This window comes from Triticum aestivum, chromosome 6D, assembly GCF_018294505.1.
Source record: "Triticum aestivum cultivar Chinese Spring chromosome 6D, IWGSC CS RefSeq v2.1, whole genome shotgun sequence".
Lineage (NCBI taxonomy): Eukaryota > Viridiplantae > Streptophyta > Magnoliopsida > Poales > Poaceae > Triticum > Triticum aestivum.
The window spans coordinates 438,446,659-438,518,747 of record NC_057811.1 but is presented as its reverse complement, the minus strand read 5'-3'; positions in this window follow the sequence as shown (position 1 = coordinate 438,518,747).

The following is a 72,089-nucleotide window of genomic DNA, read 5'->3' as shown; positions in this document are numbered from 1 at the left end:
ACTACACCCAGTGGGTGCACTTAGCGTGCCCCCACTGGTCCAGTTTCCACTCGACATGGTCCGCCAGGCCGAGTGAGAAAATTCCGATTCTCAGACCATATCCGATTGCCCATAGTCAACTATGGTCTCGGAGACTACACCCAGTTGGTGCACTCAGCATGCCCCCACTGGTTCAAAAACTCAGTCAACACAACCTAGTCGACACAAGAAACAAAACTATTCAGCAGTAAGTTAAAACACCCAGTGGGTGTACAAATGCAAAACGCAGACTGATGGAAAGATCCCTCAAGGAAAGTTTTCAGGTAGCATATCCTAACAGGACAAGCGACAAGCTAAAGGGTCAGTCAGCGATCAACCAACCTAGACATTGCTCTGGAGAGCTGAGCTGGCGTCGTAAGCAGCTTGACTAGCCTCTCGGACCACCTTCATCTGCTCCATCATGATGCCCGCCTGGCGTATAGCCTCCTTGGCAGCACCCACTTGGTCCTCTGGGACGTGATGTGCAGTGAAGAGTGAAGATGGATCGGCCGGAGTCTGCGCAGTCGATGCTGAAGGCTGGGCACTCGACAATGGTACGGCGAAAGTCACAGAAGTCCGATTGGCGTCGCCGGTCTCCTGGATTACCGGTTCCATCACCGGCGTCGACTGAGGCGCCTTGCCAGTTGATGTCTTCCTGCTTCTCCTTCCCATAGGCCTCAGCGGCACATCCTCGTCGTCATCTGGAAGATCAATGACATTGGGAGGAGCTGCAAAAAGAGTCAATCGCCAAAATTCAGTCGACCAGCAATACGGCTGAGAAAGTAAAGACAAGATTACAAGAGTCATACCCGGATTAGAGGTGACTGCATCCTCCATTTCCTCGTCTTCATCCCTGTAAACAGAAGTCCCAGAGGTGGCAGCACTGCAAATCTCAAGATTCAGTCGATCAGACCTTCCGAAATGAGTCGACTAAAGTTCAATTCATGCCAAACCAAGAAATCAAGTCCAACTATTACCCGGAAGCAATGGGAACGGCCACTTTGATCTTGGGCAAAGCCTTCTGCGGCTTTGACGGCATAGCCTTAGACTGCTTCGGGGCCTTCTCAGTCGGCGCTGGTGAAGACGTCCGAGGGTGCTTTAAGGTCTGTCCAGTCTGCGCAGTCGCCTTGCCACGGATACTTGCTGGGTCATGCTTATTCTTGAACGCCTTTCATTGCGAGGTGGTGACTCAACCTCTTCGCCACTGCTTGAGTCCTCGCTTTCCTCCTCCTCTTCTCCTCCGTCAGACTGATAATCCATGCTTTCGCCTCCACTTTCTACTCCTTCCTGGTACTGCTCTTGCTCCCCGTTCGGCATTGAGTATGTATCCGTATAGATCTGTGAAGCAAAAGAGGTGAACAAAGGATGGTCGACTCAGTAAACAATTGCAAGTCAGAATGAAAAACACTCGAAAATAAAAGATGGACCTTGTCTGGCTGGTTGTTGGTGTCAAATGGAAGAACTCTTCGGGACCCCCTGGGGTTGTCCTTGTTTCCTGTTATGCCTTGCACCCACTGTGCCACCGTCTTCTCATCAACGTCCTCTGGGTGAATCCGAGTGGAATCCTCAATCCCCGAGTACATCCACATCAAGTGATCACGAGCCTGGAGGGGCTGGATACGTCGACTGAGAAAAACTTTGAGCAAATCCATTCCAGTCACACCCTCATGAATCCGCTGAACCACTCGCTCCATCAACATGGCTACCTCCACCTTCTCTGCTGGAGTCACTTTCAAGGTGGTGGGTTTCTGGACTCGCGCCAAAGAAAAGGGAGGGAGACCTGTCGAGTGGCCAGGAGTCGACTTGTCTTTGCAATAAAACCAAGTCGACTACCACCCTCTAACCGAGTCAGGGAGAGTCATCGCAGGAAAAGCGCTCTTCCCCCGCATCTGGATGCCTAAGCCCCCACACATCTGGATTACCTGGGTTTTCTCGTCACTCGGGCTAGCTTTTTTCACAGTCTGCGAGCGACATGTGAAGATGTGCTTGAACAGACCCCGGTGCGGTCGGCAGCCCAGGAAATTCTCACACAGCGAGACAAAGGCAGCGACGTACGTGATAGTATTGGGAGAGAAATGGTGGAGTTGAGCTCCGAAGAAGTTCAGAAAGGCACGAAAAAAGGGATGTGGGGGCAAGGAAAAACCGCGGTCGACATGGGTGGCGAGCAAGACGCATTCGCCCTCCTGGGGCTGTGGCTCAGTTTCGTCCCCCGGGAGCCTCCAAGAACCATGCTCGATCAGCCCACTCTCGGCCAGATCCCGCAGGTCATCCAGCTCGATGGTGGACTGGATCCAGTCACCCTGAACCCAGCCGCGCGGCAAGCCGGATCTCGACAACGACCCGCTCCTGCCGGTCTTCTTCCCCTTCCCCTTTGCTGCTCCCTTCTTCGCGCATTCCAGCGCCGCCGTCTTGTCCTTCGCCATCGAAGCAAGAGGAGCTCGAGCGGGAGGTGGCGTCGAGAACGGAAGCGGCAGCGGTGGAGAAGCAGAGGAGGAAGAAAGGGGAATTAGGGCGCACTGTGCAGAATTCCCCAATCCGATGCCTTATATGGAATCGTTTCCGAGTGACTGACCACTGGGCTCGGGCGATCCTGTCAAATCCCGCAACCGGCGCTCACTCGGTACGTGGAAAAAAAGGTGGCGTGGATATCGAGGCGTCCCTGCCTAATCCATCCCGATTACTGCGGCTTCCTCCGTCCCGCGCGCTTCCCGAAATTTCGAATCCCGCACGATCCGGGGGCAGCAGAACAGTCTGTCAGACCGAAGATTTTTCCCATATCCACACCCGAAGCTTAGCAGCAAAGTTCACTCGACAAACTAAGAATGGATCAAGGCGACTGAAAAAGAAGTTGAAGTCATCATGTTGTTCATTGATCCAAGCAAGACGCTTCCGAAGCGCAAAAATTGAGTCAGAATTATTTTCAACTCCTTCTCCACTCAAACCCTGAACCATTCGGGGGCTAATGACGACGACATGTACCTAGGGTAGGGTCATAGGCCTGACCTAGACGCCCTCCCCAAGGACATTACCCTAAAGTCAGAAGTATTCAAGGCATAACATCATCCACTCAACCAGAAGCATTCCACTCGGAAGGTTCAATGTCACTCGACCATAGCATCAGTCACTCGACAACCAGAAGGTCTAAAGCCGCTCTGAACAGCAACGGTCGGGCATTTACTTTGTAGACTTAATGGTTATTCATGTATCTTTATTGATGGCGTTACTAGTAACGCCCTCTCTTTATGTACCTTAAACCCTGTGTAACTGAGGGCCGGAGGGATCTGGCGCATTCTATATAAGCCACCCCCCTCCTCAGGGACAAGGGTTCGCACCCCCTGTAACTCCACACACATAATCCAGTCGACCGCCTTCGGGCACCGAGACGTAGGGCTGTTACTTCCACCATGAAGGGCCTGAACTCGTAAACCTTGTGTGTACAACTTCATCATAGCTAGTATCTTGCCTCCTCATACCTACCCCCATTCTACTATTAGTATTAGAACCACGACATGAGCCTCGCTCGAGGGCCGGGACCCGAGGATGTAGAGCATCCAGATGAGCAGGAAAGAGGGGGTCAGCGCGAGTCCTACCTGGAAGCGCCACCAAAAGAAGGACATGGCCTGACGTCGCACAAGAAGCCGCCCTCACAGTGAAAGAATCACCGCAGGATAGCCGAGATAAGTCACCTTACACGCGCAGGCGTGAACCTTGCGATCAATGCTTTGCCTCCAGCAATCTCGCTCGGGCAAGGATGTTTCCCTTTCAGTCCTTCGGAAGCCGCTTGCACGCCAAAGGGACCCCCTGAGCATCGCGCCTCAGGGGCTCTTACCGGACCTCGGGCCGCTCGCCTCTTGGCACTACAAAAAAATACACTTCCGTGATGATACGTGTTTGTCACAGTAGGTCGCGTTTTTTGTCATGCATGTACATCCATGACGATTTTATGACAGAATCAAGATAGTCACACATGTGCTGTCATAGAAGTTGTGGCACCCCGGCTTAGAGAAACCGGAACGCCCCGTATTCCAGCCCGGAGATCAAGGAGAAGTCTCTGGAATACGGCACTGCTTGACATAGAACAAATCAGCTCTTATTACAAGAATAATAATTACACGGGTCTGATGTTACAACGATCACATCAGCATGGTGACACTACGCTTGCGATACTACTCTTGCTCTATGCTAGCAGCGGAACAACTCATAGTAGCAGAAAACTTCTAGCAGCGGAACAACGACGAAGGTGGTGAACTCCACTCCGCAGGGACTCTGGCTGGGACACAATCTAGCTCGCACGCACGGCAACCTCGACAAGCAACCAAGCAATCATGGCATCACCTGCAATCTGGCATGACACGCCAGGTCAGTACATTGAATGTACTTGCAAGCTCACAACAACCATAAACATCAAGGCAAGACAATAACATAGCATTAACAGGTTAATTAATTAACAACTACCATGATGAAGCAACTACTAAGCATGAGATGAAACTAATACAGTGCTGATAAATCACCATCTCAGATCTCCATAACCATATCTCTCTTGGCTAACCGGCCAAGCAATATACCATCTCGATCAACTCATGATCAAAACCACATGGTGATCTTTCCGGCGATCACTACCATGACCAACACTTGGTCTCGAACTATGATCTTTCCGGCAATCACAACCATGACCAACACTTGGTCTCCAACATCATCATCAACATCCTGCCAAACTGTTACTACTCACAATATATCATCATACAAATCACCTATAAGTCATTCCGTCATGTGAGTGTTGATCGAAGGGTGGGACCTAGTACGAACCCATGCCCATGACCGAGGACGCGGCTATCGATAGATTTAATTACACACACTCTGCAGAGGTAGCGCACTTTACCCACACCACGGAACCCATGGCCTCGCACTCCCATTTGGGTGGACCAACGACGTTCCGACAAAACCGATCTACTGCCATGACACTCTCCCGGCCACTCCGACCCACTCCCAACTGGGCTAGTCCTGGGTGGCCCCGTGTCTACCAAAGACACAACGACCACCGTCGTGGCCAAAACGTCCCTCACGGGGACCAGATCCATAACAATAACAACGGGCACACAAGGTTATGTCTGCTTACCGGGCCAGGGTAAGCATGCCCATAACCTTCCCTAGTTGGAGGCACCGATGAGAGGCACGACAATAGACCGCATTAGGGCCTTCCCATAAAAGGCAAATGTGGTTGCACTGGAAAAAGCCCGGTTCGGTGGCACCTGACCAACTTAATGACGGAATTTAACCCCAAAATATAGTAGTAATGACTGATACTCCGATATCATCTATCAACCTATAATCCAAGTCATAACAATATCCAACAAATAATCCAAACATAATCTCACCATCTCAAAATACTCCAAGGGTAGCACAACACTACTGTCATGACGAATCTGAAAACAATAATCCTACTACTCCAATAACAAGAATAAAGCTATTCGGCTAAGATCCACATGTAAACATCATCTCCGAAAATAATATTCCAAGCAACAGAACATCAACTAGCATCATGAAAATAATCATACTAACCACTAATAATCCAAAGGCGGCATGATATCCAAAGTAATACTCCAAAATATAATAACATATACCATCATGAAAAATAATCATAATAGCCACTAAGAATCCAAAGACACATGTCATCCACATAATCATCAAAATATAATCCTAGAACTCCAAGCAACATCATGGCAATATCAAGATCAAAACAATACTCCGGGAAATGCCATGAACAAGTCACAAGTAGCTAACACAATATTTTAAACAAGTTTAAATAAAGAAACCATGTCACTGCGTTGCAATCATGCAAATGGAGGGTGTGTCTTGCCTGGGGTGGAAGAAATCATCGAAAAGAAGTGCGAGAAGCTCGCGGAAAAGATCGTCGGAAAACGTTCTCTCTCGGAGGGGGCTGAATAAGGCAGGGGCAAAATGGTCATTTTCAGAATGTCAAAACATGGTGAAAATGGTTCCATCAGAACGGGCTCGACGAAACAAAGAAGTGGGCTTTGGATTCACCTGATTCGGAGCTAGGAGTAAAAAGATACACTTGTTTCTCTGCCAGGGGCCTATCTGTAAGAAAAATCTTAACAAATTGGGCCTGGGCAGAAAAATGGAAAGCGTACTTTAAAGAATACGCCTTCGCTTCAGGGAAAATGTATTCCTTGCTGAAACAGATACATAATACGCTTTCAGTTAAGGGAAGCGTACACTGGCTGAAATAGAGGCGAAATACGCTTTTGGGAGAAGAAAACAGAAAGCTGGAAGTTCGTCTCCACTTATGTGACGTGGCTGGCGGGGTCAACGGCTGAGGGGCTGACGCGCGGGGCCCGCGGCCAGTTCGCAGGGGGGTCGTCGTCTTCATCTACCTCGCTCGCGCCTGCGGAGCAGAGGGAGGTCGCCGGCGCGGGGGCTCGTCCGGCCGGCTCCGGCCATCCCTCGCCTCGCTCGACCTATGGGCGAGCTCAGCAGGAGGAGCCGCACCCGAAGGTGGAGGTCACGGGCTCCAGAATGGACCGAGGCGGCGACGACATGAACTCCGGCGGACGGCGGTTCGGGCAGATGCGGGAATGGCGATGTGGCTGCTCCGGCGGCAATGCGTGGGGTTTAGGAGACTCGCAGGAGCACGGGGAAGACGATGGTAAGATCAAGGACTGGAGGGGTGGCTCGGGTCGGCCGGATTTGAGCGGAGCACGGCGGTGAAGCTTCGGCCATGGGAGGGCAACGAGAGCTCCTTGAGCTCGTTTGGGTGGTCGGGGAGGCCTATAGGGGAGAGGTGAGGAGTCTGGTGCGGTCTAGGGAGCTCGGGGTGGCTTATATAGCCGAGGGGAGGGGGAGCCGTGCTGGCGTCGCCGCGGACGCGTGGCCGGCGCCGCGGACGCGTGCCCACGCGCATGAGCTCGGAGGCAGGCGACGAGGGAGGCAAATTGGAGTCTCTCACGGGGCAGAGGCGGCCAAGGGATCACAGGGAGGATGACGACGGCGACGAGCAGAGCCAAACGGAGCATTGTGCTCTCGTGGGCGTTCGGCGGTGATCGTCGGTGAGCGGTTTTACTGAGAGGGAGAGAGGTCCAGGAGGACGGAGACGACGCGGTAAAACTCTTGGACATGCTCACGCGCGCGAAGCCGGCGAGAGGAGGAGTTGCCGACGCACAAACGGCCACTGGACGCGGCCACTGCACACAGAGCGCGTGCACAGTGATGCCATTAATGCGGTCACCGCGTGCACTGGCATGTAGCGGGGGAGAGAGGCTTGAAAATGTTGTCTAGTGGGTAGCTCATCCGGGGTAGGTCTCAACTACGGTGGTAGTTCTGTGAAAACTGCTATGGTTAAACGGTGAGAACCCTCTGAAGTTTACAGCAGTAAACTTGGGTGAGCACTAATGATCAAAAGGAAGAGTTTTGGAGCCAATGGAGTTGTCTGCGAGGTTGAGGTAAAGAAGGACTTTCATCCTGGTAACTTGGAGAAGAATTGGATCAAGATAAATCATAGTTGCTTTGCAACTGAAAATCTGGTCCAGAAATGAGATTTGGATGATGCACTCAAATGGTGTGACCAATTGAGCTCAAGTTGGGCAAGGCAGAGTCATTTGATCCTATGAAGATGCTCAAAAAGTCTCATACCAATTGGCCAAGCCAAACTGGTACTTGCTTCACAAACATCTCCTCTGGACAGAAACTTGCAAAAATTCTAGAGGAATAATGGCTTGATGAACCATGCCCAAAATGGGTTGAGATAGGTTATATGGATAATAGAAGGCCTAGAAAAAGTGGCGGCCATAATGGAGCAAGATAAAATATACTTGCTTCACAAACTGAAATTTTGGGCAGAATCAAAGAATTAAAGATGAGATGATATGGAGGCATGACATGAGCTCTACTTTGGTGGAGGGCTATGATATGATGATATGAGGGATCATGCAAAATGGAAACTCATTTTGATAGGCCTAGCTTGCACCTCCTTCACAAAGCTTCTTTCTGGGAAGAAACTTTGGAAAATCATAATTAAATAATTACTAGTAAAATGAGGTTGTATTTTGGCATGTGGAAATGATATGGATAGGAAAAGGTGTCCAAGGAATTTTAGGTCAATTGGGAAAAGGAAAATAGCACTTGCTTCACAATGTGCCATTTAGGGCAGAATAGGAAATGAATTATTTGAGCAAGATGATAAACATGACAAATGAAATATTTTGCCATATTTGAGAAATATATGACCCAAACAATTTATGAGAATTATTTGGGAATTTTAGGAGTGATGGAAATAAAGGTTGCTTCACAACCTAGGGTAGACAGGGTTATTCCTTTAATAGAAAAAGGAATATTCCCTAGAAAAAGATTTTAGGGTTTGGTAAAGCAGTGAAGTGACATGATCTTGGAAGGGTTTTGAGAATTATGAGCCACTTGGTTTGGGAAATGAGGACGATTTCCCAGGTGACAAGGCCACAGAACCACTCCAAAAAGAAAAACAAAGCAAAAACCAATAAATCAAAAAGAAAAAGAAAAGGGCCAAAATCCAGGCTGTTACAGAAGTGTTCCATGACATTACCAAAATTATCATCACGGAAGTGTCCACTTCCATGACGATAAATCGCGCGTCACAGAAGTGCTTTTGTCAAGGGTGACCGGCACGTGGCATCCACCGTAACGGAACGCCGTTAAGCTATCGGGTCGGGTTTTGGATCCGATAACCCGTTAACAGCCCCGACCAATGGGAAATTTCCACGTGTAAAATTCTTATTGGCCGGACGAAACACGTGTCAGCTCGTCAGTGGGTCAGATAGGCGCCTATGATATGTTGACACGTGCCACGGCCCACCACTGGCCCATTTAGCTTACAAAGCCGACCCGTTTGACTTGGTCAAAAGTTAACGGGCTGGCCCATGAAAAGCCTGTTAACGGTCTCTTCGCAAATAGCCCATTTTACGGACCGTTAGGCCCTAAAGGAAATCGGCCCAACAACGTCATGTGGGCCGTCGAATATAACACCAGCCCATTTCACTTTCGGCCCATGTATGGCCCACGACGTCTTTCGGCCCATATGAGGCCTTCGTATCTTTCGGCCCTTTACAGGCCCACGGTGACTCTAGCCCATAATGAATAGTAATTTTCTTTATACCCGTTAACGGCCCGTGATTTACATGGGCCGTTTCCAGCCCGTGTTAGCTTTCGGCCTATTGATGGCCCATACGTTCTTGGGCTCCTTTTCGGCCCTCGATTACTTCCGGCCCGTTACTGGCCTGTTCCCCTAATGGGCCAAATTCGGCCCATGGCAAGAGTCGGCCCGTTACTGGCCTGTTCCCCTAATGGGCCAAATTCGGCCAATGGCAAGAGTCGGCCCCTTACTGGCCTGTTACCCTAATGGGCCAAATTCGGCCCATGGCAAGAGTCGGCCCGTTTCTGGCATGTTAACCCGTTGCGCCGTTTCCAGCCCGTCCTATATTCTGGCCCATTAACGACCCGTTATGCCTGTGACAGAATTAAGCCTTTGCTGTCCTACGACCTGTTAACGGCCTGTTACCATGCTAGGCCGATACCAATTACGCCCGATTACAGCCCATGTAGACCCATTTATCCGACGGCCCAAGGCCCACCGATTACAGGCCCATTTATCGATGGCCCGTAGGAGACCCATGGACCCTACGGCCCGTATATGGCCCATGGTAGTTGCGGCCACTAGCAAACCAGGGAAAAAGAAGACTAGGAAATAAATAAGGCCGAAACTAACGCTAGGCTATTAAGGCGATTGCACAGATTACATCCACTCAGCATCAAAGATCGCCACCAGTGCAAATATAGGGAACACCCTACACTATACAAAAATGGCTTGCTGTTTTCTTCAGCCGGTGGCTGCACGTTAAGAATAAATTTTGTATCGCACCAAAACAAATTACAACTGTATAACAAAAGGAAGGTTGGCATAAAACTTAACAGTCTAGCAGATAAATGCACCACCAGAAGTTCAGAAGCTCAGTTCATTTGACCTGACTGTTATGTTTTCATGTTGTATTGTCCGATGGAGCACCATAACCCTCGCCTTCATTTCCCCTAGGCTCCTGAACAACATAGCAAATGTCTGATAGTCTGGTTTCAAAACCATGCATATCTTGACGACATTGAGCAATGTTTCTCCTTGTTTCACAAAGGGTCTCTGTTAGGGAATGGACTTGTGTCTGGAGCGCAGATACAACATTGCTTTGAGCTTGCATATCTTGATCATGAGGCAGTTTGGACGATATTGCCTTAACAACCAACCCAGTATTACGCAGGAACGTGCTTTTGGCACTGTTAGTGGACAGGTACTGACCCACTACAGCAAGAGCTGACATTGCGGTTATAGTTGCCTCGCCACCTTCAGAAGGTGGCGGTTCCACCATTTTTTCCATAGCTTGCTGAAAAGTTGAGGTTTTACATTAGTAGTACCAGAACAGAAGATATTAAGGAGGCAGCAAAACCAAACAAAATAGCTTTGGTCTATATACAGAACTTATTCTGGTGAACCCATGTAAAATATTAGTTGTATTTTATTGCAAAGTACATAATAAAACCAGGTTCCAAACATATGACCATGTACCATCGCTAATGTATTGTCTATTTCTTCACATTGTATTGAGGGCTAAGGATAAAGAGACGAAGTTTATAATACGGTAAGCATAGTATGACATCATTCATATCACAAAACAACTGAGAACAGACAAACAGGCAATTGTAACGTTGTGTGGGCAAGTCCAGCACGGAACTAGATTACGGGTCAAGATCAAAGGAACATCACTCCTCTCTTTTAAACCTTGTAAGGTGCAATGATACGCTAAGACAATTGTGTATAAAATTGAAAAGAGTAATAGACATTGGCTGCAAACCATGCAGTTCAAGGCACAAGTCAGAGTAAGTAGTAGTTAAAAGGCATGAGGATTAAGGACTTACAACAGCGGCTTTGACTGGTGTAGTCATGCCCTTCTTCTTGCTGGTGTGACAGTCCTTGAAGATTTCCACAGCATTTGGTTCAGGTACTTTTTGGTCCTTGCGGGCTTTCCTCTGCATTTCGAACAAGTCAATATAGATCTGATAATATGGTACAGCGAAAAGAGTGAAACAGCAGCTAATTACAAGAGCCTCGCAGTGTGCAATATAGCTACGAGATCCTGTCGTCTGTTGGAATTTCACTTTCGTACGGTTGGCCTTGTTCTTTGAACAGTTCACCTACAAGAAGATAGATTTGTGTGGCACATGCGTAAATAGGACTTCAACATGTGATCTGATCACATATATATAATGTACCTGATACTTCGGATCAGACCAGTGTTTAACAAGGCCCCTCCAGTCTTCATCCGATATATTTTCCACTGGAGATGTTTGGGAAAGTTCACTGTTAGCCTTGCCTTCAAAGTGAGTTTTCCTCAAGTTATACCGATACTGTCGCAGAGCAGACTTGAAAACATGGGTGCAAGCTTGTCTGGTTGCATCATCTTGGCTATCCAACTTGAACCTCATCTGTTGAAAATTATGGGAGTCTCATTATCAGCAACCTAGAAAGTATGGGACAGAGCAAGACGATATTACTAGTTTCCATACATAACCATACTTACAGATAAATGGTCGAGGAAGGTGTTGAACTGGGTTTCGTCTTTGTCATTCCTGTACTGAATCCATGTTGGGAGGATACGTACATGACACCTAACGGCAACCGCTGCCTCTGATACTAACTTGGCTGACTCTGTAGCATCACGTGGCCTTTTTAAACCTGCCTCAAAACGGATCTCCATTCTTCCTCCTCTAGATTTAGTTAACCTATCGAGCATTATCCCTGATGTTTGTTTCCTCTTGCGCCTAGGTGCTAGTCCAACAACGAACATAGGAAGTGTTAGTGTACATCAAACTGTGAGACTACATATAAAGAAGCATGCAACTGTAACTTGACTCCAGCAACTACCTTCTTGCTGTTGAAGCTCACAAGGTTCATCTGATATTGCCAACTCGTCTTGTGTCAAGAGTGCTTGGGAAGTAGTGTCAGGTGGCAAGGGAGCTTGGGAACGTGCTGCTAGCTCAGTTGACGCACGAGTAAGTCGTGCAGCTGGTAGTACTGTGGTAGGTGTTGCAAGAACTAGGGTTGTCTCTGCTTGTTTGGTGGCAGCTATTTGTTTCTGTTTGGCTTTTTTTGCAACTCGTGTAGCATGGGATGCCGTGTTTGTAGAATTTTCCGCTGGACTTTGACCTTCTATTGCACCATCAGTACCAGCAGAATCTGCAGGATTCATCCGCTTCTCATTCCCTGCCATTCTGTGTTTCTTCCTCTTTCTCTGTGCCATGTTAAGTCAAGCCGACAAGAAAAACGAATAACAATTTAGTTCTTCAGAACAAATTGATGCGTGATGCAGACGAACTGAACTTTGATGTTAGACAACCACATGATAGGAGGATGTAATATGTATGAAAAACAGGACGGAAGAGATAACCAGAACTATGATGTGTAAACTAAGAAGAAGACATTTCACCAAATTAGAAGCAATGCAATGGAAGGTAGACACCATATGAAAGATGCTACAAATATCGCTCTGCCAAGTTAACAGTGTCTCATCATAAATGGCGTTTAAACAAATGTGAAGCAGTACAAGAAATAAATCATATGCAAGATGCAAACAACATCACACTACCATGTTAGAGGTCTCTCGTCATTAGTGCCATTGCATATTCACAGCTTATGATGTGTAAACTAAGGAGAAGGCATTTCAACAAATTAGAAGCAATGAAAGCTAGACACCATATGAAAGATGCAACGAATATCACTCTACCAAGTTAAAACTGTCTCGTCATAAGTGCCATTTCAACAAATTAGTAGTACAAGCTAGAAAAGAATGTGAGATGTAACCTATATCACACTCCGAAGTCAAACGTGTCTTATGATAAGTGATTGTTGCAGGTTACACAACAGTAGTAATTTGATGTAAGAACATGGTGTGATAGACAGATATTGTATGTTCTAGAAACAGGAACACGTGTCTTATTCAAGTATAATGTGTAAAGTAAGCAGATGGAATTCAACAAAATTAGAAGCAATACAAGCTAGACATCACACATAACATGCAACCACATATAACAGTGCCAAGTTAGAGGGAGCACCGGTGATGCTGCACTAGGGGAGACGTGCTCATCATAAACACAGCTTTGTTGAGTGTCTATGCATGTGTTGTCTTGGAAATCATCTTGGGGGTGTGGAGGAGTAGAAACTGTAGAGGCCCTCCGTTCGGAAGGAGCACCTTTATCCGCTGCCTTGCTAACTTCCTTCCGCTTTATTGATTTTGAATTGTCAAGTAAAACCGACAAGAAAAAGCAATAAAATTCTCTCTTCAGAACTCATTCATGCATGATACTGACAATCACTACTTTGATGTAAGGCAAACACATGATACCAGGATGGAATATGTACGAAAAACAGGACGGCATGGCATGTTCACAACTGTTTGTGTAAACTAAGCAGAAACCATTCCAGCAAATAAGAAGCAATGCAAGCTAGACACCACATGAAAGATGCAACCAATATGACTCTGCCAAGTTAAAAGCGTCCCATCATAAATGGAATTTCAACAAATTAGAAGCAGCGCATGCTATAAATCATATGAAAGATGCAACTAATATCGCACTGCATATACTAAAGGTGTCTCGTCATGTTGATTGATGCGGGATACAAAAAAACAATAGTTTTATGTAAGGACATGCTTAATAGACAGATGTACTATGTACTAAATACAGGAAGGCATGTCACATTAACAGGTATAATGTATAAGCTAAGCAGACTAGCACATGCAGTTTAACCAGATTGGAAGAATTACAATCTAGACACCATATGCAACATGCAACCACATATCACGCTGCCAAGTTAGAGCAAGCACCTGCGATGCTAGTGTAGGGGAAATGCTGTAATCAACTACAGAGCTACGTTCACTATCTTCATCTAGCATTTCTGTTTCTTGAGAATCATGTCGGGAGGCTGACGCTGCATTCTTTAAATGAGGAGTAGTCCCCTTGCCTGCCTGCCTCGTCATAAGTGATTGATGAGGGATACACAAGAACATTAGTTTGATGTAAGAACATGGTTAATACACAGATGTACTAGTATGTACCAAAAACAGAAAGGCATGTCATATTCAAAGGTATAATGTGTAAGCTAAGCAGATGCAATTTAACCAAATTGGAAGCAATACAAGCTAGACATCCGGCTGGAGTGGTGAGCATGATCATCTAGGACCTGAGAGCCTGGTGGGAGGCGGGCTGCTTCGCCACCATCGCAGCTTTTTAGTTGGCTTCCAGGTGATGCCTATCTTTGCTGGGCTTGTCACTGGCTCGGCCAGTGCCCTGACTAGCTATTTGTCTTCTGGTGCTCACGGGATGGTGGTTCATGTAAAAAAATATCTTTCCTTATCTTACCGACTTCGGCCTTTCGAATACAAGCTAGACACCATATGGAACATGCAACCACATATGACACCGCGAAGTTAAAGCAAGCACCTGGGATGGTGGTTCATTGCGAGCGAGGTCATCAACTCCAGAGCTACGTTTACCGTCTCCATCTGCTGACACTGCACCCTTTATAGCGCTGTAACGTGTCTTGCCTACCCGCACACGAAGCTGGAGCGACTTCTCTCTTTTCTTTTTGGCTTCTCTCATGGCAGCAGAGTCTGAAATACCCTTGCATAAAAACACAATAGTGAGAGTAAGGGTGAAGTGTGTGCAGAACTAGTGCACTGTAAAAGTAGCAGATAGCAGGTGGCTGAAAAATAAATGACAGGAGACATATGATAGCTCTACAACATTGCATGGCAAACAAAATTAGATTCTACTCCGTATGATTTTGTAATATATGAGCACAGGAAATGCAGGTACTCCTCCAGCACACCACCACATGTGGTCATATCTAAGATAACAGTCGACTGAAAATAAATAGGTCAGTCGATTTTTTAATGAACCGTCCGATCTATAAGGAACGGGCAGATGGCCTTCGTCTACCTCCCGCCAGTCACTGTTGACGATCTTTCTCGAACCGCCAGCGACCACCGGCCCAGACCCCTGCCTCCGCCGCCCCGCCCTCCCATCGACCTCACACCACCGCCGTGCTTGGCAGCGCCCCCAGGCCATCCCTTTAATCCCGGCCGACCTCCAGATCGGGCGCCAGTAGCTCTAGGCCGCACACGCCCCTAAGATAAACACCAAGGCGCTGCTTCCCCGGCGTAATAGGCGTACTAGCGCCTGTTACGCCGGGGAATGCTTCCGTTAATTGGGAATCAACTGGCCAGAAATTGAAATTCAGGGGGGCGACGGACCTCTAGCTAAGGTGAAATAGTATATGAGGAGAAACCTTGTGCATCGCGAGTTACTAGGAACATCTAGTATCAAGAAGAAGCGGTCAACTAGTGTCTTCTGTGGGATGAATACCGTGCAAGCAGAGACGTAAGATTTGCACGAATAAGGGAAGAGGAGTACCTTTTTCGGTTGCCGGTGTGGTCACCTCCACATGTCGCGCCGATCTTCTTCTTTTTACCGGGGAAACCGATGTTCTGGAGGGTGCAGGCTTGGACGAACCCATGGCCAAATTGTTGACTGTGTTGCCGTGGCCGTATGTCGGCGGAGGGGAAGCAGATCCGAGGCGGCGAAGGACGGCGTAGCAGGAACAGCTCCGGTGCGGTGGAGGGTGGCGAAGTTGGAGCGGCAGCGGTGAGGCGCAGGACGGCGTGGTTGAACTGGCTCGGGTACGGACGGCTCGGCCTCGGCTTCAACTACTAGCCGTGGAGGGCGTTGCGGTTGAGGTTGCGGTGGACGACGACGTCGGGGTATCGGCTCCGGCGTGATGGAGGAGGGCGGCGGTTGATGGGTGGGATGGGGTGGCGGACGGAGGACGCCGGGGTTTCGCGGCTGGTGGAGAGGTAGTTTTGGCGCCCACGGAGTACGAATGGGGAATCGGACGGGTGGGGGGGAACCATGTTTCGGTCTGGGACGCGCTTGTTTTTGGCTTTTTTGAACAGAAGATGGGACGCGCTTGTTTGAAATTTGGGGAAAGTACAAACTTTGCCCCCCTCTTAAATTTCGGACCTACTGCGGGTCGGGGGTAGGATGGTAATCCCAGGTGTCCCAAATAGTGGGCGGGAGCGATTTCGGCCGCGCGCATGTGTGCTTAGGCGGCCATTGTGTATGAATGTTTTTCGGATGCGGTTGCGTGGCGTCTAGATGAAGCTACAAACCTACCCCGGTTTAGACCTTTGGACGTCGGGCCGGTAGGTTTCACGGGTCGGAGTTATTAGAAAAGTAATTTCCTTGTACTACCAAACATTGGTCTCACGCGGTTTCGGGCGAGTAGAGGCTCTTTTGGCGCTTCGTTCGAAATTTTGAAACACAAGCATTCACGTTTAGAGTACTCTTGAACTATGAGGATTGACCTAAATAGACAACGTTATATTTGACCTTGTATGTTTGAAAACCTCATTAAATTATCCGCTTCTTTTTGAAATTTTGACACTTGAAAATCCTATAACTACGATTATTTTGGAATGGAGGAGCTAAATTTGAATCTATTTTGTACACGACTACATATGCTATTATGTACAAAATCAGAGCAAAGATTGGTGCCCCCATAATTTAGGTATGGTTTACAAATGCCATGATATCAAATTCAAATAATTGAATGGACTTCATGTTGAATTCGATTTTTTTAAACCACCTTAAGTTGAATTCAAATGTATGCTAGTTCATAGGTAGCTATTTATAATGTCCATTGTGTAACTTTCGTATGTATAATGTGCTTTACACACACAACATGAACTATACTCACGTTTATATTCGATTGCTAAAGCGATGCATTGTCTGGAGTTCAAAATACTAACTATGTGGATCAATTGTGTCGAATAATAACATAGACATGCTCAAATTCGATAGAATCTAGATGTCTGATGGATCAATGACCGCTCCTTACGCGAATTGCAAATATCATGATCCCATCCTAATATTTGGATACAATTTATATCTTTAATCAATGTGTAGAGCAGTCTTTTACGTGTAGTTTCACTCTCCATCGGTGGTCTCTCACACATGCTCACACACTCTCTCCCGAGGTGTCTTTCTCGCACACATGCTCTAGATATAACCCTCCCTCCCTCTCGTAACCATTTACAACTGTTTTCACTAACCTTTATCACAAGCACTCTTCCTCTCGCAAACATACACACGCACAATCCTCATCGACCCTTTCTATATACATGGACCTGCCTACGTGTCTCATGTACGCACATTATCTTTACGCCTGTCTCTCACGCATTGTCTCACACCTCTCTTCCTAATCGACGAGTATGATTCTAGCAGAGCATTCTGTAGGATGCCCCTTAAAGTTAGGTTGGATGAATAGTAATATCAGAGATAAAGGGGTTACCTTAGTCCGAGAACCTAGGGTTACAAATCCTAGCCGGCTTTGTCAGTGGACACAGAGTCCTTCACAATTCTGCTATCTTTGTCTTGTACGACTAGTCATCCATGGGTCTTCCTAAATGCGTCACGGGCCGACCAATGTGGCGCAGGACGGAACCGAACGAAGGGCCTCACCTCGACCCACCGGACCTCACGCGGTGACACACCCTCTGCCCCCACGTCTCATTATCTTCTCACACCCACACATACCAACACAAACACCACACACACAGAAAATTTCTCCTGGTGCCTCTATTCCCCCCCCTTGCATATACACACTCAAGGGAATGGAATCTCTTGTCGTGACGTCATATTCGTCTCTCTCTCTAGACCACTCTCATTTCTCGTGCTATCTCTCCCACGCCCCCCCCCCGTCGGCCCCTCTATCCATGCCTCTCTCGAATACGTAATACACACACATACCTCTCTAGGCCCCGCCAAATGCATCAACTACACATTCACACATGTTACATCACGTACCCCATTGATCTAAAAAGCCCTCTCTTCACGTTTATTTCGCATACAACATTCCTTTTGAATAAAGTGTGGCCAAAAAAATATTTTAGAGTTTCTACATATATACAACATTACAAAGTTATATGGAGGAGTACGAACGCTAATTTGCATTGCATGGTGCCCACAATGATATTTATTCCGCACTGTGAATTTGTATATTTTTATACTATATACAAAGTTAGTCATAATAAAGAGAAACGAAGAGCATCTCTCTCTCCATCGCATACCCCCCTGTACGCCCCTTTCACGTATGCACACAAAACTATCTCCAGGTCCTCTAAAAGTAAGCCCCCAGAAAATTCACGCATGTTTCATCTTTCTCTCGCGATATATGCAATGACGATCATTGTATTTGAAGCGAAAGCACGATACATACATTGGACTTCAGAATCCACTCATTACGGTCACCATTTACGTTTAGTGGTTATTATACAGTCACGGGCTCACCGTACAACTCTGTATTTGCTCATGACATGACTAGTTGACCAGTTAAACGCTCCACGTGGCACCTCTAGTGTTGCATCACATTATCTCACTACCATCGTGCCCACCTGTCGACTTGTATCTACTCTACATCTACACTCTTATAAAATACATAAAATACACTCTTATAAAAAACAGAGTTGGTGATGATGGTGTGCCTGCCATCCTGCAATATAGGCCGTCCGATTTATATCTGACGGATAGGAAAGAAACTATGGCAATTTTGCAAAAAGGTACCCACACACCTCTCCACATTTGCAAATAAGGCCTTCCCTCGTTCATCCTTTTCTCTCACAAGATAAACAAGTCATACAAATGCATCTTGATGTTACGTGCAACGCACGGGCATCTTGCTAGTAAGAATGAAAACAAACGACAAAAAAATATTTGGACGGTGGTTCGAAGTCATGACCGCGGGCACAGCGGACAAGGTGGCCTTGTATTGGTATGCTGAGCCGTCTGTTTTAACACACAGGAGCTGGTGTGGTGATTATACACACACGCACGCATGCACACGAACTGCATCCACGCAACACTCACACAAACACATGCACCCACGCACGCACGCAACACTCACACGTACACACGCAGCCACGCACGCACGCAACACTCACACGCACACACGCACGCATGCATGCACACACCAGTACACCACACGACCAACACACACTCTCACGCTCAAGTGCTCAACCTACACGTGCATGCGCACACATCAGGCCCTGACAGACACATACACAACCAGGTGATTCCCGCGCACGGGTTGGAGCCTTGTCGCGCCTGCGTAAATTTGTGTTTATCTGACCTTTTGCCTATGCGAACTGACAGGTGGGACCCACAAGGAACGTGGTCAATTTAACTAGTCAACATGGCGCCACGCAGACTATTTGGCCGGTCAACAGAGTGCAATCCGATGCTGAACTGTGAGCAAGTGACCGTATAATCACCGCAAAACGTATATAGTGACCGTAATCAGCTTATTCTGAAGTTCGGTGACCGTATTACGCTTTTCTCTCTGTAGGCCCTCCAAAACTACATCTCTACACGTTCTCGCATGTTACATCTAACAACTATGCAATACAGCACTACTACTACACTCTAACACAATAAATCATATGTGTTTTTAGTTTTACTAGATATCATATTGTTACTTATAATTATTCAGTTTGCATACATTAAAATTGCCTTTGAAATGTATGGCCAGTATCATCTACCGCGCGGGAAAAATCCCGCCCTTTCCTGTTTAATCGGGTTTGTATCGATGGATCGTGCGAAACAGCAAAACTATAGTACTATACAGTACTACAAGTGACAGTTCACTGGGCCGTCGTGTCGTCTACTCCTCCGTCGTAAGAGTGGAGCGCTCGCTTTCATAAATCTTCTAGTCCCTTTCGCCGACATGTGGGACATCAAGCTACCGGGTCCACGTGCCATACCGGAATACAGTGCAGAGCAGCCGGGGTGAAGCACCCCAGTCATGGCGCCGGCGTAGTAATGAGCAATGAGGCGTCAAATCACAAAGCTGCACCTTTCCCGCAGTTAAGTTGGAGGGACGAAGCAACCATCATTTCACTCGTTGCTGAATCCGCTTCTCCCTCATCTTCTTCAACTTAACCACGTGTTGCTTCTGCCGTTGTTCTGCCTCATGTGGGACGCGGATCGGCTTGGTAAAGCACTGACACGTGGGACCGCATGTTAGCAAACCGCCAGGACAACGTCCTCCGAAAATAAGAAGCCTAATCCTAGACTTACAAAGGGCTACGTAGCTGCTACGTATACTTTCCATCTAATCTATATATGCCCCCCTGATTTTCAGGTGGGGTGGGCCTAATCCTCTCCTTTAATCCAATCAAATAGTCCCACATCACATCAGTTCGTAACTTTACGTAAACCATTACGTGGATGTAGCATTGCTCAAATAAGAAACCTCCCCCGCCATCCGCGCGGCAAAATCACCTCCTTTTTACTAATCTTGATTCTATAATTTTTTAGATCAATATAATTGAGATTTGTATAGATAGCACACAGGAGCAAAACCAAGTGGTACGGTTAAGGGCATCCACAATGTGTAGCCAAATGTGAAAATAGCTTTTGGCATCGTGGGAACCATTGTGGACGGTGTTGCCAAAGCCAAAAAGATGGAACCGAAGCTCCCTGATTGATTGATTGAAGGAATAGAAAAATGCAACGTCTCTCCTCTTTCTCCCATGCTTGGACGCATGTAGTACAGTATAGAGCACAGAGTCTACTCCCCTGTCCCTTCTATCACAAATCACAAAGCAGTGAGGCGTCAAATCACAAAAGCACGGACGAAGCAACCATCATTTCACTCTTCGCTGACTCCGCTTCTCCATCGTCTTCTTCGAGAAACCATCTCACCGCACTAGTACTCCTAGTAGTACTAGTAAAGGACTTCCTGGATGCAAATAAGGCGGTTGTCTCGGCTTGCAGGCGGCACTTGCGAACGACTTACCGTGGTCTCCCTCAATGGTGTTCTCCGTCGAACGCACTTCGCCAAACCACCAAAAAAAGATATCGTCGACGTCACCGCAATGGGGAAGGAAGTCAAATATAGTTACTACCTCCATTTTTTTGTACACAAGGCCAGTATATCAAAATTACAATTTGCAAAGGGCCACTAACACTAATCGAGGCAAAATTGATGGGGTTAGCAACCAAGGACATTAATATCCCCTGCATGCATGCGGAAGTGAGAAGGTTGGTTTGCATGGCGCTGCATTAATCAAGCGATGAGGAGTGAGATGGTTAGCTCTTTGGTCTTTGGAGAAAAAAATACGCATTAATTGACACGTGAAACGAGGATTTGTATCGATTAAATCCCGCGAAGGAAAACCCCGCCTTTCTTTTTTAACACTAGTACTCCTAGTACGTACGTACTTATCCTGTTTGGGTCTAGGCCTTGCATTGCCAAACTTCGCCACACATTTTTGCCAAGCTTGCCTAAAGTTTTCAAAATGAGAAGGAGGTACACTTGCGCACGGCTGTCGCGGTCGCACCGCACCCTCACATGGTCGCTCCTGCACGCCGCGGTCGCACCGCACCCTCACACAGTCGCTCCTGCACGCCGCAAACCCAACCAAGGGAACGCACCCTCACTGACACGTGTTGTCGCATGTGAACAAACCAAACTCAGCCATCCTATCGCTGACACATAATTTTCGTTCATAGAGTATGTTTATCCAACCGCATGTTGGGGAGTATCCGTACGGCCCGTGCGGTGGTCTGTTGGGGAAGAAGAAGAGGTGAGGAAGAAGGAAAGAAGGGTTAGGAGACGTAGGATATTCATCCAACCGCCTGAAATGGTAGACTGACCCAAGTCAGGCGACTTGCATAACAAATATATGTTTTTACACAGCAAAAGATCCATAAAAACAACAACATAAAGAAAAACTATCACTGCTCGCGGAAAGAGACGGCCTCGTCGTCTTTGGCTGCCGGCGCGAACCAGCCGTCGCTGCCGACGTGTGTCTCCGCACCGTGGTTGTCCTCGGCCTCCAGCTACTCGTTCAAGCGGAGCGTGCGGGCGCTCTGCACGGACGAGAGCACAGCCCGGTTCAAGTCGAGGACGTCCGGTTCCGCCTGCAGGAGGGCCTCGATGGCAGCGGCATCCGCGCGCTCCGCGTCGAGTCGAGCCTCCGCCGCCCGGTTCAAGTCCAGGACGTCCGGTTCCGCCTGCAGGAGGGCGTCGATGAGAGCGGCATCCGCGCGCTCTGCGTCGAGTCGAGCCTCTGCCGCCCGGTTCAAGTCCAGGACGTCCGGTTCCGCCTGCAGGAGGGCCTCGATGGCAGCGGCATCCGCGCGCTCCGCCTCAAGTTGAGCCTCCGCCGCCCGGTTCACATCCACGACATCCGGTTCCGCCTGCAGGAGAGCCTCGATGGCAGCGGCATGCGCGCGCTCCGCGTCGAGTTGAGCCTCTGCCTCCCGGTCCTCCTTTAGTATCGCCATGTTGAACCGCTGGTCCGCCTGCACCATGGGGGACTCGGACGCCGGCACGAAGTCGACGTCCATCGTCTCATACCCATCGGGGGCCTTCTGCGCCGCGACCTCCGCCATGAACATTGGATCGGCTTCCTCCTCCTCGTAGCTTGGCTCCAGAGAACTCGGGGATTGGCCCGCCGCAAAGCGAGCTTGGGAACGGAGGTCTGTGGCGCCGACCGCCGCCGCGATTTCTGCGCGGCGCTCCGGCGTCAGCATCTTGTAGTAAGTGATCTTGCGGCGCACCATGGCTTTCCGGCGAACTAGGGGACGCTTGATGCGGGCTAGGGGATCGAAAGGTGGGGGAATGGGCTGGAGATTTGGTGTGGTTTTAGGGCAGTGGCTGGCGTAGGCCGAGCAGCGAAGGTTCTGGTGTGAATAGTGGTTCCGGTGACGACCGGTCAATCGGTTTTGACTGTACATCGCTCTTGTCGCGTTCGCGTTGCAGCCCGGCACGCTGGACCCTCCACGTCACTCACCGAATGGAACGCGCTTCGTCTTGCGTTTTCGCTCGCTTGTGGGACCGCAGTTGAGAGCAAACCGACGTCCCTCCCCCTCCCCCGCCCGCGTCATTTATTATACCACCACTCCCTCCGTTTTATGCGGAGTAAATAAAAACAGAGGGAGTATACTACGGATGAGGATCCCCTGACGTGGCCGAACCCATTGAGTAACTGACATGCGGGGCCTAGCAAGCATGGGGTCCGCCAGTAAGTGACCGAAAGGGAGGGTAAGGCAGGGATACCTACGTCAGAGGATCCACTTCCACTATACTACTTTGACCAAATGTTAGAGTAATAATATATGACATGCAACTTACACAAATGTTAGAGTAATAATATATGACATGCAACTTACACAAAGCATACAGGGTCTAATGCGTTTTTCGAGGCTAACTTTGACCAAATGTTAGAGTAATAATATATGACATGCAACTTACACAAAGCATACGGTCAAATTCGTATGTGAAAGGAGTTTCCAATGATATAATTTTCACATTATACATCTCATGTACTATTAATCTTGTCAATAGTCAAATTGGAAACCATCTCGAGTACAAATCTAGGAGTACGTACGAATCTAACAATATTGATTGGGCGTTGTTGAATGTTGATACCTTTTTGATCAAAGTAGAGATACTTTGACTACACATAAAACTTATATGTAAACTAGAAAGGATAGGGGGAGTATATTGTACGTTCAAAAACGAAACGAACATTGAATACCCTTTATATATGATTTGCGGATGCTATGATCACCGGTTCAAAATTTTGAATCCGCCTTAGGTATCACGTGCCCCCACTCGTTCCCTCTCGATTTCATCTCGGGGTCCGGAGATCTATTGAAAGAGGACTAGGGTGGGTACATGCGAATGATACTCGGCGGAATGTTCAAATGAGGCATGCGGGAGGATGGACTCGACTGGAGGGCGACATGATCGATGGAGAAGAGGGTTGGAGAGGAATGAGAAATAAGCAAACGCCACATGATTATACTTGAACGGCTCAAATAAACAATAAGTTGTCTCGCTTGGCCTACATAGTGAAAGGCCTAATGCGCAACGCGGAGCACTGACGCTCGAATATGGCCGGGAAAACAGGGAAACCGACATGTGGGGCACACCCGTCGGGACGACGTAGCGCAGACTAGTCCAATGGAGGAGCTGGCCCACGACCTCCTCGCCACCGACAACCGTTCATGTGGGTCGTTGGGGCCAACAACGGGGCGCAGCTCCAGCACCGCCTCTGGACACGGCGACCGCGGTGAGCGACACGCTCATATCGTCGCTAGACACGGTCGGTTTCAGTGTGCCGAGGGTGGCGTTAGTGCTGTGGCACGACCAACGGTATGTTTGGTTTGTGCCCAAGGTTGCCCCATCAAAGCATTGGGTAGCCAAAATTTTGGTTGAGGTATTGGTTGCCCATGATTTGGCCGACATTGGCAAGAAAAATGAACTAGAGTTGGCTAGAGTTCATTGGCATGCCAAAGAAATGGCAACCATCCAAACAAAGACCAATCTTTGGGTCATGACCAAAATTTTGGTTGAGGTATTGGTTGCCCATGATTTGGCCGACATTGGCAAGAAAAATGAACTAGAGTTGGCTAGAGTTCATTGGCATGCCAAAAAAATGGCAACCATCCAAACAAAGACCAATCTTTGGGTCATGACCAAAATTTTGGTAAGGTGCACTTTGGCCACAATCCAAACACACCCCAACACCCGGCTCGTCGAGGATGCACGGGGCGCCGCGACGCGTCCGCGGAGTGGTGTAGCGCGGCCAACTGCATCCTCTGGACCTGAGACCATGCCGGGTCGTCTTGCTTTTTCAATGACATGCGGGGATCGCATGTGAGCAAAGGGCATCTCCAACGTTGCCACGACCGCAGCTGACTACCCTGGCACACCAAAACCCTCGTCCCTCGCGCCGTCGCGCGGTGCGTTCCCAGCCGGCGCCAGCTGCCCGCATTCATGCCGTCCGTTCGTATGTCGTCGTTAAGAGGCTCGGTGCCCGAGGAACCAACTCCGGCGACTTAATGACGCACCCGGACGCTTGGCCTCACCGGAATGCGCTACTTAAAGCGGCAACGCCCAGCTAACCTCCACACCATAGCGCATCGTCCTCCTACCTGGCACCACATCCGCCATGACCGCAAGTGTGAACGCTCTGCGGGAGAGCTTGTCTTCGGGGATGAAGCTCGAGGTCGCCGCCCTCGCTCAAGTCGCCTCTCGCGACGCAATAGCGGCGTAGCCGGACGCGGACGCGACCGCACAAGCGGTGGCCACGCTGGCGGTCGACGACGGGAACACCGTCAGCCACGTGTCCTACTTGCCGCCTTCCAACGTCCGGCACCGCCGAGATCGGGGACTCCTCCGAGGATGAGTAGGGCATGGGAGGCGGCAGGGCATGGTGTGCCAACTGGTCGGTCCGTATCCCGTGTTCTACTCTTCCTTGCCGGAGACCGCACCTTGACTTCACGGGGCTTGAACCCCGCCCCTGTACATAGAGATCGCAGATGGAGGACGTCGGTCCCCGCCGTAGAATAGGTTTAGGGTCGGGTTTCTTTTATTTTTCTGTCCTATAAAAGTTTGAAATGTAATGAAAATCTGCCGTGTTTGCATTAATCTCGGCCGGTGTATATGAACTTTCACAATAATATACATATTGTAGGAGTACTAGCAAGATGCCCGTGCATTGCACGGAAGATCAAGATCTTGTGGGAGAAAAGGATGAACGAGGGAAAGCCTTATCTGCAAATGTGGAGAGGAGTGCGGGTAAATTGTCATAGTTTCCTTCCTATCCGTTAGATATAGATCGGACGGCCTATATTGCAGGATGACAGGCACACCATCATCACCAACTCTGCTTTTTATTGAACCGAGACAAATCTAACATGCGAAGTAAAATAAACACATAGGGTCTATACATACACAAATTATCTTAGGCACTCCAATAGTACGTCCACTACACATTCACGCATTTCACATCTTTCTACATCTACGGGAACCTACGAAAGGGTTAACGTAAATTGCCTCTCTCTCTCCTCCCCTGATTTTCATGGTGGTGGGCCCCTCCCTCCCCCCAATCTACAATCAACAGCTCACACGTTTCACATTACGTTAATTACGTAACTGGGATTATGTAGGTGTAGCATTACTCGTCCTAAAAAACCCAACTAAGCCAACCTCCCAGCATATCGCGCGGGAAAAGACCCGGCCGCGCCGTTTTAGTCGGGATTACCGGATTACTAGTAGTAGTTTCGATGGATCGCGCGAAGCAACAAATTTTTTTGAGGGGGCGAAGCACCTGGTTTAAAAGGAAAAAAGGCGGTACACTCACAGCACTCCTGTCGCGGTCGCATTGCACCCCACACACGGTCGGTCCTGCACACGGTTCACGCAAACGGAACGCGCTTCGGCTTGCCTCTTCACTGACACGTGGGATTGCACTTGGAGAAACCGACCATGCGCCAAACTCCCCCCGCCCACCGCGCGAAAATCCTCCCCCCCACACCCAAAAATTCCCCCCAAATCCGATTCAACCGCCCTTCGGTCAACTAGCCAATAATATTCCCCAAACCCCCTCCCCCTTGTCCCCCTCCACTCCATTCGCTCCGCCAAACCCGCCCTCCCCGCTGCGCCGATACGTCAGCGCCGCGGTTCGGCGATCCTCTCGCTCCCACAGTACGCTCTCGTAGACTGCCGTCCTCTAGCCGCGCCGCCACCTCTGGCTACGTTCTTGTGGAGGCGCACGGCGGTCAGTGCCGCCACCGCTGGCAATGTTCATGTGGAGACGCATGGCAGTCAGCTTCTCCCACGGTACGCGCATTCTAGACTGAGGCCCCGTTCATGTCGGTGTAGCGCTGAATGTTAGCTGATAGACGCTGTTAATCTCACTGTTTGCCGAAGTAGTTTACTGTCAATATGCTCTGCTTAAGAAGCTTCCTTGCCCTGTTCTGCACTCAATCTGCTTAGCTGAGATGGCATGCCAAGGCCGATTAGTTGCTAAAATATCCTGCCATATATTTATTGTGACGTAGATTGCCATGGTCTAGTAGCCAATTTGTTAGGTGAAATAGCTCTACACCATTTTATACCCGATCTTTGTTGCTGCGATGGCCTTTGATAGTTCGATGGCTGTGTGCTCGGCCTCATTGACTGCTGAAACAGCCTGCCATAATTTGGCACTCAAATCTGTTTGCTGAATTAGCTTTACATATATTTCGTTACTTAGATCTGCTCGTCCAAATATCTTGCCATAGCTTTAGACATTGACCTAGGTATTTTTTCTGGACTTCATAAAAAAGCATATATGTTTTTCCTGTAATATCTAGTAGAAGAACTAATTTGTATGTCTAACAGATGGACAGGACTTGGATAACTTCTGCTTGAAGATTCTCCATTGCATATGTCGAGGGGGTTGAAAACTTCATGAACTTTATCAGAGCTGAGTACGGTGGTCCGAAATCAGATGTGCTCTGCCCGTGTAGCAGTTGTATGAATTCAGTTACAAGACCCTAGTCAACTGTGCAAAATCATCTACACTTCTATGGGATGTCGGTCACATATACTAGGTGGGTTCATCATGGTGAAGCTGTGAACGTCAATGTTATTGACTACGTGGAAGCAGCAGATCACCATCTTGATCTGCCTGATGCTCAGGTGGAAGAGGAGGAGGAGGTGGTGGTGGCGGAGCCAGTGAGTTTTACCAACATTGAAACAATGCTACGAAATGCTCGTGCATTCCGTGAACTTTCACCTGCAGAAGAAAAACGGTGGGCCCGCATGTTGGAACAATGCAACGTTGCTGTCACCCCAGGAAATAAGCTGTCAGTATTCTCAGCTATGGTCACCTTTCTTCAGGTGAAGACATCTGAGCGGATGACCAACAAATCATTTGATGCGATGTTGGCTGCTTTCCGCGAATCTTTCCCAGATGTGTCTGACCTGCCACACACCTATAGTAAAATGAAGAATTTCCTTCGTGGAGTTGGAATTGGATATGATATGATCCATGTTTGTAAGAATAATTGTGTTCTATTCCGGAAGGATTATGCCAACTTAAGTGAATGCCCGAAATGCAAATCATCAAGATGGAAAGATGGCGATGCTGTGAAGAGGATTCCTCATAATGTTCTGAGACATTTTCCAATTATACCAGATTGCAGAGGTTGTTTCATGATGCTGAAACAAGAGAGGTTGTACTGTGGCATTTTAGGAACCAGGAGTACAGAGATCAGAATGTAATGAGCCATCCATCTCATGGTAGTGAGTGGAAAAGCTTCAATGATAAACACAAAGAGTTTGCTGCTGACCCGAGACACATTAGACTTGGCTTAGCTTCAGATGGATTTAACCCATTTGGCCACCAGAGCGCCACATATAGCATGTGGCCAGTGCTTGTTATCCCTTACAACATGCCTCCAAATGTCTGCACCAAAGAATCAAACTACATGATGGCCTTGCTCATCCCAGGTCCAAAAAGTCCTGGAAAGGATTTTGATTTGTTCATGGAGCCTCTTGTGGAGGAACTTCAACAGCTATGGAAGGGTGTTCTCACTCGAGACCTATATAGCAGCCCACCAGCTGATTTCTTTCTGTGTGCTGTTATAATTTGGTGCATCCATGATTATCCGGCTTTGGGCACTATGTCAGGGCGAACGACACATGGTTACAATGCATGTGTTCGCTGTGACAGGAATCCGCTGTCATACGGAATACTTAGCAAGATCTGTTACATTGGACACCACCGCTTCCTTGCCAAGGACAAGCCGCATCCTAGAAAATACCGAAGACATGTGTTCAATGCAAAGCATGAAAACCGTGATGCGCCAAAGAGGCTCACCGCCGATGAGTTGCAAGTGGAATTAGAGAAGGTCAGGCATATTACACCAGGAAACCATCCTGGTAATGGTAGTGGGAAAAGGAAGCGTGGCAGGGTAGAAGAGAGATTATTGTTTACCCACAAGTCCACTTTGTGGGACTTGGAGTATTGGAAAGATTTGGATCTGCGGCATAATCTTGATGTGATGCAAATCAAGAAAAATATATGTGACAGCATTATCGGCACACTTCTTAATATTGAAGGCAAGACGAAAGATACCTTAAAATCTAGGATTGATTTGACACACCTGGGTATCAGAAAGGATTTGCAGGTGCAAGATGAAGGTAAACCACGGGATATGGCACCAGCTGTGTACGTCTTGGACAAGGTAAAAAGAAAAGAATTCTGCGAGGTCCTGTCACGTGTGAGATTCCCACATGGATTTGCTTCCAACCCTGAAAGGAGAGTCAGTGCAGATGGAAACAAGGTACAAGGGTTGAAAACTCATGACTGCCATGTCCTACTTCAAAGGGTTTTACCTGTTATCCTTAGAGGATTGGGCCGCCCTGACTTATACAGAGCAGTTGCAGAGTTGGGACAATTCTTTAGGGAACTCTGCAGTAGGAATATCAGGCTAGATGCTTTGGAGCATCTTAGAGACAAGATACCAACTATCATATGCGACCTTGAGAAGATATATCCTCCAGCCTTCTTTGATGTGATGGTGCATTTGGCTGTTCATCTACCTGATGAGGCACTACTTAGAGGTCCAGTACAGTATGGTTGGATGTACCCTATTGAAAGCCGGCTAGGCACTTTCAAGGGCTATGTTAGGAACAGAGCTAGACCCGAGGGTTCCATTGCAGAGGCCTACATTGCTACAGAAGCGTTGACATTCTGCCCAAAATACATTGAAACAGCTGATCAGCTTAGCAAAGAGGTGGGTGAAGACAATCCCGGGCTCAATGTTTTCGATTATTCTGTTCGAGTTACAGGGAAGAGTCGACAAGTGGGAAAACCTAAAGATTTGGACAAAATAGTTTGGTATGTGTTGAATAACTGTCTTGAGATACTACCTTATATCAAGTAAGTGTAGTACTGCAGCTTATACATCATAATCTACTAAACTTGTAGCACATTCTTATATATTTAGATGTTTGACGCGATCACTATGTTGTGCAGCATCTACAAAGAGGAGTTACTGCCGCAAAATCCAAGAAACATTGACAAACTAGTTATGGCAGGATTTGCGAAATGGTTCAAGAACCATGTAAGCTTTTGAAGTGCACTGTCAGTTTTTTTAATATATTGAGTACATAAGATGATCAGCTTGTCTATTTTCTAACCATAGGTTAAGAAGATGCGGGAGGATGGGCAGGCAGTTGATGATGCCCTTTACTCACTAGCAATGGGTCCTGATACTCGGATAAGACATTATGAATCTTGCGTTGTTGGAGATGTGCGCTACAACACCCTTGCACGAGACGAAGGCAGGAAGACACAAAACAGTGCCATCATGAGCACGGATACGTATGACAAAGAGATAACTGAAATGTATGCTAACATAACATACATTGTTCAGTTGCAGTATATCTCCAGTTTCGAGGATCATCAGTGTGTGGTTCTGTTGTGCTGTCGTTGGTATAACCTGTTTTCCAAGATCGCAAAACCCAAAGCTGATGATTATTTCAAATCCATCAATGTCAAGGCGGCGTACCAGACCAACGAGCCTTTTATTTTGGCAAATCAAGCAACACAGATTTTTCTTGGAAGACACATTTGCACGTAGCGATGACTGGAGAGTATTGCAAAGGTTTGAGCAGAGGAATTCTTTTAATGAAGTTGCACAACAAGATGATGCTTACACTGCTCCTGATGTACAAGATAACATAGATGTTCCTAATATCTTTGAGAACCATCACGTCAATGACGCCGGCGAAAAGATTGTCTGTCGTGCTGTGGACATACAAGAGTTGATCAAGAAGAAGCCAACGTTCGAGGACGTTGAGGACGAAGAAGAAGATGACACCGTGGGGAATTACGATTCAGACTGATACACATGGCAAAGATGTTGACGCTGCTGCTGCGGATGATGATTACATTGCTTTTGTCGTATTTGCCTGTCAGAAGACATTTTTTTATCTACTATGTGAAATTGTGTTTGCTATGACAACTGAAACCTGATGAACATGTTGTTTAGTATTTTGCTGTGAGAACATCACTTGTTATGTATGCTGATTTGTGTTTGGTGATTGTATGACAACTAAAACATGATGACATTGTTGTTTAGTTGTACTCATATTTGGCTGTGAAACTTGAATTTGATGACATAGTTTGCTGTTGGACTGCAATTTGCTCAACGTCTTCGAATGAGAACAAAGCTGACCCGACAGGGCCTCTGCTATTTATTTATTTATATGAGCAAAAGGGGATACCCCTGATTTCCGTTAATAGAAATCATTAGATGTTCACAACACTATGCCCAGCCTGCTACACAGGTTTCATTCATTACTAGTTTCAGCAAAGTGCTCATGTCGTAGCCACTGAATACATCACGAGTGCTACATACACTGCAAATAAAGAGACAATCATCCTACAGAGCACATCGATTTTCCCCATTATCTTCACAAGCTCTTTCATCTCCTCATTGCTATCAAGGCCGTTCAGCAGCTGTTGCTTGGCCATGATCAGAGGAACTGCATCTTTAACCTTCTGCTCTACATCTTCCTCTTCTGCCGTTCCTTCAGTTACTTGTCCGACACCCCAAACTGTTGGTATTGGGATTCCTCAGCTAACCAAATAATCAGCGTAGTTGCATTCCCCCACATCAGCAACTTCCCATAAATACAAATCACACGAATCTTCCCTTTTCTACACGAATCAAATTGGAAGATCATCAAGCAAACTATTAAAAAATCAGCAACTGAAAGCAGCAAAACAACACTTAAACATATTATTACCCCATGATTCGGGCATTTATAGAAGACTCGGCCAGGGTTGCGGATTGTGGTTGAGACGCGACGGATGACTCTGCGTGATTTGCAGCAGTGGCACCACACCAATGGCAGCGGGTTGCGATGAGCAATCGGCTGCGATGCGCGTGCCGGTGGGAGTGTGATGAGACCCACAGGCGATGGTACGGGTGGCGACTTGGCGCATATCTGGTTGTTGCCTGCTGAAGAGCAAGTGGACGAGCAGCCAGTGGACATGGTTGCTGCGGCCAGAGCTTCTGATGCTAGGCAGAGTAAGTAGAGAAGAGGAGAAGCGAATGTTGGATATGTCAGTTTCATTACTTGCAGAGTAGCATAGCACCATATATAGTCATAGTCTAGGTTTGGATTCGAACCAGCTACAGGAGGGACCTCCTTGTTTTACGAAAAAAATTATTTCTCCACCTGACAGGTGGGACCCACCGGCTGTATCTTCGCATGGAAGGAAGTGCCTCCTTGTTTTGCGAAAAAAATTATTCATCCCGTTGACAGCTGGGACCCGTCAGATTTGGTGACTGACTTGTGGGCCTACTAAGCGGACGTGTACGCACGGCTTTGTCAACTTAATCAACAAATGATTCTAGCAGCTGGACCGTTGGATGTTAATCCAATAGCCGTGCTCCTTCTTCAACCTCTGTTCTTGCTCCTGTCTCCCGTGGGCGGCACCGCGGCTGTGCTGCCGCGCACCCGGACCAGTGAAGTTTCCCACTCCTCTCCATCTGCGACTCCACTGCCCCGTCTTCCCCATCTCCGGGTCGTTCCAGTCTGGGTGCGCTCGGCATGGTGTGGTCAACGTGGTCAGCAACCGAGAGTCATCGGAAGATGACTGTACATGAGAGGCTGACAGTGGGGACGCACCACGCCCATGGACGCATGCATGCAACGGAACGCGGCAAGGTCAACGTGGTCAAGGAACGACTTCCATCAGAAGTATACTGTATGTGGAGAGTCTCAGCTGGGTCCACGGCCGCAGCAAGTAAGTGCCTCCTTATTACGCGGAAAATAATGATTCCTCCAACTGACAGCATGGACCCACTGGACGGGCCACCGTATTTTGCGGAAAAAAAACGTTTGCCCCCTGACTGCTGGGACCCACCTGATGGGCCACCGTATTTCGTGAAAAAAACGTTCCCCCCGCTGTCAGCTCGGACCCACCGGAAGTGCCTCCTTATTACGCACAAAGAAAGTGAATACTCCCCCGGCTAGCTGGGACCCGCCTTGGTGGGAGGCTGACTTGTGGGCCTACTAAGTTGACGGGGACGAAGGGCTTTGTCAACTTAGTCAATATGAACGATTCTAGCTCCAGTGACCGTACGATGTCCATCCAACGGCCGTAGTGCTTCTTCAACCTCTGGTCTTCTTGCTCCAGCCGCCCAAAGTAGCGCCGGTCGTGCCGCATGCTCCTGCCTCCCGTGGCCGGCTGTGCTGCCGTGGAGGCCTCACCGCCCCTACTATTCCCACCGCTGGCAAGGCCCTGCGGCGACGGCAGCCTCACACCGCAGCCGAACCAGTGAACCCTCGTACTCCTCTCCGCGTGAGCTTCCAGTGTCGCGTCTTCCCCGGCTCCGCGTCGTCCCCTTCCTATGTCTCACCGTCGTCCACCGCCGTGGTGCTCTCCGCGCGGCGTGGTCAACGTGGTCAAGGAACGACTTCCATCGGAAGAGTACTGTACGTGGAGAGGCTGACAGCTGGGTCCACGGCCACAGCCCAGTTTTTTTGTGATTTGCCAAGTAAGTCGCTTTGTCAGGCCTGTTGGGCTGCAAATCTTTCAAGACGAGGAGAGCTTTCATTCGGCTGGCCGAGAAAATGGCCCATCAGTAATTAGAAATGGGACGTACATTTTTAAAACACATCAAACCGGCAATTAGTTTCAAATGTCTTTTTTCATTTCGAGATTTTAAATTACATTAATTTTTATGCGTGGAGAATTTGTTGGATTTTATATTGATATACATTTATTTTTAAAACTAGTTTGAATGTGAGTCAAAATTTCGGGATTAAAAACAGTTCGGACAGCACCGAGATATGCAAAATTTCGTATAATTTTTTAACCGTGGCCACAATATGGGCTGTAATGCTAACAAAAAGAATATGGGCTCCAAAAAAACCTTAATAATTAGCAAATGGGCTGTAAATTATTAGAAATAATGGCAGATGGGTTGTGTGACACCCAAGTTTTTATTGGATTTTTCAAAAGATTTTTATTTGACTTGAAGGGAGTGATTTAAAAAAATTTCTTCAAGAGAACTCTCCCTCTCAAATGTTTTCTTTATGGCAAAAATTTTTATTTGAATTCACCCAAGATCTGCCTTTGACCTTGGGGGTTCTTGCTTTTCATTTGGGCTCAAGACAAAATGTTTTTCATTTGAGAAAATAACCTTTGAAATATTTTTGAAAATGCACTATGGCTTTTGGAAAGTCCTTTGCCACTTTCAACTATTCCTTCTTGCCATGGCATTAGTGCAAATCCTCTCTCCTAACCCTTCCCTCACCTTTGGATCATGAATTGCATCAAATCCAGCAAGTTGAACCTCCTCATGTGATCTTTTCCATTCAAATTTCATTCAAATATTTTTCTGCCTTCTATTCTACCTCTTGGAGATTTACAAAGGAACTCCATTTTATGTTTGGACTTTTACCACCAAACTTCTTTCCCCTCCTAGTCCTTTGAACCCTCAACCTAGAACCATGAAGATCCACTGGTCTCCAGTTCAAAATTTTCAAACTACATCAGCTGCAAGTTTGGACCAGATTTGGCAAAATTGGTGAAATTCATTCAAAACTTTCTCCAAAAATTCCAAGTAAATTCATGCAGCTCCTGGGTGCTTTGAGTGATCATCTCACCAAGTTACAGCTCCAGAAAAATTTATCTCTTTACCAAAACCTACTGTCGAACACCTGCATTGCTTGGTCACTGTCAAGGTTCAGTAACTTCAGAGTTCAGTCAGTGCTCACTGTCGTTTTCTTCAGAGACGGGCATCGATCTCGCCAGTGCCATCGCGTCGCCTTGCTCCTCGTCCTCGCCCTCTCGTTCCTGCACCGCACGAGTGCCTGGCATCTTGCGGGCGTCGGCGACGAGCAGCAGAAGGTGCAACGCCCCGTGACCGACGCCGGCGGCGGCTTTGCGGGCGCCAGCGGGAGACACGGCGCCGCCGATTCCACCCAGCGCCGCCCAAACCACCGGAGCCCGCCGCGTGGCCGTCCACTCCCCCAAATGCGCTGCCGCTCTCGTCGTGAACCCCAGGGCGCGGAGCGCGCTCTTTGCCGCCGTTGAGCCCGTGCGGTCACCTCACCGTGGGCAGACGCCATTACGCCAAGACCAGCTCCGTTTAGCTGCAAAACGAGTCCCGTAACACCCGCTGATGCTGCTCGACCGCTCCAACCCTCTGCCAACCCACTGCTCCGCCGTAATCGCTCGCCGGAGATTCTCCGTTCACGGCCACCCCGTCGATCTGCCTATAAATAGGGGCCCCGAGCTTCAACTCGAGCACCCACCAGCCCTACACTTCCCCTAGAGCACGCCTAGCCACTGGAAGAGCCCCGAGGAGGTCTTCTTCCTCGACTCCGGCCGCCGCGATCCGCCACGGGATCTAGCCCGATTCGCCCCCGTGTGTGCTCCACAGCCCCCATTCTCTTGCCAGTAGCTTCTCCTTGCATCACCCGTTCTGACCCGCGCCTCAATTCATACTTTGCAGCCCTCCACCGGAGTTCCCCAACCTCACCCGAACCGCCGTCCGCCGGAGATAGTGTCGCCGTCGACGTGGTGCTCCCCGTTGGACGAGTCCACCACCCACCGACGCGGAAGAAGGCACTGAAGCTCTTGGTACCCTCCGTTTCCCCTAACTCGCCGTGGTTCGACGCCGGCGTCCACCGCCGTCTTCGGGCGCCGGCGAGCTTTCAAACCTGACATGCGGGCCCCGCGTGTCAGCCTCTGTTTTATTTCCCCGAACCGTTTTCTGTTGGCGCCTTCGGTCAAAGTACGTTTTCTCTTTGCGCTTGCGCATTCCCAGCCGAAGCGTTTTCTGTTTTCTCAGTTAAAACCCTGGAACTTTTCTGTTTCATTACAGAAAGGTCCCTGGACAGAAACCCTTATAACTTTTTATTGAAAAGGTATTTTTGAGTGATTCTTTTTATGTCAATCTCCAAATTTTGTCTAGTTTTTTATGGGATTTATTTGAAAAATATTTGGCAAATTTTCTGTGCATGTGTTGGTTTTCACGTTAGTACCCCGTTTCGTGATTGCCGTAGGTTCTGGGAGAGGGGACGGAGCCGCGAACTTCGCCGAGCTAGACTCTGACTTCTCCGAACTAGGCAAGCATGTTTGAACATTTGATATGGCAGATGTTTTGCATGTTCATGTGAAAGTTTGTGCGTGGCATGTAAGTGTCGATAAGTACCTCGTTGCTTGTAAGGCAACGACCTGGTTGTTCCGAAGTTGCGATGACCTCTGATGAGAGGTGGCCTAATCATGTAGTGACATGAAGGGCAGCAAGGTGGTACTGTTGTAGCATGCCAGCCTTGCGTCATCCGACTTTCTTCGACGTTAACGTGGTTGGAGCCACGTTATCAATCTTTTCCCGCATGTTCCAAAGTTGCGATGACCTCTGATGAGAGGTGGCCTAATCATGTGGTGACATGAAGGGCAGCAAGGTGGTACTGTTGTAGCATGCCAGCCTTGTGTCATCCGACTTTCCCGACGTTAACATGGTTGGAGCCGTGTTATCGTCCCTTCCCCTTTCCGTGCTACCACATGTCTCATTGCCAGGATACGGTTTAGTAAGTTGGTAACCTCTTTCCGTGTACACACCAAACAGAGAGGCCGGGATGATGGTACCTTGGCCCAGGATTAAAGCCAGTCATTCGGTCAGGGGGCATGGGTGTTTCCGGTTGGGACCGAGAGGGGGGGCACCCCCTTATAGCGCGCGTATAGAAATTTGATCCCATGCTACGCGAGGTTGTAGCCTCCCCGACTCAGGGTTTTTCCTGAATGTTGCCGAGGGTGATCCCTGGCTTCGGATGGTTAAATTGGGTGTGTACTGGTTAGACATGTTCCTTCCAGAACACCGTAGACGGAACTAGTCCCCGTGACTACTGAAATCCGTTGGCTGTGGTTAAGTACAAACTCTGCAGAGTCAATTCTTTCCAAATCATCGTGTCCATGATCAGAATGTAGACTTTACATCCAAATCTATCCGTGTGAAAATCTTGCCCCCGGTGAACAAGCTCAAGCGGTAAAATCTCAGATTTATTGTTATCCCAGTTGATGGACTAACTTTATTTTGTGTCTCATGCTTGTGATAATTTATGTCTCCGAGCTATTGTATTAATGAGTTGTGACATAAGCCCTTTATGTGACGTCGCGCAGACGTCCGACTGTGGCGTGTACTCATTTCTCACTTTAAATATAAGCCCTTTATGCGATGTCGCTCAGACGTCCGACTGTGGCATGTACTGTCTTTATTTTCTGTTATAAGCCCTTTATGTGGTGTCGCCCCGACGCCCGACTGTGGCATTATTATTCCGCATTTTCCTCTCGAGGAGTCTTTCAGACACTCGTTTGGCACCTGCATTATTATTCCGCATTTTCCTCTCGAGGTGTCTTTCAGACACTCGTTTGGCACCTGTATTATTATTCCGCATTTTCCTCTCGAGGAGTCTTTCAGACACTCGTTTGGCACCTGTATTATTATTCCGCATTTTCCGCTCGAGGAGTCTTTCAGACACTTGTTTGCCACCTGTATTATTATTCCGCATTTTCCGCTCGAGGAGTCTTTCAGACACTCGTTTGGCACCCGCATTACTATTCTGCAGTTTCCGCTCGAGGCGTCATTCAGACCCTCGCTTGGCACCCAGTATTTATTATCTCTATGTCTGATCACACTGGTTAACTTATTCATGTGCTTCATGTTTGCATTTGTTATACCTTATGTCTGAACTGTCTTGCGAGTACTTTCATAGTACTCACCTGGCTTGTTGATTTGGCCAGATGTTGACGAAGGCGATCTCTTGGATGAAGAGTTTGATAGCGCGTCCGACGCCTAGAGGAGTCCCAGTCAGTCCTGCGCGATCCCGGATATTGGTCACTTGTATCGTTTACGCTTCCGCCACCCGCAATAAGTATTCTCGAGCCTCACTCCGACACTCGAAGAGTTGTAGTACTCTGGAGTCATGTCACTCGCTTTGCAGTGATATTTCCACCACCGTTATTATCGTGAGTTAGTAGTTTGCTACCCTATCCGCCGTGTTGTTTTATCGGCGTGCTTGTAATAAATTGTTGGGCAGTCTCTGCTCAACTTTGTATTATATTTAGTACTCCTGGTATTTTTCTTCTGTGACCAATGTATTGTCTATCAGTGAGAAGGAGTTCTTCCTCGCTGGTCTGTAACAGGGATTGGTTTCTCAATAATTATTTTATTGAAAAACCGGTCGTGACAAGCTTGGTATCAGAGCCAGGCTGACTGTAGGAAGCCACTAGGTGCGATCGCTAATCGGTTATTAGCGTCTTTAGTGCTTCTTCAGCATTTTTCAATTGTAGCTATTTTCTGTTGGTCATCATAAAATTTATGACATGACTACTCAGAATTTTTGCCTACTTTTGTAGATGGCTGGCAGCGGCTGTGAGAATCGAGTGTTCACCAACGTGCCCGAGGGGTTTGTCAAGCTCCTCGTCTCCATCACCAAGCTCGCGATCGGGCCAGCAGCTCGCTCGGAGTTCACACTCTATCAGCACAAGCTCAGTGACGACGTGTCTATGCACCAGGCTGTGGTGCAATTCAAGGGAGGACGATCTGCTGCTCGCCATTTCCGTTTTACGGGAAGGGCCATGCCTACGGAGAGGCATGCCATGCAGATGGCTGCCCGTGAGGCGATAGCTCGCCTTCGGGACATCCTTCCTACGATGAAGACTCGTCGCTACCGCTACCTCCCATGCCATGTGCCATACACCAGCCACTATGCGTTCGCCTGCCATCGGGGAGAGCGAGATGAAGCCATCGAGATGGTTGTGGAGTATCTCAAAGCTCTGGAGGAGTCTTTCGACAACCTCGTAGATGATCTTGTGGCTGCCTGCATGGACTTAGTCCGGGGCGGTCCTGCCAGCAGGAAGGAGCTTCTCCACACAGCGCCGCCTCTGACATTCGTCTCGTCTTCAGCCTCGTATGCACCGGCCGTTTTGGCCACTGCTCGCCGTCTGCCTACCACTGAGGAGTTCGACCGAGTCATCGCTCCTACTCCAGTCAGAGCCGCACCGCCTGCCGCACGCGCTCTACCACCAGTCGCCCCCGCACCATCACCGCAGCGCAGCGTCGCACGCCAGGAGCCAGCTAGAGAGGAGGAGGTTGACTCTCCTGGACCGCTGAGCCTTGCCCTCGGCAAGGGGAAGGAGATCTTCACCATCTCCGACTGAGAGCACCGAGTAGCCGCGTGTTATGCCTGCTTGTATGATGTGTTGTTTTTATCTGTACGCTAGTTTGTATTGGTGTGTTTGCTGCCTTCCGGAGTAGTACGCTAGTTTTTAATAACATGTCAGGATTGTGTACGCACAACCTGAGTGCTGTATCTTGTGTTTGCTTTCGCATGTAAGATTTGTGTTAAGCACTTCTTCTCCGTGAAAATCATTTGTGTTTCTTGAAAACCTTGGAGCCTTTTTGATTATTGCCTTTGCAAGGGTTTTCCTGCGCTACACAGCTTTTCTCATGGGTTTTGTAAATGATACCCCAGACTGGAAAAATGTCTCGCCCTTGGACTCGCTCTATGCCCAATCAGCCAGAAGAGGTTTACGGAACACAGACCAGCAACAATTTCACTCAGGGTCAGTCCAGCCAACAGGATAGCGAAGCGGCACTATCTCAAGTATGCCGTCTCTTCGAGCAAAGCCAGCAACAGCACCAGGAGATGATGAACCATGTCATCAATATGGGAAACCACCGTGAACCCTATCAACCACATTCCAAGTTATCCGAGTTACAGAAGACTCGCCCCTCAACTTTTGCTCACACCGACAGGCCACTGGAAGCTGATGATTGGCTTCGCGAGATTGAAAGGAAACTGATTATCGCTCAATGCTCAGATCATGAGAAGGTGCTTTATGCACCACACTACCTTACTGGAGCAGCCGCAGCATGGTGGGAAAACTTCCTACATATGCACCCCAGGGAACACAACATCACCTGGGAAGAATTCAAGGAAGGCTTCCGTGGGGCACACATTCCCAGGAGCATCCTAAAGATCAAGAAGAGAGAGTTTGATGACCTGAAGCAAAGAGGCATGTCCGTCACAGAATACAACGGCCAGTTTACCCAACTGTCTCGTTATGCCTACGACGAGCACATGACAGAAAACAAGAAGATGGAAAAATTCCTGGACGGCCTGGCACCAGCATTAAGATGCCAACTGATTGTACACACCTTTCCGGATTTTAAGACGCTGGTGGACAAGGCCATCACCCTGGAGAATGAGCGCCGTAGTCTGGAAGATATCCGCAAGCGGAAGAGGGACAAGACGACTCTTGCCCGCAGCAACCGAGGCAAGACTGAGGTCCCAAGGACAGACACGAGGAGATCCACGGCTACTGAGCCAAGACCCGTCGGACAATTTCATGCCAGAGACAAGGAGTTCACATACCGTCCAGGGGTCACCTGCTATGCTTGTGGTCAACAAGGGCATTATGCTAAACAGTGCCCGAAGCCAAGAGACTCGGCACCCAAGCCGAACAATGGTGGAAACAATCCAGCCCCCAAGCGCAACAACTTCAATCCCAGCAACAACCACAGGAAGGGTCACTTGAACCATGTGACCAGGGAAGAAGCGCAGAATGCCCCAGACATCGTGCTCGGTACGTTCCCTGTCAACATAGTACCTGCCACGGTTTTGTTTGATTCTGGAGCTTCCCATTCGTTCGTTTTGAAGAGTTTTGTTTCGCAACATGGTTTTCCGATACTCCCCTTGGAAAAATCTATGATCATCAAGTCCCCCGGAAATAAGCAAATTGCTCAGGGTTACTGCCAAGGAGTGGTCATTGAGTTCGAAGGACTACCATTCCATGCGAATCTCATCGTGTTGGAAAGTAAAGGACTGGATGTCATTTTAGGAATGGACTGGTTAACCACCAACAAAGGATTCATCGACTGTTTCAATCGGACAGTGATTCTCACTCACCATCACGGCAAGACAATAAGAGTTTCCGCTCAAAAAAGGCCACGATCACAGAAACCAAAGCTGAACAAGATGGACATCGCAGAATTAAGAAAAGTGCCAGTGGTATGCGAGTTCCCTGATGTATTCCCGGAAGAACTACCCGGTATGCCACCAGACCGAGAGATCGAATTCAGCATTGAATTAGCACCTGGCACCGCTCCCATTTATAAGAAGCCGTATAGAATGGCACCCTCAGAATTGGTGGAATTGAAGAAGCAGATAAAGGAATGACTGGACAAGGGATTTATACGAGCCAGCTCCTCACCATGGGGTTCGCCCGTATTGTTCGCCAAGAAGAAGGATGGGACACTGAGACTATGCATAGACTATCGAGCCCTCAATATGGTCACCATCAAAAACAAATACCCGATGCCACGGATAAATGATCTGTTTGACCAGCTCGCACAAGCTAAAGTATTTTCAAAGATTGATTTGAGATCAGGATACCATCAACTGAAGGTACGAACAGAGGATATCCCCAAGACAACATTCACTTCCAGATATGGGTTATACGAGTTCACAGTGATGCCTTTTGGACTAACGAACGCCCCCGCATTTTTCGTCCACCTCATGAACAAAGTATTCATGAAATTCATGGACAAATTTGTGGTGGTATTCATTGACGACATTCTGGTTTACTCAAGGACACCAGAAGAACATGCTGAACACCTCAGAATTGTTTTGGGAGAATTGAGGGAACATCAGTTGTACGCCAAATTTAGCAAATGCGAATTTTGGCTAAGACAAGTTGGTTTCTTGGGCCATATTTTGAACCAAGAAGGCGTGGCCGTAGACCCGAAAAAGTCAACGCTATACTAGACTGGAAGCCACCCGCGAATGTTACAGATGTGCGGAGTTTCCTAGGAATGGCCGGATATTACAGGAGATTTATTGAAGGATTCTCCATTGTGGCAAAACCTATAACACAGCTACTCAACAAAGACAAGAAATTCGTATGGACGGAAGCATGTGAGCAGAGCTTCCAAGAACTCAAGAAAAGGCTGACAACCGCACCAGTCTTAACTGTGCCAGACATACACAAGAGTTTTGAGGTGCATTGTGACGCGTCCCGAAAAGGTCTCGGATGTGTGCTAATGCAAGACGGCAAAGTTGTCGCATATGCCTCCAGACAGCTGCGAAAACATGAGGAAAATTACCCAACACATGACTTGGAACTAGCAGCAGTTATACATGCACTCAAGGAGTGGAGGCACTTTCTGTTGGGAAATCGCTGTGAAATATATACGGACCATAAGAGCCTCAAATATATCTTCACACAGCCAGAGCTGAATTTACGCCAACGACGCTGGTTGGAACTGGTCAAGGACTATGACGTCGGTATTCACTACCACCCAGGAAAAGCAAATGTAGTGGCCGATGCCCTTAGCCGAAACCCCAGCCCGAACAGTGACGGTCAGCAAAACTTGAGGCCTGAGTTTCAGCGAGAGTTCACTCGGCTCAACATGATGTTAGTCTCTGAGGGCACCCTATCGAACCTGGAGATACAACCCACCCTAGTGGAACAAATCAAGAAGGCCCAACAGGGACATCCCAGTATCGAAGGCATAAAGAAGAAAATGAACCGTAGTAAGACTTCGGAATTCGTCACGGACAGTGAAGGAACATTATGGTACCGGGACAGACTTTGCGTACCTAACATTGAGGAACTCAAGCAACAGATCTTGACGGAGAGCCACACCGCTCCATACTCGATACATCCTGGAGGAACCAAAATGTACAAAGACATCCAGGAAAGATTTTGGTGGCACGGTATGAAAAGAGATATAGCCACATTCATTGCTTGTTGCGATTCATGTCAGCGCATCAAGGCCGAGCACCAAAAGCCAGCAGGACTACTCCAGCCTAACAGGATACCGGAGTGGAAATGGGATGAAATCGGAATGGACTTCATTGTCGGATTACCCCGATCACAGCGTGGAAATGACGCCATCTGGGTCATCACAGACCGACTAACCAAGGTTGCTCACTTCATTCCCGTGAAGACTACCTACTCCACACAAAGACTGGCAAGACTCTATCTCTCCCGTATAGTTTGCTTGCATGGAGTCCCAAAGACTATAATATCAGACCGAGGCACCCAATTCGTCTCCAAGTTTTGGGATCACCTACAACAAGCTCTGGGCACGCAACTAGCTTTCAGTACAGCATACCACCCTCAGACAGATGGACAAACAGAGCGTGTAAACCAAATCCTAGAGGATATGCTAAGAGCCTGCGTGCTCACCTATGGATCCAGTTGGGAAGAGAGTTTGCCGTATGCCGAATTTGCGTACAACAACAGTTACCAAGCCAGCTTGAAAATGGCACCCTTTGAAGCATTGTACGGACGGAGGTGTCGTACCCCATTGAATTGGTCAGAAACAGGTGACAGCCGTATCTTCGGCCCAGATATGCTTAAGGAGGCCGAGGAAAAAGTAAAACAAATCAGGGACAGACTCAAGACAGCACAGAGCCGACAAAAGAGCTACTATGATCAGAAGCATCGTGAGGTCAGCTTTGAGCCTGGTGATTCCGTATACCTCCGAGTATCTCCTATGAGGGGTCTGCAACGGTTCAAAATAAAGGGGAAACTAGCCCCAAGATTTATTGGACCATTTTGTGTAAAGGCACGAAGAGGCACAGTAGCCTACCAACTAGACCTCCCCAAGGAGCTATCAGACGTCCATGACGTATTCCATGTATCGCAGTTGAGGAAATGTGTGAGTAACCCGGAGAAACATGTACCTCATGAGGACATTGATATGCAACCAGATCTCACCTACAGAGAAAGGCCAGTAAAGATTTTAGAAGAGTCTGAACGGAGGACCCGTCAGAAAACGACAAAGTTTTTCAGGGTCCAGTGGAGCAACCACACTGAGGATGAAGCCACTTGGGAAAGGGAAGATTTCCTCCGAGCAGAGTATCCATATCTATTTGAGGATCAGCAGAAATCTCGAGGACGAGATTTTTCCTAAGGGGGTAGGTGTTGTGACACCCAAGTTTTTATTGGATTTTTCAAAAGATTTTTATTTGACTTGAAGGGAGTGATTTAAAAAAAATTCTTCAAGAGAACTCTCCCTCTCAAATGTTTTCTTTATGGCAAAAAAATTTATTTGAATTCACCCAAGATCTGCCTTTGACCTTGGGGGTTCTTGCTTTTCCTTTGGGCTCAAGACAAAATGTTTTTCATTTGAGAAAATAACCTTTGAAATATTTTTGAAAATGCACTATGGCTTTTGGAAAGTCCTTTGCCACTTTCAACTATTCCTTCTTGCCATGGCATTAGTGCAAATCCTCTCTCCTAACCCTTCCCTCACCTTTGGATCATGAATTGCATCAAATCCAGCAAGTTGAACCTCCTCATGTGATCTTTTCCATTCAAATTTCATTCAAATATTTTTCTGCCTTCTATTCTACCTCTTGGAGATTTACAAAGGAACTCCATTTTCTGTTTGGACTTTTACCACCAAACTTCTTTCCCCTCCTAGTCCTTTGAACCCTCAACCTAGAACCATGAAGATCCACTGGTCTCTAGTTCAAAATTTTCAAACTACATCAGCTGCAAGTTTGGACCAGATTTGGCAAAATTGGTGAAATTCATTCAAAACTTTCTCCAAAAATTCCAAGTAAATTCATGCAGCTCCTGGGTGCTTTGAGTGATCATCTCACCAAGTTACAGCTCCAGAAAAATTTATCTCTTTACCAAAACCTACTGTCGAACACCTGCATTGCTTGGTCACTGTCAAGGTTCAGTAACTTCAGAGTTCAGTCAGTGCTCACTGTCGTTTTCTTCAGAGACGGGCATCGATCTCGCCAGTGCCATCGCGTCGCCTTGCTCCTCGTCCTCGCCCTCTTGTTCCTGCACCGCACGAGTGCCTGGCATCTTGCGGGCGTCGGCGACGAGCAGCAGAAGGTGCGCCGCCCCGTGACCGACGCCGGCGGCGGCTTTGCGGGCGCCAGCGGGAGACACGGCGCCGCCGACTCCACCCAGCGCCGCCCAAACCACCGGAGCCCGCCGCGTGGCCGTCCACTCCCCCAAATGCGCTGCCGCTCTCGTCGTGAACCCCAGGGCGCGGAGCGCGCTCTCTGCCGCCGTTGAGCCCGTGCGGTCACCTCACCGTGGGCAGACGCCATTACGCCAAGACCAGCTCCGTTTAGCTGCAAAACGAGTCCCGTAACACCCACTGATGCTGCTCGACCGCTCCAACCCTCTGCCAACCCACTGCTCCGCCGTAATCGCTCGCCGGAGATTCTCCGTTCACGGCCACCCCGTCGATCTGCCTATAAATAGGGGCCCCGAGCTTCAACTCGAGCACCCACCAGCCCTACACTTCCCCTAGAGCACGCCTAGCCACTGGAAGAGCCCCGAGGAGGTCTTCTTCCTCGACTCCGGCCGCCGCGATCCGCCACGGGATCCAGCCCGATTCGCCCCCGTGTGTGCTCCACAGCCCCCATTCTCTTGCCAGTAGCTTCTCCTTGCATCACCCGTTCTGACCCGCGCCTCAATTCATACTTTGCAGCCCTCCACCGGAGTTCCCCAACCTCACCCGAACCGCCGTCCGCCGGAGATAGTGTCGCCGTCGACGTGGTGCTCCCCGTTGGACGAGTCCACCACCCACCGACGCGGAAGAAGGCACTGAAGCTCTTGGTACCCTCCGTTTCCCCTAACTCGCCGTGGTTCGACGCCGGCGTCCACCGCCGTCTTCGGGCGCCGGCGAGCTTTCAAACCTGACATGCGGGCCCCGCGTGTCAGCCTCTGTTTTATTTCCCAGAACCGTTTTCTGTTGGCGCCTTCGGGCAAAGTACATTTTCTCTTTGCGCTTGCGCATTCCCAGCCGAAGCGTTTTCTGTTTTCTCAGTTAAAACCCTGGAACTTTTCTGTTTCATTACAGAAAGGTCCCTGGACAGAAACCCTTATAACTTTTTATTGAAAAGGTATTTTTGAGTGATTCTTTTTCTGTCAATCTCCAAATTTTGTCTAGTTTTTTATGGGATTTATTTGAAAAATATTTGGCAAAGTTTCTGTGCATGTGTTGGTTTTCACGTTAGTACCCCGTTTCGTGATTGCCGTAGGTTCCGGGAGAGGGGACGGAGCCGCGAACTTCGCCGAGCTAGACTCCGACTTCTCTGAACCAGGCAAGCATGTTTGAACATTTGATATGGTAGATGTTTTGCATGTTCATGTGAAAGTTTGTGCGTGGCATGTAAGTGTCGATAAGTACCTCGTTGCTTGTAAGGCAACGACCCGGTTGTTCCGAAGTTGCGATGACCTCTGATGAGAGGTGGCCTAATCATGTAGTGACATGAAGGGCAGCAAGGTGGTACTGTTGTAGCATGCCAGCCTTGCGTCATCCGACTTTCTTTGACGTTAACGTGGTTGGAGCCACGTTATCAATCTTTTCCCGCATGTTCCAAAGTTGCGATGACCTCTGATGAGAGGTGGCCTAATCATGTGGTGACATGAAGGGCAGCAAGGTGGTACTGTTGTAGCATGCCAGCCTTGTGTCATCCGACTTTCCCGACGTTAACATGGTTGGAGCCGTGCAATGGCGGCGCGGCGGCTCGTAGCCGTCGTCGTCGCTTGAGCCATGCCTGAAGGAGGCGCTGCTGCTGTCGGAAGAATCGCAGACAAGGCCAAGGGCAAGTTTGCCACCGGCGGCCTCGCCGCCTCGACCGCCTCCCTTGGGGCAGCATTCCAAGCGCCAGCCATCCTCGCCGAAGACCTTAAAGAAGAGCATCGATGCCCCGTCGTACTCGAAGTGGATGGCGTGATCTCCCTCCGGGCGGTAGGCGCGGGCGATCGCGCCCCATCCTCGCGTCATGAAGACGTCGCCGGAGTTGACGACCTCAACTTCCGCTTCTGAAGCCTAGCCGCAGCATCCGTCGTGCTGCAACCACAACTTGATGGGCCCCCTCGGCGGTATCTCCCTCACGAGGGACCGCGGGAGCCGGATCCACATGCGCAAGGGCATTGCCACCCACACTACAAACTCGCGGGCCATGCCTTCGGTGTGGGTGCGCGAGTGGGGTGGCCATACGGCCACCGCTGGTTCTCCTCCGCGATCCCGCTCCTCGCGGCGTTGGCCGCCGCTTCCATGAACGGGGTGCTACCTCTTGAGCACTGCGTTGGTTTTCCCTTGAAGAGAAACGGGTGATGCAGTAAAGTAGCGTAAGTATTTCCCTCAGTTTTGAGAACCAAGGTATCAATCCAGTAGGAGACCACGCGCGAGTCCCACGCACCTACACAAACAAATAAGAACCTCGCAACCAACGCGATAAAGGGGTTGTCAATCCCTTCACGGTCACTTACGAGAGTGAGATCTGATAGATATGATAAGATAATTTTTTTGGTATTTTTATGATAAAGAGTAAATAAAGATGCAAAGTAAAATAAACGGCGCCAGAAATAGCTTGTTGTCGGGAGATTAATATGATAGAAAATAGACCCGGGGCCATAGTTTCACTAGTGGCTTCTCTCAAGATAGCATAAGTATTACGGTGGGTAAACGAATTACTGTCGAGCAATTGATAGAATTGAGCATAGTTATGAGAATATCTAGGTATGATCATGTATATAGGCATCACGTCCGTGACAAGTAGACCGAAACGATTCTGCATCTACTACTATTACTCCACACATCGACCGCTATCCAGCATGCATCTAGAGTATTAAGTTCATAAGAACAGAGTAATGCTTTAAGTAAGATGACATGATGTAGAGGGATAAACTCATGCAATATGATATAAACCCCATCTTTTTATCCTCGATGGCAACAATACAATACGTGCCTTGCTGCCCCTGCTGTCACTAGGAAAGGACACCGCAAGATTGAACCCAAAGCTAAGCACTTCTCCCATTACAAGAAAGATCAATCTAGTAGGCCAAACCAAACTGATAATTCGAAGAGACTTGCAAAGATAACCAATCATACATAAAAGAATTCAGAGGAGATTCAAATATTGTTCATAGATAAACTTGATCATAAACCGACAATTCATCGGATCTTGACAAACACACCGCAAAAGAAGATTACATCGAATAGATCTCCAAGAAGATCAAGGAGAACTTTGTATTGAGATCCAAAGAGAGAGAAGAAGCCATCTAGCTAATAACTATGGACCCGAAGGTCTGAGGTAAACTACTCACACATCATCGGAGAGGCTATGGTGTTGATGTAGAAGCCCTTCGTGATCAATGCCCCCTCCAGCGGAGCGTCGGAAAAGGCCCCAAGATGGGATCTCACGGTACAGAAGGTTGCGGCGGTGGAAATTGGGTTTTGGCTCCGTATATGATGTTTCCAGGGTATATGGGTATATATAGGAGGAAGAAGTACATCGGTGGAGCAACGAGGGGCCCACGAGGGTGGAGGGCGCGCCCACGGAGGTAGGCGCGCCCCCCTGCCTCGTGCCTTCCTCGTTGATTGCTTTACGTAGACTCCAAATCCTCTGGATCACGTTTGTTCCAAAAATCACGTTCCCGAAGGTTTCATTCCGTTTGGACTGCGTTTGATATTCTTTTCCTTTGAAACACTGAAATAGGCAAAAAACAGCAATTGGGGTTGGACCTCTGGTTAATAGGTTAGTCCAAAAAATAATATAAAAGTGTATAATAAATCCCATTAAACATCCAAAACAGAATATAATATAGCATGGAACAATCAAAAATTATAGATACGTTGGAGACGTATCAAGCATCCCCAAGCTTAATTCCTGCTCGTCCTCGAGTAGGTAAAATGATAAAAATAGAATTTTTATGTGGAATGCTACTTAGCATAATTTTCAATGTAATTCTCTTATTTGTGGTATGAATATTCAGATCCGAAAGATTCAAGATAAATGTTTAATATTGACATAAAAATAATAATACTTCAAGCATACTAACTAAGCAATTATGTCTTCTCAAAATAACATGGCCAAAGAAAGTTATCCCTACAAAATCCTATAGTCTGGCTATGCTCTATCTTCACCACACAAAATATTTAAATCATGCACAACCCCGATGACAAGTCAAGCAATTGTTTCATACTTTTGGTGTTCTCAAACTTTTTCAATCTTCACGCAATACATGAGTGTGAGCCATGGACATAGCACTATATGTGGAATAGAATGGTGGTTGTGGAGAAGACAAAAAAGGAGAAGATAGTCTCACATCAACTAGGCGTATCAACGGGCTATGGAGATGCCCATTAATAGATATCAATGTGAGTGAGTAGGGATTGCCATGCAACGGATGCACTAGAGCTATAAGTATATGAGAGCTCAACAAAAGGAACTAAGTGGGTGTGCATCCAACTCGCTTGCTCATGAAGACCTAGGGCATTTTGAGGAAGCCCATCATTGGAATATACAAGTTCTATAATGAAAAATTCCCACTAGTATATGAAAGTGATATCATAGGAGACTCTCTATCATGAAGATCATGGTGCTACTTTGAAGCACAAGTGTAGAAAAAGGATAGTAGCATTGTCCCTTCTCTCTTTTTCTCTCGTTTTTTTGGGGCTTCTCTTTTTTTTGGCCTTACTCTTTTTTTCGTCCGGAGTCTCATCCCGACTTGTGGGGGAATCATAGTCTCCATCATACTTTCCTCACTTGGGACAATGCTCTAATAATGATGATCATCACACTTTTATTTACTTACAACTCAAGAATTACAACTCAATACTTAGAACAAAATATGACTCTATGTGAATGCCTCCGGCAGTGTACCGGGATATGCAATGAATCAAGAGTGACATGTATGAAAGAATCATGAACGGTGGCTTTGCCACAAATACAATGTCAACTACATGATCATGCAAAGCAATTATGACAATGATGAAGCGTGTCATAGTAAACGAAACGGTGGTAAGTTGCATGGCAATATATCTCGGAATGGCTATGGAAATGCCATGATAGGTAGGTATGTTGGCTGTTTTGAGGAAGGTATATGGTGGGTGTATGATACCGGCGAAAACTGCGCGGTATTAGAGAGGTTAGCAATGGTGGAAGGATGAGAGTGTGTATAATCCATGGACTCAACATTAGTCATAAAGAACTCATATACTTGTTGCAAAAATCTACAAGTTATCAAAGCAAAGTATTACGTGCATGCTCCTAGGGGGATAGATTGGTAGGAAAAGACCATCGCTCGTCCCCGACCGCCACTCATAAGGAAGACAATCAATAAATAAATCATGCTCCGACTTCATCACATAACGGTTCACCATACGTGCATGCTACGGGAATCACAAACTTTAACACAAGTATTTCTCAAATTCATAACAACTCAACTAGCATGACTCTAATATCACCATCTTCATATCTCAAAACAATTATCAAGCATCAAACTTCTCATAGTATTCAACACACTCATAAGAAAAAAATACTAATCTTGGATGCCTATCATATTAGGACCAATTTTTATGATTAAAGCAAATTACCATGTTGTTTTGTAGGACTCTCAAAATAATATAAGTGAAGCATGAGAGAACAATAGTTTCTATAAAACAAATCCACCACCGTGCTCTAAAAGATATAAGTGAAGCACTAGAGCAAAAACTATATAGCTCAAAAGATATAAGTGAAGCACATAGAGTATTCTAATAAATTCCGAATCATGTGTGTCTCTCTCAAAAGGTGTGTACAGCAAGGATGATTGTGGTAAACTAAAAAGCAAAGACTCAAATCATACAAGGTGCTCCAAGCAAAACACATATCATGTGGTGAATAAAAATATAGCTCCAAGTAAAGTTACCGATGGACGAAGACGAAAGAGGGGATGCCTTCTGGGGCATCCCCAAGCTTAGGCTCTTGCCACTCCTTGTTCCATAATCCATCAAATCTTTACCCAAAACTTGAAAACTTCACAACACAAAACTCAATAGAAAATCTCGTGAGCTCCGTTAGCGAAAGAAAACAAAACACCACTTCAAGGTACTGAATTGAACTCATTCTTTATTTATATTGGTGTTAAACCTACTGTATTCCAACTTCTCTATGGTTTATAAACTATTTTACTAGCCATAGATTCATCAGAATAAGCAAACAACACGCAAAAAACAGAATATGTCAAAAACAGAACAGTCTGTAGTAATCTGTAACTAACGCAAACTTCTGGTACTCAAAAAATTCTACCAAAATAGGTCGACCTAGACAATTTGTTTATTGATCTACTGCAATTGGAATCATTATTTTATCACGTTCTGGTGATTTTAAACAATTGTTTTCGTGAACGGAAAGTTTCTGGAATTTTCAGCAAGATCAAATAACTATCATCCAAGAAGATCCTATAGGTTTAACTTGGCACAAACACTAAATAAAACATAAAAACAAATCTAACCAGAGGCTATATCAAATATTTATTCCTAAACATAAGCAAAAAGCAAACTAAAATAAAATTGGGTTGCCTCCCAACAAGCGCTATCGTTTAACGCCCTTAGCTAGGCATAAAAGCAAGGATAGATCTAGGTATTGCCATCTTTGGTAGGCAATCCATAAGTAGCTCTCACAATAGATTCATATGGTAATTTTATTTTCTTTCTAGGAAAGTGTTCCATAACTTTACTTAATGGAAATTGAATCTAATATTCCCTTCCTTCATATCAATAATTGCACCAATCGTTCTAAGGAAAGGTCTACCAAGAATAATAGGACATGAAGGATTGCAATCTATGTCAAGAACAATGAAATCTACGGGCACATAGTTACTATTTGCAACAATAACAACATCATTAATTCTTCCCATAGGTTTCTTAATAGTAGAATCCGCAAGGTGCAAGTTCAAAGAACAATCATCAAATTCACGGAATCCTAGCAAATCACACGAGGTTTTTGGAATCGTGGAAACACTAGCACCCAAATCACACAAAGCATAGCATTCATGATCTTTAATTCTAATTTTAATAGTAGGATCCCACTCATCATAAAGTTTTCTAGGGATGGAAACTTCCAACTCAAGGTTTCTTCATAAGATTGCATCAAAGCATCAATGATATGTTTAGTAAAAGCTTTATTTTGACTATAAGCATGAGGAGAATTTAGCACGGATTGCAACAAGGAAATACAATCTATCAAAGAGCAATTATCACAATAAAATTCCTTGAAATCTGTCAGGACCCCGATTCTAAGTCACACCGATCTAGCATGTAACACCTCATATCACTTTGCGGCCTCACACACGGTATTCCCACGGGTGTCGCCTTACCTGGCCCGGGACCATTTGCGTCTTTTGGCTCACATATATGATAGTGTCGCTAGCATCCATATGACAGAGAACCCGGGCCGACATGACTAGTCGTGAACCCAAAGTGGCACTAACTTACGGGGACAAGCATACATGAAACAACATCGAGCATGTTGGTCATCAGCGTGTGAATCCGGGCTGTAGCAACTGGGCTAACAGGACTCCGGGTATCCGGGCTGTAGTAGGCTAGCAGGACTCCGGAAGTCACCGCGTGACATTTCCCCGAAGGGACAGACACAGGAACGATGTGAATCACATGCCGACCAGTCTAAGCGTTCCGGAGCAGTAGTGCTGGGCTAGCAGGACTTCGGTAACACTACAAAAAAATACACTTCCGTGATGATACGGGTTTGTCACAGTAGGTCGCATTTTCTGTCATGCATGTACATCCATGACGATTTTATGACAGAATCAAGATAGTCATACCTGTGTTGTCGTAGAAGTGTTCCATGACATTACCAAAATTATCATCACGGAAGTGTCCACTTCCATGACGATAAATCCCGCGTCACAGAAGTGCTTTCGTCAAGGGTGACCGACACATGGCATCCACCGTAACGGAACGCCGTTAAGCTATCGGGTCGGGTTTTGGATCCGATAACCCATTAACAGCCCTGACCAATGGGGATTTTCCACGTGTAAAATCATCATTGGCTAGAGGAAACACGTGTCGGCTCATCGTTGGGACAGATGTCATCCACTCATTGGACAGAAGGCGCCTATGATACGTCGACACGTGGCACGGCCCAACAGAGGCCCATTCCTGTGAAAAGGCCGGCCCGTTTGACTTGGTCAAAAGGTGGCGGGCCGGCCCATGTAAATCCTGTTAACGGCCTATTCGCATATAGCCCATTTATAGCCCGCTAACCCAAGGCCCGTTACGCCCTATCCGAATTAGGCCCAGTAGCATCATCTGGGCCACCCAATATGATTACAGCCTGTTTTCACTTTTGGCCCATGTATGGCCCATGACGTCTTTTGGCCCATATGAGGCCATATGTAACTCTTGGCCTATTAACGGCCCGTGGTGAAACTGGCCCGTAATGAACAGTGTATCACTTTACACCCATTAACGGCCCGTGGTGAAACTGGCCCGTAATGAACATTGTATCACTTTATACCCATTAATGGCCCGTTATTCCGTTGGGCCATTTCCAGCCCATGTTATCTTTCGGCCTTCTCAGAGCCCATTTATTCTTGGGCTCATTTCCAGCATTCGTTTACTTACGGCCCGTTATTGTCATTTTCTGCTTGTGGGCCAAATTCAGCACGTGGTTACAGTCGGCCCGTTTGTGGTCCGTTAATACGTTGGGCCGTTTTCATAGCGTCATCAAATACGGCCTATTAACGATGGCCCGTTATGGTCGGCCCATGAACGGACGATTCCAACTCTAGCCCGTTTACGGCCATAATGCGACCTATTATTGGCCCATGTTTGGCCAATCGATCATACTGCCTGTATAAGGCCCATTGATGATACGGCCCGTAGAAGGCCCATTGTTTCTACTGCCCGTAGAAGGCCCACTATTTCTACGCCCCGTAGAAGGCCCACTGTTTCTACGGCCCGTAGGAGGCCCAGTGTCACTACAGTAGACAGTACAAGAGAGAAGGTAAGGCACAAGCAGAAATTTAGGAGTTCAAATTTTGAATTGATATCATAGACAGTACCTGACGCTGGGCTCCCAGCAGTTCTAATAGGGGTTTGGCCACTGGAGTAGGGGTAAAGTGTGGAACAGTTGGGCCTGTGTTTTTTGTGGCTGCTGATCTATCTGATTTAACAGGTATCACTACCTTTTACAAATACCTAGTTTGTACTCCTTGAGGATCTGCACTCACCCTCTTCCTTTTGGACATCTATTACGAAAGAACAACATTTGTCTGGAAAAACATAGTGTGACGACACATGGAATAGGTACAGAAAATGGATAGGTATGGCATGTACTCATATATGATGCTTAAACTAAGCAGATGGTGTAACAAAGTAGAAGTAATGCAAGAGGTCAGATGCAAAATATGTGCGACCAATACAACTTTGCAAAGTTAGAGCAAGCACCTTGATGGGTGAATAAGATAGGCCATCCTCCACCATGCCAAGTTTGTTAGCCAGTGGATCGTTCCGCAATATTCCTCTCGTGCGCCCATTCTCATATTCATTTTGATAATGTTCAATATCTGACATGCATGAAAACATAAAAACAAGTGAGATTTTCTTTGTAATGCAGAAGTGATTCTAATCCAATACTGCCTCCCTGTAAACCCCTTTGTGCTATCTCTGCAATTCTTTTAAAAGATGCCATGCATGCTGTAATTTGTTGTGTGCATTAATATAATGTGGGTTACTACTCAAAATATGAGAGCTCCAGAAGTGATGACACTTCGCAGATGATAGCTTCAACATATAGTAAAGAAGAACAAGTTGACCTGACATGACAGATTCAAAATATACTAAGGGAGAACAACTCGACCTGACCAGTCGACCGCAAGAGAATAGTATCATCTTAAAGAAGAGCAGAAGAGCAAGCAGATTGAAGATATTACAAGTCTTTCAATACAATGTCGGTTGGCCACCCATGATGAACCAGAGTGCATAGAGAAATACTATTCTTTCCGGTCTCTCCATATGTGGCTCACATGCATTTCGAAACTAAAGTAGGAACATTTAGCTAACCAATTAAACATCTCTTAGTTTTACTAATATCAGCAATAATATCATATATGAATTTGTACAACTAAGCTTGTTTAGCTCGATGGGTGGAGCAGTGCTATTACGACACGAACCACGTAGGCTGATTGTGGTCATCATAAAATGGGGAAAACATAAGCATGATGAGTACAGTGTTGACCGTGGCAGTGGGATGGCAGACCTGAAGCTGCAAACCGCGCAAAGGGTAGTTAGCAACCGATGTTTGCTTTGAAATAACAACTAAGATTTGGTATGGACAAGAAAGTACGTTCAACAAGTGACAAAGAAATGCAATTATGATGTCTCTCTATATGTCGCGACATGCATTTGGAAACTCAAGTGGGACCTTTAGCTAACCAAGTAAATGTGTCGGTTAACTAATATCAGTATCATATCACAATCATATTTGAACAACTAAGCTTTCGAATTCTGAGTGTTGTGTTGTTTAGCTTGAAGGGTGGAGTAATGCTAGTACGACAGAAAGCACCTACGCAGATCATAGTAGAGTAGATAAAAGAGGAAAACCCTAAGCATCAAGAGAAAAATCAGGAAAGTGGAACTAGCTGGACCAGTGGGTGGCGCACATGCTTTTCGAAACGAGTATAGGAACATTAGGTGACCAATTAAACGTTCTCTGTTTTAGTGATATGAGCATCATATTAGATTCGTATTTCAACACGTAAGCTTTGGGTTGAGGTCTTGAGGAGCAGTGCTAGCACGACATGAAGCACCTACGATGATAGTAGTGAATATAAAGGGGGGAAACCATAAGCTTTACGAGTATAGTGCCCGTGCCATGGCAGATCTGAAGGTGCAAACCGGACAAAGCTACTTCACAACCAATGTTTGCTTTCAACTAGCCACTACGATTTGGTACGGACAAGAAAAGTACAGTAAACAAATTACGATCTATTTTCCGGGTGAGATCAATAACTTAAGCACATATGGAAGAGTACCACCTCTCTTGCGACGCCGTGTAGGCCTATGCTGATACGTTGAGGGTGCTGCGGGTGCGATGGCTGTCGGCGGCGGGGAAGAAGACTTTAGACGGCAGACGGCCGGGTCGGGGGATATATCCTGTTGCCGTGGACGAGCGGTCGTAGGAGCGGCAACGGCAAGGTGGACGACGGCGCCGATGAAGCAAGAGGAGGCGATGAAAGGATCCTGGTCCAGCGCTGTGGATGAGAGACATCCATCTCTTGCAGTGGACGACGGGGTAGGGGTAGCGGCTCCGGCAAGGTGGAGGATGGGGTGGCGGACGGAGGAGGCTGGCCGCAGTGCGGAGGTTGTCGTGCCGCCGACGGTGTATGAATGGGGAAATGGAGGGGAGGGGGGATCTCAAACTTTGGGACGCGCTTCTCTGAAATGGGGGAAAGTTACGAACTTATCCCCCGTTTAAAATTTCGGACATCGCGTCGGTTGGGGATAGGACGGTAATCTCGCATCTCCCAAATATTTGCCGGTAACTATTTCGGGCGAGGAGAGGGTGTTTTGCCGCCCACGGTTGGCGCCCATGGTGTATGAACGGGGCTGACAGGTAGGGCGGTTGTGTCACGTCTGATGGAAGTTACACATCTGCCCCTATTTAAAATATTAGCCTACATCGATTTCGGACGAGGAGAGTTTGTTTTGCCGCCCACCGTGTATGAATGGGGAAATGGAGGAAGAGACACATGTCTTTCGGACGAGCTTGAATCAAATGTGTTTTGCCGCCCACGTTTGGCGCCCACCGTGTCTGAATGGGCTCAGAGGCCGTCGTGTCACGTCTGATTGAAGTTACTAGTCTACCCCTATCGACAGCAGTGTAAATCCGGTCGATAAGGATGTCAAGTGTCAGGGGTAGACAGTAATTTCCATCTCGCAAACACTTGCTTCGGGCAGCCCACAAATTATAGTGGGTGTTTAGCCGCTTCGTTCAAAACTTGGGAGAATTAGCATTCACGTTTGCCCTGGGACCTGGCAAACTAAATTCAAATCCAATTTGTATTCGATTACGAATATCCACAGATAATTATACGTTTTGTTATTTATTTCTTCAAAACCACAACAAAGATTTATTCCACCTTTATATATGATTATGATTTAGAAATGCCGTGATCTTCGAATTCAGTAGGTTGGATACACTCTGAGTCAAACAGTTATTTCATCCAATACAATATGCTCACACGAAAAACAGTTCACCTTATGTCAATCATACAAGTACTGAGGATTACCTCGCCTAAAAAATTCGGATCATTACAACACATGGACAACATAGGGGGTCTTGCAACATAATCCATTCAGAGACATGACACAACATGCAAGTACAATAATCTAATGACAATTTCAACTGGTATCTAAAGAAGAACCGGGATTACCTTGGGCTTCAGATAGCAGAAACAGCAGGACCTCCTCCGTCTTCAAATGCAACATTCTTACTTCCTCCAATTCTTGGGTTGCTTGCATAATGCGTGCCGCTAATTCCGTAATTTCCAGCCTCAAGATAAAGATTACCTCATTCATGGCAGCCACACCATCTCTTTCTGCCTCTAGTAGAGCCTCAAGCACTATAATATCTGTGCTCAGACTGCTCTCCGGCGGTGTTGCCTCTGAACTGCTACCATCTGGTAACATGGATGGCGCACTGCTTCCACAAATAGATTCTGGGGTTGTACATTGTGTCCTAGTGTGAACGGCATCCTGAAAGGTTTCTGCTGGACATCAGTAAGAGATAGTTATCGTATGATCCAGGCAGTAAGCTTACATGGTAAACGACGGACGAATTATTGCCGAGCATGGCAAACTATATTTAAATGGTTCGAAGCAGCATCAGCCGAAAAGAAATTAAAATGGTAAGATGAAACTAGGGATGTAAGTGGCAAATAAACGACATCCGCCAGTCCCATCTAGTTAGTTTTTGCTACCTCCCTAGTTCATTTTCCTCAAAAAACAAAAACTCTTTTGAACTATCATACCACTAGTGGACTTTAATCGGGATTAAACGGGACCCAGTTGACATCCCTAGTTGAAAGGGAGTGTACAACCGCTATATTTAAGTTGCCAAGGCATCTAAGCAGTTGAAATAATCTGAGAAAGCACTTAACAGTGTGGCCTCATATAAACTACGAAGACAGTCTTGTGATGAAGTTGAGAGGAAAAGTTAAGGACTCAAATGAAATAGGCATGCATTTCTTTACGATAGTACAGCAGGCACTGCTGACATATTGGCCAACTCAGGTATAGCGTAACAACAAATAAGCATTCGAATCAAGCAATACAGCAAAGCAGACAACTGAACTATTTGTAATTCGGTAGGATTACACGTTGAGGGCACAAGCCAAGAAAGCAGCCCACTCGCATTACATTTCACATGTACTAAAACACACTGGCTTACCATATGTTGCTGTGAAGCCTAGCTGCTGTTGCAATGTTCTTTGAAGATATCGTCAGCATCCCGTGGTTGCAAATCTAGTTGTTGTAGTTTATTCTGCACCATCTATTTAGGTAAAATTAATTTTAATCGCATGCACTGGTCCGAATTGATCATCAATGGTTCATCTAAACTAATGAAAGAAGGGTGTGTGCATACACGACAATATATCTGCTTCCCTCTATTTTTATGCTTGTTCGAGGTGCCAGCCCCAAAAGAACAAATATTTTGCTTGATGGGGTTGGCAGCTCCATAATTAATAGAAGCATCAAATTAGTCATGCAACTTGGGAAGATCAAGAACACACAAACAAGTAATGAACAGAGGCTCGGAGCAGTGATGTAATAGCTAGCATCAGAAAATGTAGGGTAAAACAAACAAAAAGCAGCGGAACCACATGCTAGTTTGCTGATGTGTAATTAAGCATAGAGAACATTAAGCAGTCTGATGGAACCAACAGGTGGCATCAGAACAAAACTAAAGCATATTAACTATATGTGCACTGGTATGTAATTTAGCACATGTAACATGTTCACTGCCAGAAGTATGGCCCTACAGGTGCAAGCAGAATAACGCGTCTCATGAAAAACTGAATGATGCCCTGAAGAAATTCAAAGGTGCGGTGCTTATGCTAGGAAAGTGAACGTAGGCGCCGGCCGTTGGATAATAGTACCTGATTCTCGGCGGCGTATGGGTATCGTTGTCATACTTGATAGCTAAGGATCGTCGATGGTGCTCGTGTTGCGGTTGAGTTTGGGCCGGCTGTCGCCGTCGCTGAAGCGGCTCCGGTGCTACGGTTGCGGCGCCTGTCGACATACAAGAAAGCTCATCTGTGGTAAGTGAACAGTTGCACGATAAAGAGAAAAACCGAAGGAGTACAAATCGAAATAACCTGATGAGGCTGCGGCGTCGGTAAAGCAGGGCCGGTGGAGTTGCATATGGCGTCCGTGGAGCGGGTCCGGTGCAGTGGACGAAGGCTTCGGCGGGCGCGTTGTACAGTGCTTTCGGTGAGGCGGATCTGTTGCGGCGGACGAGGGCTTGTATGAAGGGCCAGCGAAGGGGCGGACGAGGGAGTCAGTGAAGGGCCTACGCTGTGGTGGATGAGGGCGCCGGTTAAGCAGATCTGGTGCGGTGGACCATGATGGTGGTCAAGGAGATATGGAGCGGTGGACAAGCCAGTCGCTGAAGCGGCTTCGGTGAAGTGGTGAGTTGGCAGTTGGGGGTTCCAAGGTGCGGAAGGTAGATCCGGCGGGGTGTGAGGTCCACCGCTGCGGCGGAGGACTAGATTCGGCGGCTTGCCGTGGTTGGGGGGGTCGGGGAGGGGAGGGGGGGGGGCTCTGGGGAAGAATGTTGGGGGCAAAGAGGGGAAAACAATGGAGTTACCAAAGCAGCCCTTTTCCGTTCATGTGGCAGGGGTAAAACAGGGATATCGCAGGGCTAAACTTTCGGGCTCGTGATATTTCGATGTGAGCGGGAAGTTTGAAAGCTTTTGGCGCCTAAAATTATAAGTATTCTGCTCTCGTACGGCCGACTATGATATCATGGCCGACAATTTGTTTGTTTTGCACGCAAAAAAATGTGCAAGTTTTGAAAATCAATGTCTCCAACTCGAAACTTAGATTGTCCATTCAATTCAAATATGGATCATTGAGCTACTACAAGCAAATACCATCATACGGTCCAATTCAAATGAAATTCCAAATGTGTTTATCCTAAATATGATGACAAAAGCAAAAATGTGTATGTGTATGAATAAAGTGGATGATTATAAAGTTTGAACATGCCCGTATGTGTATATCTCTAGGTTTGATATATGAATTTGAAATCACGAAATCCCGGCTTAAAAAATGTACCTCCGTTTAAATGAATTACAAAAGCTAATGATGGAGTCGAATTCCAAAATTCCAATCTTAGGTTTGTAATTCTGGTACATCAAGGTATATCACGCATGTTCAAAAGTATCGTTATCTCATAGTACAAACTGTGAAACAAATTGATCAACCATGAGTGCACAATATCTCAATTACGCTAAAGTCCCTCAAATATAGACACCTCACTCTTTATCTGAAGTCAACCCCCCCCCACCACCACACACACACACATAGAGAAGTCGTTCTCTCCCCCAAACACCAACACACGAGCACATTAACACCCCTCTCTCTTGTAAAGTCCGGACCCCAACATAGGTCTCTATCACTTTGTCTCTCGGGCATGCACACATCTCTTCCCTCACTCTCTAGGTCTCCCGCTATCTCTCTTACCCAAGCACACGCACTATGTAGAGTGTATATTTCCCATACACACAAAACGTCACCCCCAAACGTCTATCTCCCTAGTCATGTGGTTCTCGCGCACTCACCTCACACACCACCCCCACTGCAAACAAGCACACTTTGTCTCCTTGTGCACCACTCTCCTCTTTCTATCTCTCCCACATGCGGACCCGCCCCAGCTCCTTCCCTGTATACATATATGTCGTGACTCTTTGCATAGCTCCCTAATGTATAATCCTTCTCGATTTCGCACATTGTTCTCTAAACCATCTATTCTAGATCTCTCATGAAGTCCCTATCACACACACGATGACTCGCTTCCCTTGCGTCTCCGTTCATAGGCTAATTTCGGACAACATCAACATTGTCTCCCTATCTATATGCCATTTATGGACACAAACGACCCCTTAGCCCCCTCTCTTCCTCTCTCTCTCTCCGTCGCTAGCTCTCTCTTTCTCTCGCTCTCACACCCCTCTACCACACACACACTCGATGTCTCTTCCAAATAGTCTTCTCCCCCCACCCGCACCCGTGCTATCCCGCTACTACACATGTCACACCATTCCCCCTTCCTTATACTAGGTTTACATCATCAGTGGTCTCTCTACTCCACATACACTCTCTCCCTCTCACACACAAACGCGTGCACAAACACACACAGACACGCACAAACACCCATTTATCTGGATCCTCATCTCTCCTCATGTCCGCATGTGTATCTCACACACTCACTCTCTAATTATGTATATGTGTCTCCATGTTACACAACACAAAGCCCCATGTACATGTCTCTCTCTATCCTCCACACCCATAGACACAAAGAATCTGTTATCATTGCCTCAGTCTCTAACATATCACACACGCACACTGTCTCTCTCTCTCTCGCAAACACGCTCAACAAGGGTTTCCCCGTGAATAACTTACCGTCTATTCATCAACAGTCGTGGCAGTACGGCGAACACGAGACATGAAAAAGAATAAATCTACACGTGCTTAGACCACCTAGTATGACTACTAGGACTAGAGCAAGCCAAAAAGCGCGCCGCCGTCACCCCCTCCTTGTCGGCGACGGGAAAATCTTTGTTTTACACAGTCGACAAGTCATTGTGCTAAGGCCCCACATGCCGAGGCGTTGAATAGAATGTAGATGCTAGTTTACGGAAGCAAGTATCGATAATACGTTTGTATCTCCATACTTATATTTCTTCTCTTATAAAAAACCGAGTTGGTGATGATGGTACGTGTGCCATCTTGCAATATAGACCGTCCGATCTATATCTGACGGATGGAAATTAAACTAAAAGATACCCGCACCCCTCTCCACATTTGCAGACAAGGAAGCCTCTGGAACAAACTGGCCTGGTGGTCGCTGCCGGCGTCATCAATCCCCATGCCTCCGCTTAGTCCGACCACCAACCACCACCACACCCCACTCCTCTTCACCTTATCTCATATTTCTCGAGATATCATTAGTTTTTACACATGGGATTACTCCCGCAAGGGTCAATCACAACAAGTGTTTTATAAAAAATGCATCTTGATGTTCCGTGCAATGCATGGATCTTGCTAGTACTCCTACACAAGACTAAGTTGGTGATGCTGGTGTGTCTGCCATCCGTCGTTTCTGACCATTAGATCTACATCTAACGATTGTGAGGTAAGTTGTTGCCTTTTCTCACCAACATCCCACTTGTCTACCAATTTGCAGAAAAACCATAATTAGTATCTTAAAACCAACCACATCCCTCCCTGACCTCACCAAAACAGCCCAAGGAATATATTCTAATTGAAACATAATATATCTCTAGTGACATATGTATATCAAAATTAGAGTGTTTTGTACCAAGTTTGTGAATAAGTATTATTCTAATTATGATTCGTTGCAACGGACATGAACATTGCTAGTATTTCCAATGCATTTTTTCCTAGTATTCCATAGTTTCGAGTTTTCCATCAAGATATTAGTCACTCATGGTTGATATTTACTTTCAATCATGTACACATATGCACTATGTAACTAGCCTTGCTTATTGGCTTCCAAAGCTTAACTTTCACTCCTACTTACAATATGTAGAGTATTTAACAAAAAACTACCACTTTCAACCAGCCCTAGGAAGAATCTATTGTACAAAAAATAGCAAAAACATACCCAAAATTTCTTAATCCACGCCAAAAACTACCTAGTACTCCTACCGATTAGGTTCGTTTAAACCCATTTATGACAGGGTTGGCCCACACGTCCGTGCTGAGAGGCAGCTTAAACCAACACATTTTGTTTGACCGTTGACACGAGGGACCCACATCTGACCTTCTATCCTGTTATTCCCCCTCAAATCATTATTTTTCCTGAACATTACTTCAAACAGTACTGATGCGTGTTCGTCGGTGGCGCCGGTGATGAGCGAGTTGGCCGCCGCTCCGCCGGACGGGCCGGACGCCGCGCTGGCCTCCGCACGGGTTGGCAGGCTGGCCCGAGCGTGACTCACGAGCGAGCAAGCCGCCGCGCTGGCCTTCGCTCGAGCCAGATGGCTGGCCTTAGCGCGGCGCGCGCGAGCAAGCCGCCGCGCTGCCGTGCCAATCTAGCTAGCAAACCTTGCAGACAAGCAGCTGGACGGAGCTATCTTGGCTAGCTAGCGGCCGCGAGCGCCGGACGGAGCTGGCATCCGGGCTGCCGCAACATGGGCTCCGCACCGCCGGCGGTTTTGACCTCGCCTTCTGCCGCGGCGGTAGCTGCGTCCCATGGCCGAGGATGACTAGGTGGACGGGCCGGAGGTAGGAGGTCACTCGAGGATTTTTGTTGGTAAGAGCATGTACAATGGTTGATAAGGTAGTCTTATCTTAAGTCTGCCACGTATGCAAGTGGTAGTAGTTTCTTGGCATTTTAGTGGTTTCTTGCATTATTAGAGCAAGTACAATAGAGCTGAGTCAGCGGGCTATAAGAAATAAACTAGTATATTTCTGCTTAGTTGGAGGAAAGAGAAGAGGAGAGAGAAGGTAAGCGGGCTCTTCGTGAAGAGCCAGCTCTAGCACGTGCTCCTAGGCACTTTGTGAGAATGAGAAGTGGGCCACATAATAAAAAAGTAGTACACTCTTTTGATCTATTATTGTACATGTTGGCTATAAGATGGGCTGTAGATGACATGGCACTGGCTTATAGCCAGCAGCTGGCTATACTATTAACCATTAGGGGTTTCTTGTAAGGAACAATGTACGTACTACTAGCGACAAAAGGCGATTCTAGGTTGCGTTGTACTCCAACGAGTACTACTAGTGGTCGCGGGAGTGTATACCTCGTTTTGTGGGTTCGATCCCGGCCGAACGCACGGCGGCCTTTTTTAAAAAATAGTACTACTACACTTCGCTGCGAGCCAATATTTTACACGGGTAGTTTGAGTTTTGAAGTCAAACGGACGTGCGGCCCCACAATCTGGGTGCACTGGACAGCCTAGCCACGTGAACGGGTTTTCCTTCCCAGCATCCCGTGGCTCGCGTGCTCGCCCTAGCCGCACCTCGCTTGCAGCTTCCAGCTAGTAGCATATTTAAACTAGCGCCTCCCAATTAAGCCCGAGGAGCCGGAAAAGCCTGGCGGGGCATTGGGAACTGTGCAATATGGCTCTGTACGTAAAGTGCTCTACTACTACTCTGTAGCTTGTGGCGTTGCACGCATGGACTTCACTCCATTATCGGCTCTACTATAAAAGAAATTCCTCTTGACGTGTTTTTTTGAAACGGAGGCAAAAGCTTTGCTTCATCTCATTCATAAAGAAGGAACTACTAACAAAGTTCGACGAGATCCATTACACCTCCACAAATGGAAGCGAAAAGCCTAGTCTCGCTGTATCAAATAACTCAAATGTTCTGCCCCCGCAGTAACCGTCGCTGATAAACAGGCTGCTAGTGTGTGCGTGAGAGGAGCGGCTGAGTAGGCCAGCTACGTGAGAGGAGCGGCTGAATAGAGCACCGAGAGTACCCACTAGGCCACTACGCAGGTGTACTTCCCCTGCATTGATAGTACAGCGATGGTTCTAGAGAACAGTAGTACCCTCCACTTCCAACTGTAGCTCCTTGGCCCTGAGATTCAAGAGTTCAAAACTGGTGCACTATACTAGACTAGACTAGAAGTACAGTACATCGCACTACTAGTTGAGAAAAGTAGTACTAGTACTGCTACAGTACGAGTACGTACTCCTCCGTCACATAATGTAAGACGTTTTTTGACACTAGTTGGCGTGTACAAAAAATGGCAAAAACATACCCAAAATTTCTTAATCCACGCCAAAAACTACTACCTAGTGCCAAAAATTTCTTACTAGTGCTATTATTTACAGTATAATGCAATCCCATAACGTTCCATAATGCTAGTACTAGTAGTAAATAATAGCCTCACCCCTTCGCTGAGGAACGATCTACAGTTGGAAGGGACGAGGCCCTGCGGTTACTACGCTCTTATCTCCTCCTCGCCAGTTCCCCTCCCCCCGAAGAGAAGGCAGTTCGTCGCTGCACCCATGGATTCGCCAGGCGGTTCTCCTCCTCGTCGGGGCTGGGAGACCTTGGACGACGATCCTCTGGGAGAAATCGCACGCCGCTCCGACGTCCTCACCGCCGCAAGACTCGGTGCTTCCTGCACCAACTTTTTCAAGACGCTGCTTAAACAGGCTTGGGAAAAGGCCATGCTTGTTGGTCTTCCATGCGTCCTCGAGGAGAAGGTTCTTCTATGGGACAATCCTTCGAACAGTCCACCGCTCCCTGGCCATGGTTGCACGTTGACTCCGCTAGAGTTGCCGACGTTGAGAGGTAGTCGGATTTTGTCCGATGAGCAGGTCAGTAATGGAGTTTGATCATGTAGTACTTAGTTATTCCATTTCCATCCCGTAATTTCTCCGCTGCCCACCGTCTTATATATAGGTCTGGGTCGGTGCCAACGAAGATTGGCTTGCATACCTCCGGCCGGATACCACCATCATTTTGCACAACATCCACAGCAGTGCGGCCGTTCCGGTAGACCCCTTCTCCACCATTGGGATCGGCCTTCCGGACTGGCTGGGCTTGAATACGTATGATGATGCCTACATGAGATTGAAGAAGATAGCAATTGCGGACCCGCCGACAAAGCGACGCGGCTACGACGATTACTATCTCATCGCGGTGTTCGACATAAGGATTGCCATCAATGCAAGAGGCAGTAACGGCAGAGGCTGGCGCATGTTGGCGGCGGCAGATTTGTACCCCTACACGTTCGAAGACGCCGTGCGCCATCTAGGCCGCATCTTCGCGGTGACAAGCCAGGGGACTTGTTTCATCTGGTTGCCATCCTACGGTACGGGAGATTACAAACGGAATGCACAAACCATCATTTGCATCCCTAATGGTACTCCATTATTTTGCAGGGACCAGTCATCCCCCGATCAAAATAAGATCGCCGATCCTGGATGTGCATTTGCATCCGCGATTCGGTCTAACCTGGAACCTTGTAGCTGACTTTGGCATATTGGGATCAACTATCTTAGCAGTCGTTACCCATGGTACCACTGATGTGCAACATGGTCACACAATCTACCACGATCGGACCGTCACCATCTACCCAGGTATTCCATTTTTTAACCCTCTCGCCTTCTCTTTCATTGTTGTACTAGTAGTATACTTTGTAGTACTAGTAGGAGTACTTTTTACCTTGGAGGACGCGTATAGCTAGCTAGGCCCTTGAAGACTTGAACCCACTAGCTGCCACCATTTTTGTTTTTCCATGTCTTACTATCTCATCCATGTAGCCAAGAGTGGCTATATATAATAAGCCGGTTATTTTACTTCCTCTATACCGGAGTAGTACTATTTGCTGCACAGTATTACTGACCGCCATATTTGAGCACAACATTATTATGCATGGACCTTGACTATGTACGTCACCATGTGTCCAGATCTGGGATGCCGCGTGTACCAGATGAACGGCGCCGAGTTCGACCCCCGTGATGCTACGTGGGTGCCGAGGAACACTCTTGGAGAGTACTCGCTTTTCATCGGGGACAGCTACCCCATTGTGAAGCGGATGCCACCTTCCGTGCACGACACGGAAGGCCTGCCGTTCATGAAGCATGGTTGTGTCTTCAGTGCGCACCGTCGGATGAACGTCATGCTGGGACACGCTATCCCTGATTTATGCCGCTTCAGCTTGGATGAGTCTCCATCGTGTGGAACCGGACTAGAAAGCTGCGACAATGATTCCTGTTGCCCACCGCTATGGATCGTGCCATCCATGAAGAACACCTGGGACTGGAACCTGGAGGAGGACATGTAGCCCATCTATAACGTGTAAGTGGAGTACGGTAATTGTGAACGGTAGCGCTGTGAATATATGTAGACTAGTCGTGCACAAATTTATCACATGAATTGGAGATGAACTTGTGTGGCATACTGGCATTTGTCCTTTAGAATTTATTACTAGTAAATGTGTTATGTGTACGTGCAACTTGTGTGGTTGTTGCACGGGCTCCAACACGCTCTTTGAGAAAAAAAGGTGGCACAGCTTTGGATATACGTGACGTGGCGGCATCATACAGTAGCATCGTTCGCTATAGTTGTAGTACACTCCTACTAGGACGACAACTCCTATAAAACCTTGCGCTTGGCTCTTTGCCTCTTCGGGAGGTTCAACAGTTCGTACTCGTGTGAACCTTGCACTTGGCTCTTCGCCTCTTCGGAAGATCCAACAATGATGATACTACAGTACAATATGCTTCTGGCAATCTGACACCGATTGAACTGCTGCACGTCCACCGTGAGGGCGAGGGCGAGGGCGAGGGAGAGGGCGCTGTAGTCAAAACCCTCTCCTCGTCCTGTGAACCACCGCGCGCGTGGGCGAGGGAGAGGCGTAGTAAGCAAGCTTCTCCTCGTTCGGCGAGTTGACGGGACACATCAAAGCAGTACTAGTACTAGTAGTAGTAGTCCATAATGCGTCCTTTCCGATTAATATGGCTTAATTTGAAACGAGAAAAATACACTAGCGGTCAACGTATGTAACAATACGCTCTTTACGGTCACTACATATAGTTTTGCGGCGATTATACGATCACTAGCTCATCGTAGAGCACCGTATTGCACCCTACTGACCGGCCACATAGTCGACATGGCACTTTGTTGACTGGTTAAATTGTCACCTGGTTTCTGGGTCCCACCTGTCAGTTGGCAGAGCAAAGAAATCAGTTAAACAAAACTTTACGCAGGCGCGACACGAGTCCAACCCTTGCGCGCGAACCGCCCTGGCTGTGTATGTGAGTGCATGCATGTGTCCTCCCTCGGTCTTCCAACAAAGAGTGTACATCGGCTATAAAACAAAGAGTGTAGTACATGATGTACATCTACACTTCCAATGCATTTAGCCTTCAATCTAAATCGATATTGATTGACTAATGCACCAACTTGTGCTGTAGGTATAGGCTACATGTCTATCCTTAATTACAGCATGCAACGGCCTTCATTTAATCTTCTTATCTCAATGGTCACATGCACACATAAGTCTGCTACTTTTGGGCGTTAATTATGCCCTGGTCAATGTGTAAATCTCTAAATGTACAGTCTTTCACGGACGTAGGGAGTAGGTTGAGCACTTGAGCGTGAGTGTGTGTGTTGCGTCGTGTGCTGTGTGCCGCATGGGTGCGTGAGTGTTGTGTGCGTCCATGTGTACGTGTGAGTGTTGCATGTTGCATGCATGCATGCATGGGGCTTACTCCCTCCCATTGACATGTTCATATTTCAAGCTTCCTTTGTTCCCTCCATATGGTGATACTCCCTCTGTTCCCAAATAGTACGGAGTAAAAGCCTCCCTCTGTTCCCAAATACGGAGTATTTATCTTTCTATAGATTTCAACAAGTGACTAGGTATGGAGCAAAATGAGTGAAGTGAGCGTAGAGGCATAGGGATACTGTAGAAAGGAAGTCCTCGCGATCCATTATTCCCCATCTCGGTCAGAGAGAACTATTCAACTAGTCTTCGCAGTGAAGTGACAATACACGCTGCAGCAGATGGGACACGTAATTAATAAGTTGAACCAGCGTGTTGGTGTTACTAAATCAGCCTTACCCAGTACTGCCATCATGTTTGCCAGTAGAGCACGCTTCCGCAAATATGCCTACGCACCTCTGCCCTCCATTAACTGACATATGGGACCTGTTGTGGTAGACCCACATGTCATCGGTGTAACTATTTACACTCCAAAGGACGGTATATCCTGGTAGTAGTACTAGTAGAATTGAGATTGAATGCACTTTCTTCCGCGTCTTCCACTCTTCTTCCTCCTCTCTTCTTCTTCCTCCTCTCTTCTTCTTCCTCCTCTCTTCCCCATTGTCGGCCGCACACCATTTACCCCCGCTCACTGCTCGCCCGCCCGCGCCATCTTCCTTGGTAGCTCGCGCGTACCATATCCCCCCACTCACTGCTCGGCCACACGAGGAGAAGCTTCTTCGCTCGCCCGCCCGAATCCACTTCCCCGCTGGCTCACAGGCACCGAAAACCCCAATGGCAGAACCGACTGACATGCAGGGCCGCGATTGGAATTCCCTCCCCGATGTTCTCTTGGAGCAGATCTATAGTCGTATGGACCTACTCAGCACCGTCCGTCTGGCCGCATGCTCGATGTCTTTGTACCGTCTACTTGTCTGCAACCGGCCGGCTCTTTTCAAGACACCCTGCTTGCTGATGCCCGATCCTCGCAGGTGGCCCAGACACTGACTTGACGATCCTACGGAGGTTGTCGTGGTTCCCCTCGACATGCTACCACTACCCGTCCACCTGTCCTTCATGCGCGGCCACTACTGGGCGGGCATGAAGGCCAACTGGATCGTCCTCATCCACCACACCGATAGTCCGTGGTGTCTCGTGGATATCTACACCCAGCGAGAGATCACCCTTCCATCGTTGGATACCGCCGCCATCAAGCCTCGCGGCCCGCCGGACACTCCTGCCTACTACGCACGAGACGCGTCAAGCTTTTGGCTCGACCTCTGTTTGCAGAAAGTTGTAATCTGCGAAGTGCCCACACCATCAGAAGACTACATGGATTACAAGCTCATTGCCTTGTTCAACATGGGATTAGTCTATCTGGAATCCGGTCGCCATACATGGTTATGGCTCATCATCAATCCTGTTGAGGCAACATTTCTGTCTGATGCTATAGTGCACGATGGCATCATTTACGCGGTCGACGCACAGATTGGCTGCCTATACTGGTGGAATCTATCATCATGTAATTGTTCTATCTCATCACATCTTTACCTTATGAGTACGACTGCCTGTTCATCTGTTACAAATTTAGAATGCATAGCATGTCTATAACCACATCATTGCTATATGTTCCTCTCATTTCCTAGATTTTTATGACCACACATGTTATTGTTAGAGTTGATATGAGAACAATTGGCATCTAATGATTGTTAGAATACATATTATGAGCATAACATCATGATTGCTATATGTTACTCTTGTTTACAAGATTTTTATAACAACGCATGTTATTGCTTAGAGTTGATATGAGAACAGTAGTAGTAAGTGCTATGGTAGAATATGAGTAGGCGCTGTCATAGCTGTTTTCCTCTCATTGTTACATGATGTTTGAACCATGACATATTGCTAGAATATGAAAGCCATTGGCTTATTTTTTTAACTTGGGGTATGATTATGACCACGGCATTGCAATTCTCTGTCTATGATATGTGTCACTCTTATAATAATCTTAATTCCACACATACCCTGAACATGATTGTTTATTTTTGTCCTTTTGGTCTCCAATTTGAATTGTTGCAGCAGACGCAAATGCGCTGGCCTTCATGATTCCAGGACCTGGAATCATACCAGCCGATGGGTGGTGGTTTATCGCTCGTTCAGCTGACGGCGGTCATTTGATGCTCATTCGCACGTACCAAATTGACCAAACCATTACATCAAACCACATGCAGTACAATGTGTGGGGCGTTCGTGACATTGATGGCTATGGCTGCTTCGTGTTCGAGAAAGATCCCAGCTCCGTTGGGCCAGGCGTATTCAACTGGAGGCGGGTTTACAGCCTCGGCAACCACTCCTTGTTCCTCGGGCTCAATTATCCGATCATCCAACCAATTATCGATCATATTACCGGCGATGATTACTGTGCTATGCAACTTCCATTCGCGAGGGGGGGCTATGTTTACACATCATACCATGGGTTTCATGAATCACCATATCCAGAGATTCGTCGACACAGCTTGTTGCCAGATAATCTTCAGCGTGTGAAAGGCATCAAGCTTCCATGCGATGGATGGATTTTGCAAACCCGACATGCGGCGATGTGGTTCATGCCAACAGCAAATATGCACAACTTGATTCGTGCTGATATCTAGACAGCCATGTATTCTGCTGCTGTAGCACGACCCTCTTTTGTTGGATATTATGTACTGTTGTTAGTTTGAAGCACTCCTCTGGTTTGAAGGATAGATACCTTCCTGGGATCAAGTGCATCCTAACTCACCTGCGTAGGATGTACTGATAATGATGATGGAGATGCTGTGCAAAAGCCATATATATAAACCACCACCCATCGGCTGGTATAAATTGTGACACTAAATACGACTAGTAAGTAGTACAGTAGCAGTACTAGTATACGTCGGTTAAATTATTCATCATGTCCACACATTGAATTGACGTGACAACACGCTGCGCGTGAGGTGACACAAGAATCACGGCGGCGTGTTTGGGTATTCTGGACTTCAGATTTGGAGCACCACTTATCTGTCGAAATCTTTCATCATTCACTTAAAACAGTCGATTGATCATACATTGAGTACCATATAACTGGAATTACCGATGCAAGTCGAAAAAGGATTGGTCGGTGCTGCCGGCTGGCGTCAAGTTCAATCCCACGGATCTGGAGCTGATCGAGCACCTTGAGGCCAAAGTGAGTGCTGACAGCGCGAGATTTCAGTCTCTCATCGATTTGTTCATACCAACCATCGACAGCGAGCACGGCATATGCTACACCCAACCTGAGAAACTTCCAGGTAAGACACCGATCAGCCGTCTACTTGCACAAACATATTCCTTTGTTTATAGCTCTATTTTTCTTTTTAGACGCAGACCTGGTGAAGCAATTACAATTTGACAGTTAATAAAAAGTGAAACAAGTGACTGCAACATGCCAAAGATGTTATGAAAATGCCAACTAGGTACACTAAAACCTGTATTCCACAATACTGCAGGTATCACACTGAGTGGCCTAAGGAAGCATTTCTTCCAGCGCAATTCCAGGGCATTCAAAAGGGGCACGTGGACGCGTCGCAAGATACAGTCAGAGTGCGGCATGCACGCGATGTGGCACAAGACCGGCAATACCTTGCCGGTGATGGTCAACGGCCGGCAAGACGGGCAGCAAAAAAGGTTCTGGTGCTGCACACCAACAAGAACTTCGACCAGCAGAGGACCAACTGGGTGATGCACCAGTACCACCTCGGGGACCTGGAGCAAGAGAAGGAGTGGGAGCTGGTCCTCTGCA